This window comes from Pseudorca crassidens, chromosome 19 (genome assembly GCF_039906515.1).
Source record: "Pseudorca crassidens isolate mPseCra1 chromosome 19, mPseCra1.hap1, whole genome shotgun sequence".
Lineage (NCBI taxonomy): Eukaryota > Metazoa > Chordata > Mammalia > Artiodactyla > Delphinidae > Pseudorca > Pseudorca crassidens.
This window is the reverse complement of record NC_090314.1, coordinates 27,025,439-27,097,527: the sequence shown is the minus strand read 5'-3', so window position 1 is coordinate 27,097,527 and position 72,089 is coordinate 27,025,439. Positions and strand designations below refer to the sequence as shown.

General features: G+C 39.9%; 1 protein-coding gene and 1 pseudogene across 1 annotated transcript; both read right to left on the bottom strand.

Annotated features, from left to right (window-relative positions):
• Positions 1 to 16,056: 16,056 nt before the first annotated feature.
• On the bottom strand, positions 16,057 to 30,256 carry LOC137212309 (RAD52 motif-containing protein 1-like; annotated as a pseudogene).
• Positions 30,257 to 49,281: 19,025 nt separating this feature from the next.
• LOC137212589 (leucine-rich repeat-containing protein 37A3-like) lies at positions 49,282 to 51,387 on the bottom strand. Its single transcript, XM_067716080.1, has one exon. It carries the CDS (start codon positions 51,385 to 51,387, stop codon positions 49,282 to 49,284), a length of 2,106 nt encoding a protein of 701 aa, XP_067572181.1.
• Between the last annotated feature and the right edge of the window lie 20,702 nt (positions 51,388 to 72,089).

The following is a 72,089-nucleotide window of genomic DNA, read 5'->3' as shown; positions in this document are numbered from 1 at the left end:
TATGTAGTGTTGCATGTCCAACTAAATGAGGCTTCTGAGTATTTGAAAGTGGCTAATGTGACTAAGGAGTTGAATTTTTAATTTAATTAATTTCAATTATTTTGAAATTAAAATTTAAAAAAACTGATACTAAATGTAATTATTGGAGAATGTTTTGGTTAGCAACAATTTGTATATGTGATACTACTTTTTCGACTGTAAATTTTATGAAATCTAAATACCAATCAAGTATTTGTAATAAAATTTAGCAACCAAATTGTGATTTCCAAGAGTTAGTATGGGAAAAAAATCTAGATTCTCTCATTAATTTTTATATTGATTACATGTAGATATGGTAATACTTAGGATATTTTTAAATACTTAGTATTAAAAAAATTAGAATATCTTATTAATAATGTATATAATGATCACATGTTAATATTTTGGATATAAGGGTTAAGTAAAAGATATTAATATTTTTTCATCTGTTTCATTTTACTTTTATTTTTAAGTGGCTACCAGAAAATTTAAGATTACCTATGTGGCTTGCATTATGTTTCTGATGAAGTGTATGACTTCTAAGTATGATTATACCACATTTTAGTCATTCAACTGTTGGTGTATACTGAGATTTTTCTAGTTTTTATTTATTAAAAACAATACTGCTTTGAACGTTCTTGTATTTGTATCCTGATACATATTTGCCTGAGTTTGTCTAGGATGTAATAGGGATACAAAATTGTTTCCCAAGAAGTTGTGCTATTTCAATTTAGCAGATTAAAACATGTCAAGTCTCCACCCCTTCAACCTCCAACAAAATTCCTAAGAATGATAGAAAAGATATAGCTTAAAAAATCACAACCTTAGCTCGATGTGTGGGAGAAGCTACACAAATGCTCCCCTACCAGAAACATCCTGGAGCTACCTACAGGGTGATCAGCTGGAATAGTGCGGTAGGAGCAGCCTACAGCACACATCAAACCCACATCTTCCCTCCTTGATCCAGGCAGCAAAATGTGTATTCTTCTGGGCAGGAGCAATTGGTGTTAGAAAGGGGGCAAGGTCCCAGAACGCTGGAAGAAAGTTATGCACTCCCTGACTAGCCACCAGAAGGCACCTTCCACCTCTGCCTTTTTCTCAAGGCAACCCATTGGGAGTAATAAGCCCCAAAAGCTCATTTCACTTCATCCCTAAAGCTGTGAAACAAAAGCAGCAGAATCTCCACTAGAAACATGAATTACACTCAGGAATGACCAAACAATGTGAGAAAGCCTACTCCATTAAGGACAGAAAACAAAAACAAACATAAGACCTTATAGCCAATGAATAAGAGTTAACAAAGCACAAGACCTTAGGATAGCACAGTTATTACCCTCAGGCAGATGTAAGCAGATAGTGCATCCATTAGTCAACTCAGGAATATACGAATGAAAAGTGTTAGCAATAATAATAATAATAAAAAACTCAGTGTATGAGCAGCAGAAATGACAGTTAAAGAATAAATTAAGAACCTGAGAGATCCAGCCAATGACTTCTCCAGAATGCAGAATCAAGGGAACAGGAACATTCACAGTCAAGCCTGACGCCTGGGTCTGCCTGAGGAATGTTAAGCGCTTTGCTTCCTCTGGTCTCACAATAAAGACTAGGAACATGCTGTGGGGAGGAGGGGGTGGCGTTTTGCACCTGTTTCTTATATCTGATAAGCAGGAAGGCACATAGCCAGTATCCCATGAGTGGAGTGAGGGAGTGGGAGAGAGAGGCAGTACAGAAGAAACTCTATAAGATGTCAAAGGTAGCTTTCTCTTGCCTGGAAGAATCCCCTTCCTTGCAGGTAATATTAACAGTGGTACATCCTTCAGGAGCCTTGGGGATCTGAGCACAGGCTATGTTGCCTTGTGAAGCTATTTCCATTGAGTTCTGCATTTAAAACGTCCTGCTTTTTACTCACAGTGTCTCTTGATCACATATTTATATTAATTCCATCTCATAGCTTAATTCCACCTCATAAATTAATTCTTTACTCATAGCTTATGAAAATTAAAATATTACTACCTGGAAACTCTGCAACTCAGTTATTAAGGTGGTTCATATTATACAGAATATAGTCACACACATTTTTAAAAGATCACTTAAACAAAAACAGAAAAGACTTCAATTACCACAAAGAACTCTTGGAGCCCTGAGCATGCTTCAGAGACCCTGACCTCAAATTGAAATTCACCATGTTAGAAGGAATCGCAGTGATAGTCAGAACACATGTTAGGGGGAATGGTCAACAGATGGTGCTAAGATTGATTGTTTTCTCACCTCTAAGTAGTGGTTTCATATTTCCATGGAAATGATGCAAAAAGAAAAAAAACAAATCAATATGTCCAAGGACATTTATGGTAACGCTTTTCATACCTTCAAAGGTAGGAAAAAACTCTACCCCTCCATATCGCATAACAAAACTGTAGGTATACATCAAAAATGATATACAAACGTCACAGGAAATGCTGGCATATGAAAAAAAGCTACACAAAAGTGGAACTCATATATGCTAATTATAACTTTGAACGTTGACAAAGATTCAGTAAGTACAGCAAAGAGATGGGGCTGCTCATCAACTCTTTATGGCAGTGTCTTCTCTGATTGGCTGATTCCCATATCACACTGGTTTGAGTTTGAATATCATGGTAGGACAGGGAGTAACCAAACAGTATGTATTTCAAATTAATGGGCTTTCTTTCTGTGAAGTTGTTTGGATGACAGGATAGAAGAAATTTTAAAAATAACAACGGTAAATTCAGCCTAGAAGTAAAGTTTAGACTGAGATTGAGTCAGTCACCAAAACATTACCCAAAAAGGAGCTTCAAATAAGAAATAGCTGAATAACTGAAATAAAATACATTAATCTGTAGAACTCTTTCTTCTTGATCGAAGAAAAAATTTTAAAACTATGGGGAATCAGAGTTAAAGCCAGATCTAAAACTTTCTCACACCAGGAAAATATCAAAAGCAGGCATGAAGGAACATTTAAGAAAGATCCATGTCTAACTTCTGACCAGGGTTCTTGTCTAAGGCAGTCTTCTGATTTTTACATTCATTTTTGATTCTGTATTATTGACAATTATCCTTCTCTCCACCTCTGTAACTTCTAGGAAATTGAGAGGGTTCAGGGTCTGTTTGATTGATTTAACCATATATATATAAAATGCAAACAATAGGCCTTTCTGGAACTGATTTACTCTCCTTCCCCTGCTTTCTTTCTCTCCAAAGTACTTAGCAATGCTTGAAATTATATCTATCTAGTTATTACACTTATATACTTATTTCTATATATTTGTAAATCCCCTGAGAACTGGGATACTTGGGCTCTTTCATTCCTGGGCCTGTAACCCTAGCATGTAAAACAGTTCCTGGCATACTGGAAAAAAAATTATTGAATGAATTAAGAAAGTGACAAGTTATCAACTATCAGATACTTTTATTTAAAACAAATTATCAATTTATCGTCACTCATGAGGATAAGTACAGGAAAAAAAATGTCTTTCTTCTCCCTTACATTTGTGCCTCAATCTTTTGAGACAAGAATCTTTTGAGAATTTCATAAAAGCAATGGTTCTTTTCCCAAAATACTGCACTTTCTTGAACACACGCAAAAGTGTGCAGGCAATTTCGACTTGTGGATCATCCTTTTAGGGCAGAGGTCTGTGAATAAAGAGGACTGAACCCAGAGTGCCAAACTGGGATGGGAAATAAAATTACATCTCAGTTTTCACAAATCTCTAACTAAAATCAGCACTTGCTTCCATTATGAATGTAGGCAACAAACCACAGTAGATCAGCAGTATAGTTTATTTGGTCCCCAATAGAAATCACAGGTCATTTCATATCACGTATATGCTGCAGATACCTTGAAATATCATTTATTCTCATCACTACCCTGGAGTTATAATATTTATTAGACCTACCACTATATCTTGTTATTTAGTGTGCTAAGAGAAGCATATTTATTACTATTTCACTAATTTTAAAAATATTCTGAAAACTATTTCAATATAGTTGGTTTTCTTTTTTTTCGATATATTTTGACTTATTATATATTTTAAAACACTATCCCAAGAACATAAGTTTCGATATATTTTGACTTATTATATATTTTAAAACACTATCCCAAGAACATAAGTTTCTGCAGCTTGCCAAAGATATATACACGGGGGAGCAGGAGGGAGGTTAAGAAATTCTGCTTTGCGGAACAACTGACCTCAAGTTAGGAGGTTATAAGGTATAAACCTCAAGCTGACTTAGATACCTTCAAACCTTACCAGACTCGTGTTTTAGAGTATTGCCTCCCAAACTCATGCTTTTTAAAAATTAATTTTTAAATTTCAATTTATTTTTCAAAAATATGTAATATATATTCACATCTTAAAATTCCAAAAATATGTAGCACACAATTCAAACTTTTTCTCTTACCTCTGTCCCTCAATCTACCACCCACCTCCACTCCCAGAGGAAATTAAGTTATCTATTTCTTGTGCCAAATGACTTTCATTTTTCTTACAAGTTTGGGAAATAAAATCTCCAAGTTAGATACTATCACAGGAAATATAAACTACATATAGTATTTAGGAAATCTGTAAATTAAAAAAAAATTGCCTGATTCTAGCATTTTTTTCCTTACCAATATATATCAGACTAAGGGGTCATCTCTTTAAGGGTGGTCATAATACCTGTTTTTAGATTGACTGTTATGATTTTTTATTATTAATTCAGAAGTCATTTATGACTTGTATATTCAAGTTGAACTACGGATATGACCACAGACTGTCATGAAAAATTACTTTGAATGTTTTTTTCCAAAATCACTTATATATCTAAAATGACTTTTTCTACAAATCAATAAAAAAATAGTAACAGAAAAATGGGCAAAGGACAGACAATTCTCAGATAAACTACAAATGTCCAGTAAACATATAAATATATTTACGTTCACAAGTAATACGAAAAATTCAAATTCAGATGGAACCCCTTTTATTCACTCGTCAGATTAGCAAAAAAAAAAAAAAAAAAAATGTAGAATATCCAGTGGTGGTGGAAGTGTGTGGGGAAATGAATGTCATCACAGCATGGTGACTGGAGTATAAGCTGGCACCACTTTTGTGAGGGCAATTAAAATTTTATGACTAAATAGTCTTCACTCAAACAATCCCATTTCTAGATAACTATTCTATAGAAATAAATGGCAGGCTCACAAAAATGTACAAGGATATTCATTGTAGCAATGTAAGTAACAAGAAAACTGGACAAAATCTAAACATCCTTCAATAGGGGTATTATTAAACTGTGATACATTCATACTATGGAATATTATGCATGAGTTTAAATGAATGGGGTAACCTCTATGTACTGGGAAGGAAAGAAATCTAAGACATATCATGAAATGAAGGAATCAAGTGGCAGACGTTACTTATGTAAAAAAAGATAAGAAAAACACACAAACCTATTTGCCTATCTGTAAATATGTATGTACACAAAAGTATGGAAAAGAGTCTGGAAGGATTAATACTAAACTTAAAGTAGTGGGTGGGGGATTAGGGCACAAGAAGGGTTTTCACTATACCTGTTATTTCATTGTTATATATTGAGAATATAATCATGTATTACTTGTATAATGCAAAATAAGTTTAAATTGTCTCTTACTGATTTTAAAGAGGTCCTGCCAAATTTCATTTTTAAAATAAACACAGAATTTCAATCATTAGGTTGCTTTGGGATATGGAAGGGGAAATACCTTTTCTCACAGGTATTGACCTCAAAATTCTGGACCAAGAAGGATCTTACAAGGCAGTTAGCTTTTTGTATTCATATTTGGGGAGAGTATACTCACAGCTTCTCAGCCCAGCGGTATGCCTTCCATATACTTTCATCAATGTAAGAAATAGAGTTTCCCTGGAAATTTCTGTGAAGAACCGCAGTTCATATGCTTGAATAGGTAGGAAAAGAATGTAGAGAAGGAGGAAAAGAATCATGGCCACCTTGTGGGGAATATTCAAATGCAGAAAAGACCAGATTTATAATTCCCACAGCTTATCAGCTTCCCAGTGTGCACAATTAATAAAAAACATACTGTGAGGCCACTGGCACAAACAATGAGGCATCTCCTCAGAACTTGAACTTCCTATCTGTCCAATTTCTTGGATACATAATGCCAATTACTTATTTTCCAAAATCACTTATGTGTCTAAAATGACTCCTACAAATCAATGAGAAAAATGGCAAACATTTATCAATATCAGCAAATAAATATAAAGAAACCCTATGCCAGGCAACACCAAAGCTTTGGCTCAGTGCCCTCAGAATCTTTCCAGGTGTTAGCAGGCTACGGGCAATTAGAAATTATAGTAACTAATACGAAAATATCTCTTAAACATATTGCATAGGGAAAAGCACAAGTCACTGAGCAAGGAGTAAATTTATTACCTCATTAGAGGAACAAAATACAAAGGAAAGAGATCGGAAGGAAGGACACACATCAAAAGAGTAACAGGAGTTACCGTATTGGTGGTAGGGAAGTTGGGGTGGAATTTTCACATTTCATCCTATATACTTCTGTCACGTTTCTTTTTTTAAACAGTGAGAATGTATCCATGAATTAGATATGTTTAAAAGAAGCTGTTAAAAGCCTGAGGTTCAGTTTGAACCACTAACTCAGTGGATGACTGAATCTTTGGCTTTAGCATTGTCCTCTTCCCTCAGCAACAATGTAACTATTCAGTTTATAAGCACATTTTTCATGGGAGTCAGAAATAGGTCAAAATGGATACCTGTTTGCCCATCTGCCTGAGGGACATTTCCACTCAAACAGAGCCTTCTGGTTGCTTTATGCTCACCAATAAAAGATGCCTAAGACTGAACTCATCTCCTTCAAACTGACTGTGCTTCCCAACTGCTGTATTTCCACCTGTTATACCACCATCATTCTGCCCATCAACACATGTGATTTTTCTTTTTCCTGTACTACAATCCCCCAACTCTAGTCAATTACTACGTCTTGTCAGTTTTTCCTCTGTAGTACTCTCAGGATTTTCTTTCTACTTCCATCACAACCACATTAACTCAGCTCCTTCTCACTTCACTCCTAGATTTTGCTAAAGCATTCTATTTGGTCTCCGTGAATCAAGATTTCCTCTCTGATTGCTCTACATATGAAATCTAAAATAAGCCCCTTGTTTTAATCATTTGTCTCTCTTGCTTGAAAACATTCATTGGCTCCTCATATCTTACAGCGTAACTTTCAAACCCCCATTGTCAGTAGTCAAGGGTTTTCATAATCCTATCTTTCATTGTTGCCTAACCCAATTCTTTACAGCCAAACTAATCTATTAAATTCTGATCATCCCTGCAGTCACACCGTTGCCTAGACTGTACTGACTATTATTTCTCTGACAAATCACAGCCAATCTTTAAGTCCCAGCTGAAGATTTAGCTTATCCATGCAGCCTTCCGTGACCTCCATACCCCTGTGAGTACAGGTTCTGGTGAAATACAGCACCTATCTGTATTTCTTTTAATAATTATATATTACCTCCATTTTAAGGCATATCCCCTTTCTTCCCACTTGTCATTGTCATGTTCTGGAGACAATACCATATACTTCTGTGGCTCCCACAGTACTTAGCCCTGGGTTGGGCACAAAATGGGTGCTACATATAGGAAGCCAGGGAACAAAGATGAGTTCTAGATATAACTGAGGGATTGAATAACAATAATAGCTAACACTAAAATATATGATAGGCACTGATAGAAGAGCTCTACCTATATTAACTCATCTAAGTCTCCCAATGAGATTGGAGTCATTAGGAGAATTAGGAGTCATCCTATGAGACGATGACTACCATAATCCCCATTTTACAGGTGAGGAAATTGAGTCATAAAGCTAATAAATGGCAGACCTATGTTAAAACCCAGGTAGTCTGGCTCCGGAATCTCTACTCTTAACCACTTTGTTGTATTACCACCAATGAGATGGGGAGAGGGACATGTTGCTGTAAAGAGGATGGAGTAAAGATGGGAGAAGAGTAGATGTTAAGGAATTAAATAATGGGGTAAAAAATGGAGAAGGAAAAAATAAGGGCAATTAAAAGTAAAAGACTGGAGGAGAGGGAAAAATAGTAAGAAGGAGAATGAAGATAAGGAATCATTGACAAACAAAAGGTGGAAACAGAAAGTCAGTCAATGTGGATTGGGGAGATAAGGAGGACCCAGGAAGACCTGAAGAAAGGCTGCCGTGTCAGGAAGGATGCAGAGAACAAACGAGGAAAGGGGATTCTTACATGATGTTGAAAGTGCCTATGTAGGCATTAGGCTCTGGCTCAGGCACTCTATGGAGCTTCTGCTTTGAGCTGAGACCGACACATGACAGCATCTCATTTTTGAAGGTACAGAGCTCACATATGCTGATGTTTGTGGTGGCATGCTGTTCTGGCTGCTTCTTTTCTGGGGTATATTTTATACCAGGAAGACCTGTAGATACTGAATACTGAGTTAAAGGAAAAAGAACTGTCTCAGATGGCCTTGGTTGCTGAGATATGTTAACTCTCAGGTCCACGCGTGGAACTGTAACTTGAGTCAGGTTTGGCTGTGCAAGTGTCATCTCAGGGTGTTTTAAGGGGGAGCTGTAGTCTGCTGTAGGGATGTAGAATGTCCAGCGTCCATAGTGGGTTCTGGAATTGTGGTTTGCTCTAGGTTCACATGATGAACAATGACGCTGGATGATGTTGAATACTGACCTTGATCTTTCCTTGTAGTTGGAACTGTCACCTGCTGCTGGAATGGAGATTGAACTACAACATGCTGAGGTGCCTCTGGAGGCTGATTTGGGGTCTCCTGCATGATTGGAGAAGGTAAAGTCTCCATATTGGATCCTACAATAACGGTAAGTTCCACATCCATAGGATGAATTGCGACTTGATTCAGATTTGGCTGTTCAAGTGTCATCTCAGGGTGTTTTGGAGGGGGAGCTGTAGTCTGCTGTCAGGCTGTAGAATGTTCAGACTCTGTAGTAGGTTCTGGAGTTGTGGTAAGCTGCAGGTCTCTAAGTTTAACTGTGTTACTGGGTGATGTTGGATGCTCAGCATGATTCTGATCTGGTACTGGAACTGTCACCTCGGGATACAATGGAGACTGAGCTACAACTTCCTTAATGAGCTCTCATGGCTGAGCTTGGGTATGCTGCATGGTTGGAGAAGGTTCAACCTCCATACTGGATTCCAGAGTTAACGTAATTCCAGGTCCAAAGGTTGAACTGTGACACTGGGTGATGTTGGAGGCTCAGTGTGATCCTCATCTGGTGTTGGAACTATTGGGTTCTGATATACTGGAGGCCGAGCTACAAAAACTTCCTTAGGTGGCTCTGGAGGCTGGGTTAAGTTCTCCTGTATGGTTGGAGATGGTTCTTCCTCCTTAGTGGGTTCTGGCCTTATGGTCAGTTTAAGGGCCAAAGGTTGAATCGTGACCTCAGTGAAGGTTGGATGCTGAGCCTGAACTTGCTCTGGATTTGGATATGTCACCTCGGGGTATGTTGGTTGAGTTGGGGCTCCCTGCTGAACTGGAGAATGTTCAATTTCACAGGGTATTGGATGATGATCTGAAACCTCTTGCTGGACTGACAAAGGTTCCAACTGCTCAGGGGACACTGTTGACTGAGCTGAGGTTTCTTGTTGGGGTGGAGAAGTTTCAACCTCCTTAGTGAACGCTGGAGTTATGATAAGTGCAAGATCCATAGGTATAACAGTGACATCGGGCCGCTGCAGAAGCTGAGCTTGATCCTGACCTCGAGGAGAAACTGTTGTCACATGATGCTCTGCAGAGAAAACTACAGTCACATTAGAGAGCTCTGGAGACTGAGTTGGAGAGGATTCAACCTCACCAGGAGACTCTGGATACTGAGCTGTGCCTTCCTGTTAAGGTGGAGAAGGTACAACGTCAGGAGCCTGTGGATGCTGATCTGGAATCTCCTGCTGGGTTATGGCAGGTATAACTTCTTCTCCAGGTTGCTCTGGATACTGAGCTGGGGTCTCCTATTATACTGAAATTTTATTATGTGTACCGGTTTCTGGAGATTGGGCTGGAGCTTCCTGTTGAACTGACAAAGGTTAAACCTCCTCAGGTGGCTGTGAAGGCAGCGTTGGGACCTCATGCTGTGTTGTAGAAAATTCTGCATTAATAAGGGGCACTGAGGGCTGAGCTGAAGGCTTGCGCTGATTTGGAGAAGGACCCACCTCTGGAGTGGTTCTTTTGTTATGGTAAGCTCCACATCTGCAGGTTTGACAGCGACACTGGATAAGTTTGAATGCTGAGCCTGAGGGTGACTTGGAGGTGAAACTGTCATTTCATCATGCTCTGGAGGTTGAGCTGGCTGTTCTTGTTGAGTTGGAGTAGGTTCCACCTCCCCTGAAGAAGGCTCTGGAGGCTGAGCTGGTTGCTCCTGCAGGGTTGCAGAAGGTTCTATCTCCACTGGAGACAGAGATTGGATCTACTGCTGGGCTGCCAAAGATTCTGCCCCATTAGGGGGCTCTGGTGACTGAGCTGAGGCTTCCTCCTTGGTTGCAGAAGTTTCAGCTTCTCCAAAAGCCTCTGAAAGCTGAGCTAGGCTCTTCTGCTGGGTTGCTGTTTGCAAGTCCTCAGGAGGCTCTGTAGGCTCAGAAGGCTGAGTCGGTTGTTCCTGTTCACTTGGAGAAGGCTCAGCTTACACAAGAGGCTCTGGAGGCTGACCTGTGGTCTACTGCTGGGTTGGAGAAGGTTCTGTCTCCTCATTATGCTCAAGAGGTGGAGCCAGGGCCTCCTGCTGAGCTGTAGGAAATTCATCTTCTGTAGTGGACTCTGGAGTGTTGGTAAGTTCCAAATTCAGAGGTTGAAGTGTAACACTGGGCAAGTTTGAATGAGCGTAACGCTGAGCACCAGGTAGACATGCTACCTCATCACTCACTGGAGTTTGAAGTACATATATGTAGGGAACCCTGGAGCCTGAGCTGGGGCCTCTTGATGGAGTAGAGAAGGTTCAGCCTCCTCAGGGTGCTCTGCAGGCTGAGATGGGGTCTCCTGTGGACTGGAGAATGTTCAACCTCCTCGGGGCACTCTGGAGGCTGAGATGGGGTCTCCTGCTGGACTGGAGAAGGTTCAACCTCTTTAGTGACCTGTGGAGTTATGGTAAGTGCCAGATCCAGAGGTTTAACAGTTACATTGTACAAGTTTGACTGCTGAGTTTCATTTATTCCATGATGTGCTACTGGTTGAACTACAAACTCCTTAAGTGTCTCCAAAGGCTGGGCTAGGACCTCCTGAGGACTTGAAGTTTCTAGTACCTCAGAGGCCTCTGAAGGCTGAGATGGAGCCTCCTGCTGAAGTGGAAGTGGTTCTACTTCTTCATTGGGATCTGGATGCTGAGGCTGGGACTCTGCCTGGGGTAAAAAAGATTCAACCTCCTCAGGGGTCTGTGGATGCTGAGCAGGGACCTCCTGCTGGGTAAAGATTCAGCCTCCTCAGTGAGCTCTGGATGATGAGCTTGGGTCTCCTGCTGGGATGGAGAAATTTCAGCTTCCTCAGGGGGCTCTGGAAGTACATCTGGGATCCCCCAAAAATCCCTAGGTATGCTCTCCTCAGGATAAAAGGCATCCATACTGGGATCTAAATAATCATCCGGCAACTGTTGTTCTAGACCCTGAGTGTTTTTATGAAATTGGCCTATAGTTCAAACAACAACTTTGGCAAGCTGTTGATGCTGAACTAGATCTTTCTTCAGGTTTGGTGGTGAAACAATAAACTTCATTGGTTTTGAGCTCTTACTACCTAGAGTTGGAACAAGTATTTCAAATGATTGGTGACCTTCAGTCTGATCTAGACCTATGTGTTTAGTCTTACTTTTGTGTCAAGAAAGCAGAACAAAGGGCTGATTTTGATCCCAGTCTAGCACTGGACCCGGCTCTGGGAGCTTTTGATGTTGGGTTTGCTAGTTATTCAGATCATGATGTGGAACAGCAAACTGATCTGTAGGCAGCTCTCCAACGTAATCCGTGTCCGGGTATGGAAACTCAGTCTCAGTCAACTCCTGATGAGGCGGGGCCAACATCTGGACTGGAGACGAGGACGTCAAGTAATTAAAGCCCCCAGCTTCTACCAGGGGTGTAAGGGCATGGAGCAATTTGGGAGGGGGTTCTGAAGCGTGTGAAGACCAAGCCTCGGTCAGCCGCGGGGGGTTGGGTGTCACCTGCACGGGGTCCAGGGCCCACTCCGGAGGCTGAACTGCCTGGACTAGAAGCCACACTCGTTGCCATGTGAGGAGGAGACGTAGGGCGCAGATGCGACATAACATGCGGCGGCTCCCAGGCGCAGTGACCCAGGCCAGTGAGGAGCCGGAGTCACATCCTGCGTCCAAGCTTGAACCGCTATGCCAGCGCCAACGCGAGGGCTCACGTTAGCAACCGCGCACGCCTCCCCCGTCTAACGTCCCACCCATTATTTATGACATCTTTAGTTACACCACCGTTATTAGGTTTGTACGGAGATCCAATCCGCGCCACCAGAGTGGGTCTTTTTCCCAGAGTCCCCAGGGCGCAAGCCATCCTTCCCCTTACAAAGGAGACAATTACCTCCTGCCGGGACCTTCTTCCCAACCCCTCCCTGCCCTCCCTGGCCACAAACAATGAGGCGGGATTTGGGCTGCAGACCCGAGTGACCCCAAACTCCAGTAGTCCAGGGGTGGAGGGGTGTTGGGAAGGATGCAGAGCTTCCCAAGGAAACCACAGGACGTGGCATTCTGGGAAATTCAAGAGTGCTAGTCCAGTCTGGCAATCTGAACTCTTCCTCCTCAAAGCTGAAGTCCGAGAGACATTCTTCCTCCCTTCCTCCCTCCCTGACAAGAAAAGTAGCTGACCTGCAAAATGAGCACCAGTTATGGTGGCGGGAGGGGAACACACCTTAAAATTGTTCTAAAATGTTGCCATTTCCTCCAAACTCTCAGTATTCACGTCTCATTATTCATTCACCACTCTGTTATTAGGGGTTACCACTGAATCAGTGATGACTCCACAACTTCCGTAGGAGGGGTTTGGGGCAGGTGAGCAATTTATTCTGGGAAAGAGAGTCTAAAACCAAGTGAATGACCCTTTATATTAGCATGGGAAAACTTCCCCCATCCCACCTTGTCTCAACAGAGCCATTAATCTAGAAGAAACTACAGTGTCACTTTTCAGAGGTCTACCCTGTGTGCACACATGGAGAAGACACTTAGAATGTTAAAGTCAGCATGTTAAGTAATTTTCTTGAAATACTGTAACTCGCACCCAGTTTACTTTCTTCACAGTCCTTTTCATAATCTATTTAATTTTAGTCCTTTTTAATTGTCTGGTACACCTTTAACACCTAAACTCCAAGAGAGAAGTAGATTCATCTTATTTCCAGTACCTAGCACATAATGGAACTGAATGGAATTTCTGAATGGAACTGATTCCAAGATTGGCCTCATTTAGGAATGGATCTGTTGTTATAATCAGGTTTCCGAAATCTTTAGTATCAATACGGAATCCTTTCCTCCTACATTACACAGGAAGCTAGACTTCTTAAAGCCCAAACATGGATAAGTTTGAAGTTTCCTTGACTGATTTAAACTGAATTAAAATAATTATTTTTTATGGGAAAAACTATCAAAATATCTACATTTTTCAGAACACAACCACCTTTTCTTTCTCTACTTTCTTCCCTTCAAAACAAATTTTGCAACATTGGGGTGAGTTAAATAATCAGCAATCTAGCCCCAAATAAAGCTCTCAATGACATGAAACACATTTTTTGCTTCTTTTTAATAAAAATATTATATGCACTACATTAATGTTTTCTTTTAGAAATTACATTAACAACTTAATCCCTAATTCGAGGCATCCATATAATTGATTTACAGAAAGGTTCTTTGGCAAAATATTTAACACAAGATATATATGTGATTATGAGATTTGGGTTATACACCTTACTTGAAAGACATGAATAGTTTTTAAACTCTGTAGCATAATCACACTTAAGGTCATAGTTACTTTGTTCCCAAATTCCTGCAATTCTATTTGAGGGGAGTTCTAAAAGGCCTGTGTCTTCTTCTGTGTCCACAACTGTAGACGTACACTGATGGCCCTCAATCCTGCTCTCCAAACTTCAAATAAGGGGTCAGAGACAAGGCTTGGGACTTGGAAAAGTCCTAGAAATTCCCTGCTTCAAAAGCAGTTTCAGAGTTTCACATTATCCTAAGGGTGACAGAGCTGAGTAGACATGCCAAAGTCTTCCAAATCCTGCTGGTTATTTTGAATTATGGCTACACTGGCTGTGTACCCCTTGAGTTTTTATCTCCACATACTTGAATTAAATACTGTAGTTCCTCTTCGTTTCTAGCACCTGTGACCTCTTCACAGGGTCTCTCTTCCACAGCTATTTTACCATTTTCTGAAATAAAGTTAACAAGAATCAATTCAGAAATGTTCTTGTTCTAAAACTTCCTGTATACAATGGTAGCACCCAATAATTAGACATCCTTTTGATTTCTAAAAGCAGAAAATAAGAGCATTTTCCTAGAAGTTCCCTCATCTGACACTTCAGTTTTTATCATAATTATTTGTGAAAAAATATATAAGAAATATCAACTTTGTTTCAAAAACTTTTATGATCTTAGAAATAAGAACTAAGGAATAATGACATAGGAATTAAAGCTGTGGAAACAAAAATGTTCAATCACAATACAATTACATAGTAAGGTATGAGGTGGGGGTCAAAGTGAGTTCAAACCTGGGATACATACCACTGGACTATAATAGATACTTCGTATTAGAAGCAAGGCAAGTGCCTACTCCTTGGGAACAAAATTCTACCAGATACAATGAACAAAGCTTTGGAGACAGAGACAGAGAGAATTTGAACACTCCACTGGCAGCAACTGGCCCATGTACCTTTTGAACAATACAGCTTTCCTCAAGGCAAGCTATAGCCACCAGGCTTTTTGGTCTAAAAAAAAGTTTTGAGTACATATAAGGAATACCTTGGCATATTAGGAACAAACAACCCAGACATTTAGTTTGGTTCTTAAAGGTTGTTACCCAGATTTGACAGCTGATGGAGATTTTGCCTGATGACCAGGGAAGTCAAACTTCCTTGGAAGGATTGCCCAGGCTGGAAGGCCAAGACCAATCCAGGGTCAACTCTTACAAGCAAATAAGGTCTCAGACAACTTAGCTAGGATTTCTCAGTCTCTCAGCCTGCAGGGCTGTGAAGCAGGTGAGCAATTCTCTTCAGGGAATCTACTAATCATAAAGTTTCCTTTGGGCACTGCCTGTGACATTCTCACTGCTATATAACTCGATAGGGAACACAATCAACGCTCTTCAGTAGCATGACCACTTTCAAGGCTCACAAAAACGTAGCCGATTATTATATAAGAATCATATTCACCCAATATATCAGAAATGGAAGCTGAAATTAAATTGACTCCAAAAACATAATCTAATAAACTCTTCAACAAAAAAACAACAATAATATTAATAATAGTCAATATATATTGTCTGCTTACTATGTTTCAGGCATAGTTCTAAGCTTTTTACATTCATCATTTCATTTACTCTTACAATATCCCCCATTTGGTGGTAAGCTGAACTACTAACCCTATTTGAAGATAAAGAAATTGCAGCTTACAGATATTAAATACCTTCAAATGTCTCTGGCTAGAAAAAACTAAAATTGCGACAACAGCAACAAAACAATCTAAGACACAAAGTTAGGACTCAAACACAGGTGTCCAAGACTTATAATCACTACACTATTCTATATGATAAGCAAGCAATTGAGGAAGAACTGGATCAAACACATTCTGTATGAACTGAGGCAAGTCATTCTACATCTAAACACTGGGGACAATAATATTTGCTGTCGTTTTTCTCATAAATGCCATAAAGAACAAATTTAAGACTGCTGCTGTGAAAACATCTGGTGAATGAAAGAATATGCAATGTTTTAGATAACCATTATTTTCATCCAATTAACTTTTCAAATAAGTTTATTTGCTCACTGAAACTGAAGCACTTCAAGGACAATCAAAAAGGTCTTACCTAAAACCACTATCAGCAGTTTCTGGAATGCATCTATCATAGCCTTCTGAATAGCAAGCTTCTGGGTTACCTTCCTTTTCATAAGGAATGATAATGACCCTAAATCCAACAAAAAAAGATGAATTTAAAATGCCTATCTGAATAACTGATTTCTAGGTTATATGTTTAAAACTAAAAATGCATCTGTGATTCTTAGATCATTATCTTAGTGATTAAGGGCAGGCACAACACTGGGGTGCGGTTGAATGTCTCTGTTGTAGGTATACCCTGGCATGGCACATTTTACTGCTCAGATCTATTCTCAAAGTTCCTATAATACTTGATGGTAAATGCAAACCAAGAACGTGGCACAACTTTCATAATACTCACAGATTTCAAATGGACAAGCTGAGGCTACACGGCTACAGACCCTGCTCTCCTGGGCATAAAGGGCTGGATTCATACAGTGAGATAGATTTGGTGGTAGTGCAGATGATCTGGCCTCTCCTCAACCATCACCCACTCAGGTGGATGGTGGAGCCTCCTCCACTCAATTCGCTAACAGCCCTGCCTCTGACTTAAAACCCTAAGCCCAAGTGCCATTGATTCTAAGAGAAAACTCAGTACCAATAGGAATCCCCTTTCTAGGGATCTACGTTTACTTTTTCTGCTCAGGCCCTTCTATAGAAGGCAAAGGACTGAACATTTACACAAGAGTTTATTTCAATATTTTTTTTCCAACAGCAACAAAAAGTTACTTTAATATTCTTGTGTCCACAGTTAACAAAATCAGGTAAGCAGAGCCCCCTGTTAGATTTTAGCCTCGTTTACTTTTTGTCTGGATGTTTGAATCATTATACCTGGACCAAGAGAGTGGCACTGGGAATGGAGAGGAAGGGACATAAAGCAGACATGCTTTAAAGAAAGAATCCAAGAGAACTCGGCCCTAACTATTCACAGGAAATGGAGAAGAAGGGCAAATTAGAGTTGATTCCATACTTTCAAGCCAGGGTGACAAGGAATGGTGATCCATTGCCAAGACACTGAAGTGATGGGCACAGGGCGGTGAGCTATCGGGGGTAAGGAGTTTGGTGAGTTGTCCTGGAGAGCAGCTCTCATTTTCCTCCTCTCACCTCCAGGGCTGATGATGAATCTTCTGAGCCTGTGAACACCAACGTGGTCCTGCGGTATGATGGGCTGATCACCTGGGATGCACCAGCCATCACCAAAAGCTCCTGTGTGGTGGATGTCACCTACTTCCCCTTTGATAATCAGCAGTGCAACCTGACCTTTGGTTCCTGGACCTACAATGGAAATCAGGTGGATATATTCAATGCCCTGGACAGCGGAGACCTCTCCGACTTCATCAAAGATGTAGAGTGGGAGGTGCATGGCATGCCTGCTGTGAAGAATGTGATCTCCTATGGCTGCTGCTCTGAGCCTTACCCGGATGTGACATTCACTCTCCTTCTAAAGTGGCGGTTCTCTTTCTATATCGTCAACCTCCTCATCCCATGTGTCCTCATATCTTTTCTGGCTCCCTTGAGTTTTTATCTCCCAGCAGCCTCTGGTGAAAAGGTCTCCCTGGGAGTGACCATACTGTTGGCCGTGACTGTATTTCAGCTCATGGTGGCAGAGATCATGCCCGCCTCAGAGAATGTCCCTCTGATACGTGAGTTCAAGTGTCTTACACTTTGAGTCAGCACTGTGGTAACTGGGGTTGTATCTGTATCTTTAAACTCCTAACAATGAGGTCAACTTCAGACTCAACACAGGCTGTCACATACTTGATTTGGTGACTTCAGTTGGCATCTTTGAAAAGAGATGTGGCTGTTGGAAACAAAGCTGGTCTTGTTGTCTCCAGGTTTACCCAAAAGAGGAATGAGAGCAATATGGTATAGAGCAGTGGTTCTCAGAGTATGGTCTCTGGACCCACAGCATTAACATCATTTTATTTTATTTATTTATTTTTTTTTTTGCTTGGGGAACATTATTTTATTTTTATTATTTTTTTATTGGAGTATAATTGCTTTACAATGGTGTGTTAGCTTCTGCTTCACAAAAAAATGAATCAGTTATATATATACATATGTTCCCATATCTCTTCCCTCTTGCATCTTCCTCTCTCCCACCCTCCCTATCCCACCCCTCCAGGCGGTCACAAAGCACCGAGCTGATCTCTCTGTGTTATGCGGCTGCTTCCCACTAGCTATCTACCTTATGTTTGGTAGTGTATATATGTCCATGCCTCTCTCTCGCTTTGTCACAGCTTACCCTTTCCCCTCCCCATATCCTCAAGTCCGTTCTCTAGTAAGTCTCTGTCTTTATTCCTGTTTTACCCCTAGGTTCTTCATGACATTCTTTTTTCTTAACTTCCATATATATGTGTTAGCATACGGTATTTGTCTCTCTCTTTCTGACTTACTTCACTCTGTATGACAGACTCTAGGTCTATCCACCTCATTACAAATAGCTCAATTTCGTTTCTTTTTATGGCTGAGTAATATTCCATTGTATATATGTGCCACATCTTCTTTATCCATTCATCCGATGATGGACACTTAGGTTGTTTCCATCTCTGGGCTATTGTAAATAGAGTTGCAGTGAACATTTTGGTACATGACTCTTTTTGAATTTTGGTTTTCTCAGGGTATATGCCCAGTAGTGGGATTGCTGGGTCATATGGTAGTTCTATTTGTAGTTTTTCAAGGAACCTCCATACTTTTCTCCACAGTGGCTGTATCAATTTACATTCCTACCAACAGTGCAAGAGGGTTCCCTTCTCTCCACACCTTCTCCAGCATTTATTGTTTCTAGATTTTCTGATGACGGCCATTCTGCCTGGTGTGAGATGATATCTCATTGGAGCTTTGATTTGCATTTCTCTAATGATTAGTGATGTTGAGCATACTTTCATGTGTCTGTTGGCAGTCTGTATATCTTCTTTGGAGAAATGTCTATTTAAGTCTTCTGCCCATTTTTGGATTGGGTTGTTTGTTTTTTTGTTATTAAGCTGCATAAGCTGCTTATAAATTTTGGACATTAATCCTTGGTCAGTTGCTTCATTTACAAATATTTTCTCCCATTCTGAGGGTTGTCTTTTGGTCTTCTTTATGGTTTCCTTCACTGTGCAGAAGCTTTGAAGTTTCATTAGGTCCCATTTGTTTATTTTTGTTTTTACTTCCATTTGTCTACGAGGTGGGTCAAAAAGGACCTTGCTGTGATTTATGTCATAGAGTGCCCTGCCTATGTTTTCCTCTAAGAGTTTGATAGTTTCTGGCCTTACATTTAGGTCTTTAATCCATTTTGAGCTTATTTTTGTGTATGGTGTTAGGGAGTGATCTAATCTCATACTTTTACATGTACCTGTCAAGTTTTTCCAGCACCACTTATTGAAGAGGCTGTCCTTCCTCCACTGTATATTCCTGCCTCCTTTATCAAAGATAAGGTGACCATATGTGTGTGGGTTTATCTCTGGGCTTGCGATCCTGTGCCATTGATCTATATTTCTGTTTTTGTGCCAGTACCATACTGTCTTGATTACTGTAGCTTTGTAGTATAGTCTGAAGCCAGGGAGCCTGATTCCTCCAGCTCCATTTTTCGTTCTCAAGATTGCTTTGGCTATTCTGGGTCTTTTGTGTTTCCATACAAATTGTGAAATATTTTGTTCTAGTTCTGTGAAAAATGCCATTGGTAGTTTGATAGGGATTGCATTGAATCTGTAGATTGCTTTGGGTAGTAGAGTCATTTTCACAATGTTGATTCTTCCAATCCAAGAACATGGTATATCTCTCCATCTATTTGTATCATCTTTAATTTCTTTCATCAGTGTCTTATAATTTTCTGCATACAGGTCTTTTGTCTCCTTAGGTAGGTTTATTCCTAGATATTTTATTCTTTTTGTTGCAATGGTAAATGGGAGTGTTTTATTAATTTCACTTTCAGATTTTTCATCATTAGTGTATAGGAATGCAAGAGATTTCTGTGCATTAATTTTGTATCCTTCTACTTTACCAAATTCATTGATTAGCTCTAGTAGTTTTCTGGTAGCATCTTTAGGATTCTCTATGTATAGTATCATGTCATCTGCAAACAATGACAGCTTTACTTCTTCTTTTCCGATTTGGATTCCTTTTATTTCCTTTTCTTCTCTGATTGCTGTGGCCAAAACTTCCAAAACTATGTTGAATAACAGTGTTGAGAGTGGGCAACCTTGTCTTTCTCCTGATCTTAGTGGAAATGCTTTCAGTTTTTTACCATATGGATGATGTTGCCTGTGTGTTTGTCATATATGGCCTTTATTATGTTGAGGAAAGTTCCCTCTATGCCTACTTTCTGAAGGCTTTTTATCATAAATGGGTGTTGAATTTTGTCAAAAGCTTTCTCTGCATCTATTGAGATGATCATATGGTTTTTCTCCTTCAATTTGTTAATATGGTGTATCATGTTGATTGATTTGCATATATTGAAGAATCCTTGCATTCCTGGAATAAATCCCACTTGATCATGTTGTATGATCCGTTTAATGTGCTGCTGGGTTCTGTTTGCTAGTATTTTGTTGAGTATTTTTGCATCTATGTTCATCAGTGATATTGGCCTGTAGGTTTCTTTCTTTGTGACATCCTTTTCTGGTTTTGGTATCAGGGTGATGGTGGCCTCGTAGAAGGAGTTTAGGAGTGTTCCTCCCTCTGCTATATTTTGGAAGAGTTTGAGAAGGATAGGTGTTAGCTCTTCTCTAAATGTTTGATAGAATTCACCTGTGAAGCCATCTGGTTCTGGGCTTTTGTTTGTTGGAAGATTTTTAATCACAGTTTCAATTTCAGTGCTTGTGATTGGTCTGTTCATATTTTCTATTTCTTCCTCATTCAGTCTTGGCAGGTTGTGCATTTCTAAGAATTTGTCCATTTCTTCCAGGTTGTCCATTTTATTGGCATAGAGTTGCTTGTAGTAAACTCTCATGATCTTTTGTATTTCTGCAGTGTCAGTTGTTACTTCTCCTTTTTCATTTCTAATTCTATTGATTTGAGTCTTGTCCCTTTTTTCCTTGATGAGTCTAGCTAATGGTTTATCAATTTTGTTTATCTTCTCAAAGAACCAGCTTTTAGTTTTATTGATCTTTGCTATCGTTTCCTTCATTTCTTTTTCATTTATTTCTGATCTGATTTTTATGATTTCTTTCCTTCTGCTAACTTTGGGGTTTTTTCTTCTTCTTTCTCTAATTGCTTTAGGTGCAAGGTTAGGTTGTTTATTCGAGATGTTTCCTGTTTCTTAATGTAGGATTGTATTGCTATAAACTTCCCTCTTAGAACTGCTTTTGCTGCATCCCATAGATTTTGGGTCGTCTTGTCTCCACTGTCATTTTTGTCTAGTTATACTTTGATTTCCTCTTTGATTTCTTCAGTGATCACTTCGTTATTAAGTAGTGTATTGTTTAGCCTCCATGTGTTTGTATTTTCTACAGATCTTTTCCTGTAATTGATATCTAGTCTCATATCGTTGTGTTTGGAAAAGATACTTGATACAATTTCAATTTTCTTAAATTTACCAAGGCTTGATTTGTGACCCAAGATATGATCTATCCTGGAGAATGTTCTGTGAGCACTAGAGAAAAATGTGTATTCTTTTGTTTTTGGATGGAATGTCCTATAAATATCAATTAAGTCCATCTTGTTTAATGTATCATTTAAAGCTTGTGTTTCCTTATTTATTTTCATTTTGGATGATCTGTCCATTGCTGAAAGTGGGGTGTTAAAGTCCCCTACTATGAATGTGTTACTGTCGATTTCTCCTTTTATGGCTGTTAGTATTTGCCTTATGTATTGAGGTGCTCCTATGTTTGGTGCATAAATATTTACAATTGTTATATCTTCTTGGATCGATCCCTTTATCATTATGTAGTGTTCTTTGTCTCTTCTAATAGTCTTTATTTTAAAGTCTGTTTTGTCTGATATGAGAATTGCTACTCCAGCTTTCTTTTGGTTTCCATTTGCATGGAATAACTTTTTCCATCCCCTCACTTTCAGTCTGTATGTGTCCCTAGGTCTGAAGTGGGTCTCTTGTAGGCAGCATATATATGGCTTTTGTTTTTGTATCCATTCAGCCAATCTGTGTCTTTTGGTGGGAGCATTTAAGGTAATTATTGACATGTATGTTCCTATTCCCATTTTATTAATTGTTTTGTTTTCATTATTGTAGGTCTTTTCCTCCTCTTGTGTTTCTTCCCTAGAGATGTTCCTTTAGCAGTTGTTGTAGAGCTGGTTTGGTGGTGCTGAACTCTTTGAGATTTTGCTTGTCTGTAAAGGTTTTAATTTCTCCGTCAAATATGAATGAGATCCTTGCTGGGTAGAGTAATCTTGGTTGCAGGTTTTTCTCCTTCTTCCCTTTCTATATATCCTGCCACTCCCTTCTGGCTTGCAGATTTTCTGCTGAAAGATCAGCTGTTAACCTTATGGGGATTCCCTTGTGTGTTATTTGTTGTTTTTCCCTTGCTGCTTTTAATATGCTTTCTTTGTATTTAATTTTTGACAGTTTGATTAATATGTGTCTTGGCATATTTCTCCTTGGATTTATCCTGTATGGGACTCTCTGTGCTTCCTGGACTTGATTTACTATTTCCTTTCCCATATTAGGGAAGTTTTCAACTATAATCTCTTCAAATATTTTCTCAGTCCCTTTCTTTTTCTCTTCTTCTTCTGGAACCCCATTAATTCAAATGTTGGTGCATTAAATATTGTCCCAGAGCTCTCTGAGACTGTCCTCAGTTCTTTTCATTCTTTTTTCTTTATTCTGCTCTCCAGTAGTTATTTCCACTATTTTATCTTCCAGGTCACTTTTCCGTTCTTCTGTCTCAGTTATTCTGTTATTGATCCCATCTAGAGAATTTCTAATTTCATTTATTGTGTTGTTCATTGTTGTTTGTTTCATCTTTAGTTCTTTTAGGTCTTTGTTAAACGTTTCTTGTATTTTGTCTATTCTATTTCCAAGATTTTGGATCATCTTTACTACCATTATTCTGATTTTTTTTCAGGTAGACTGCCTATTTCCTCTTCATTTGTTAGGTCTGGTGAGTTTTTATCTTGCTCCTTCATCTGCAGTGTGTTTTTCTGTCTTCTCATTTTGCTTATCTTACTGTGTTTGGGGTCTCCTTTTTGCAGTCTACAGGTTCATAGTTCCTGTTGTTTTTGGTGTCTGTCCCCAGTGGCTAATGTTGGTTCCGTGGGTTGTGTAGGCTTCCTGGTGGAGGGGAGTAGTGCCTGTGTTCTGGTGGATGAGGCTGGATCTTGTCTTTCTGGTGGGCAGGTCCACATCTTGTGGTTTGTTTTGGGGTGTCTGTCGACTTATTATGATTTTGGGCAGCCTCTCTGCTAATGGGTGGTGTTGTGTTCCTGTCTTGCTAGTTGTTTGGCATAGGGTGTCCAGCACTGTAGCTTGCTGGTCGTTGAGTAAAGCTGGGTGCTTGTGTTGAGATGGAGTTCTCTGGGAGATTTTCACCATTTGATATTATGTGCAGCTGGGAGGTCTCTTGTGGACCAGTGTCCTGAAGTTGGCTCTCCCACCTCAGAGGCACAGCACTAACTCCTGGCTGGAGCACCAAGAGCCTTTCATCCACACGGCTCAGAAGAAAAGGGAGAAAAAGTAGAAAGAAAGAATTAGTAGAAGTAGAAAGAAAGAAAGAAAGAAGGGAGGGAGGGAGGGCGGGAGGGAGAGAGGGAGGAAGGAAGGAAGGAAAGAAGGAGGGAAGGATGGAAAATAAGATGATAAATAAAATAAATTAAGATAAAATACAATAATATTATTAAAATAAAATAAATAATTACTAAGTGGGAAAAAAAACGGATGGATTGAACCCTGGAACAAATGGTGGAAGCAAAGCTATACAGACAAAATCTCACACAGAAGCATACACATACACACTCACAAATAGAGGAAAAGGGGGAAAAAAATCATAAATCCTGCTCTCAAAGTCCATCTCCTCAATTTGGATGATTCGTTGTCTAAAGGAGGGAAGGAAAGAAAGAAAGAATGAAGATAAAGTAAAATAAAATAAAGTTATTTTAAAAAAATAATTATAAAGGAAAAATTTAAAAGAAACAAAAACAGACGGATAGAACCGTAGGAAAATGGTGGAAGCAAAGCTATACAAACAAAATCTCACACAGAAGCATACACATACACACTCACAAAAAAGGAAAAGGGGAAAAAATAATAAATCCTGCTCTCAAAGTCCACCTCCTTAATTTGGGATGATTCTTTGTCTATTCATGTGTTCCACAGATGCAGGGTACATCAAGTTGATTGTGGAGCTTTAATCCGCTGCTACTGAGGCTGCTGGGAGAGATTTCCCTTTCTCTTCTTTGTTGTCACAGCTCCCAGGGGCTCAGCTTTGGATTTGGCCCCGCCTCTGCCTGTAGATCTCCGGAGGGCGTCTGTTCTTTGCTCAGACAGGATGGGGTTAAAGGAGCCGCTGATTCGGAGGCTCTGGCTCACTCATGCCGGGGGGTAGGGAGGGTCACGGAGTGCAGGGCAAGCCTGCGGTGGCAGAGGCCGGCATGACGTTGCACCAGCCTGAGGCACGCCATGCATTCTCCCAGGGGAGTTGTTCCTGGATCATGGGACCCTGGCAGTGGCGGGCTGCACAGGCTCCCAGGAAGGGGGGGTGTGGATAGTGACCTGTGCTCATACACAGGCTTCTTGGTGGCGGCAGCAGCAGCCTTACCGTCTCATGTCTGTCTCTGGGGTCCGCGCTTTTAGCCTCGGCTCGCGCCCGCCTCTGGAACTCCTTTAAGCAGCGTTCTTAATCCCCTCTCCTCGCGCATCAGGAAACAAAGAGCGAAGAAAAAGTCTCTAGCCTCTTCGGCAGGTCCAGACTTTTCCATGGACTCCCTCCCAGCCAGCCGTGGCGCACTAACCCCCTTCAGGCTGTGTTCACGCCGCCAACACCAGTCCTCTCCCTGCGCTCCGACCGAAGCCCGAGCCTCAGCTCCCAGCCCCGCTCGCTGCGGCGGGGGAGCAGACAAGCCTCTTGGGCTGGTGAGTGCCGGTCGGCACCGATCCTCTATGCGGGAATCTATCCGCTTTGCCCTCCACACTCCTGTTGCTGTCCTCTGCTCTGCGGCTCCGAAGCTCCCCTGCTCTGCCACTCGCAGTCTCTGCTCACGAAGGGGCTTCCTAGTGTGTGGAAACCTTTCCTCCTTCACAGCTCCCTCCCACTGGTGCAAGTCCTGTCCCTATCCTTTTGTCTCTGTTTATTCTTTTTTCTTTTGCCCTACCCAGGTACGTGGGGAGGTTTCTTGCCTTTTTGGAGGTCTGAGGTCTTCTGCCAGTGTTCAGTAGGTGTTCTGTAGGAGTTGTTCCACGTGTAGATGTATTTCTGGTGTATCTGTGGGGAGGAAGGTGATCTCCGCGTCTTACTCTTCCACTATCTTCCCGGAAGTCATCTATTTCAATCTTTAGACAATGATTTTTTGGGGATAACTGAAGGCCAGAAGACATCTGTATTTGAAGGACTATTTAGCACAAATTATTAACCAAAAAAAAACCTAACTAATTTTCCCTCCTCCTAAGCTTCTTGGCAGTCAGTCAGTTCTAAAATTCTAAAGTTTATGGTGGTGTCAGGTATTGCCTAAGATAAAAACCTATATTGTCAGGCAGAAAAATTTTGCCCAGGGTTTTAGTTGCTTAGCAAAGGTGATGATGTTTGAAAAGTTGAGTTTCAGAAAGAAAGGAAAAAAGAGAAATCCCACTCCCTCACCTGGGCACACACACACATACCTTCCTCCAACTTATCCAAAGGTTCCTCAGCCATGCCAACTCCAGAACTCCTGCACTCATGGGAGGGGAACACCACCCCTAATCACAGAAGAACTTCAGGCTTTGCTTCGGAAGTCATGTCACAATATCTTCATTTTCCCTTTCTTCAAGGTTAGAAATATCCTGAAGCTCTTAGGATTTTGAATTAAAGCCTAGACTTCAACATATTCTGTTGTTATAAATAAAAAATAAACTCCAGCAATCCCAGGTAATAGTTTAGGTATTCTATAGCTTCAAAATCAAGTGAGACTTGCAAATGAATGACTAGATATGGACAACTATTTTTTATTATATACCATACAAATACTGGAGAAAACTATGAACACCACCATCCAAGTCATTGAGATTATCACTAATTCTAGGTGGCAGGCCAATGCTCAGATACTTCCATGTGGAAGCCTCTCACACATCCTCCCCATAGCCCTGTTCTATTCTTCTCTCTAAAGTCTAGGAGTTCAATGTTGAAAGGAGTCTGGTTAGTCAAAGAAAATCTACAGAGTTTACCCTGATGATCCTTTTTGACCACCCATGGAAACCAAAGTAGTAATTTGACAATTCTTGGCATCTGGAGCTGTTTAGGGCAAGTGTATTATGTTCAACCGTCTTATGTCTAGTGCCGAAATGAACCTAAAGACATAAAAGACCTAAAATTATCACAACCCTACATAGAGACTTATTTTGGATATACCTGAGATTTATCAATACCAATTTCATAGAGTGGTTGTGAAGATTAAGTAGGACATTTTAAGCAATGAGTTCACAGTGAGCCCTAAATAAATGTTATTTATTACTTTTAAGTCAGTACTTTCTGCATCATTTCCAGGACCCCTGATTAACTGGAAGGTTCCCTGACCTCTGGTGGTGAAAGTGATGATGAAAGCAACCAAAGAAGCCCAGCAGAAGCCTATTATGGGGCTGGGGGTAAGCAAAGGAAGTGAACTGTTTTAGTTGTCTCATCCTGTAGCTCCTGCTTGACAATATGACCTGAAGAGGAGATAAGATGGGCCTGCCACTGAATTAGGACCTTAATCTGTAGCACCCCCTCCCCATGTTACTAATGCCTGTTAGAAGAGGGAAGACATATACGTCTATAAATGTAAATAAAGTAACCAAAAGAATTAGAGGTTCATCTGCATTAACAAGCTTCTTTGAAAGTGCAAATATTTCCAGTCTTAACTCCCTAAGTCATTTACATATTACTGTGGATTTTTTACATCACTAGTTCTTTCTTAAATGTCTATTTCCACTTTGAACAGGGTGTAGTATATAAATATAGTCATAAAATTCAAATAATACAAATAAAGTGAAAGCATTGTTACTTCTTTATTGATTTGTTTGTGCATCTTCCTCTGTCACTAGTTTATGAACTCCTTAAGTGCTTGAAGGAACCATATATTATTCTTTCCTTATTACCAGAAACAAGCATAGATCTTGGCATATAATAGAGGAGTGATGGTCTGGTGACTGAGTGAATGAATGAGCACATAAGAAAATGAAATTACTTTCTCCAACTGAAGCTACTTGCTGGGAAGGAGAAATGAAGACTAATTTTTAAATATTGAGTGTCGCATGGGAGGCTAGGCTCTGTATGTTGAGTCATAATGGAGCTGTCCTGGACAATTATGAAGCTTCAGAAGGGCTCTGAGCTCCTGAGTAGTAGAGACAGCTGACATCTGGGATAACCTTGCCACAGTTCTTGCTGGCAAACATTTCCCTTCATGCTACTGAGAAAAACTCAGATACATTAGGCCTTTCCTTCATTTTATTTTAAGATGTTATTCTCTTTTCTGTATTTTTTAAAAATGCAGGGGAAAAAAGATAAGAAATATGTATACCTGCCAATGAGTTAAAGAACACAGATTTGGAACTTCCCTGCTGCTGCAGTGGTTAAGACTCCATGCTCCCAATGCAGGGGGCCCGGGTTCAATCCCTAGTCAAGGAACTAGGTCTCACATGCATGCTGAAACTAAGAGTTCATACGCCACAGTTAAGGAGGCTGTGAGCCACAACGAAAGGAGCCTGCCTGCTGCAACTAAGACCCGGTGCAACCAAATAAATAAATAAATAAAATTTTAAAAGAACGCATAATTAAAGTAGATAACAATTTCGGGGGTGTGGGTACTAAACTAAGGCTCTGCATTAAATAAAGAAATCTAATACGAATGTCCTTTCCTCTCAACACTACAGTGACTTGTAGAAATTTTTCTTCATTATTTTATCAGTGATGGGCTTTATGCTGTGAAAATCTCAGAACCTAAGCTTATGCAATGGTCTTAACGTCCAATATAAGAAAAGAATTCATTACTCACAACTGATACCACGTAACTGTTTCATAATCTTTCCAGGATCATCTGTAATATCTGAGTGGTTATGTGAAATGGTTGCAGGGTCCGCAAATTAAGGAATGTCTGACACAAAATCATTTCAATCCCAGGGAGTACAGCCAGGATTGAAGAGGGTGTTAAACAGGGTACAGAAGTGGGAGGTAGTGTACCTGGAGTCACATCTGAGGAGAGTTCTCAGATTCAATAAAGGTGAAATTAGTGAGTAAAGAAATATGGGTGAGAATAAGCAGCAAGGTCAGTAGGAAGTAGCCAGAGCAAGAAGCCAATCAGAGAAGACACACAATTATAAAGTGAAAGGTCTGGGAAATCTAAGCCTCACTCACTTATTCAGAGGAAGTGAAAAGGTCCTTGAAAAAGGAATGGTGGCTGAATGGAGGCACATAATGAAATGTTCATTCTGGGGAAGTAAAATTGGATGGCATATTGATATGGAATAAGTTTTCTACAGTGCATTAAAGAATATTTTAATGATCCTCTGGAATCTGAAGGGGGTTCTGAATAGGCAGTTTGAGAGTGATGATGATGATGAAGCCTCCTTTATGTTACATCTGACAAAAGTTTGGCAAGCTCAGGACTTCCCTGGTGGCAGAGTTGTTAAGAGTCTGCCTTCCAATGCAGGGGACACGAGTTCGATCCCTGGTCCATGAAGATCCCACATGCCGCAGAGCAGCTAAGCCCATGTGCCACAACTACTGAGCCTGTGCTCTAGAGCCCGTGAACCACAACTACTGAAGCCCACATGCCTAGAACCCGTGTTCCACAACAAGAGAAGCCGTCGCGATGAGAAGCCCACGCACCGCAATGAAGAGCAACCCCCACTCACCGCAACTAGAGAAAGCTGGGGCGCAGCAACAAGACCCAATGCAGCCAAAAATTAATTAATTAATTAAAAAAAATTTTTGTCAACCTCACACATTTAAAATCCACATAAAAGTAAATATAAGGAAGACTCTTGTGAAGATTTCTTAAATTAAGGGGCAGCATAAAATGACATGGGGTTTAACATCAGTCAACTTTGCATTTGGCCTCTAGTTTCCACATTTGCTGTCATGAACTTTAAGTAAGTCACTTAACCATCCTGATTTCGAGTTTCTTCATCTAAAAAAAAGAAAGAAAGAACTGGAGAACTGGGGGATCAGTGGAGCAGTGCATCTGAGAGCATTCTGTACAGCACAGTGCTGTACAAACGCTGGCCATTTCCCCCCCCCCCCCCCCGCCCCAGGATCTTAGTTCCCTGACCAGGGATTGAACCCGGGCCCTCAGCAGTGAAAGTGCAGCGTCCTAACCAGTGGACCGCCAGGGAATTCCCGATGGCCAATTAGCTTTAAATTCAGCACTTCATCCCAGTAGAGCGACGAATTCCACATTTGGACCCACCTTCACTGGAGATGTGTGAAAAAGCTGCTTCTGGTTGCATGCCTTTTGGGCTCTGTGGGCATCCCTTGCTGAATAAAACTTAATGATGGCATAGAACCCAGGACCAGCCACTGCTGCGTTTGCGAAGACTTGGACCGACTACAGAAGGCCAAAGTGGGAGAAGACTGTGAACAGAGAATGCTGTAGGCTGGTCCCACGCTAAGTAAGTGCAGGAAATTTCACGCCCGGGAAACCAAACCACCCTTTCCCTTATATTCTGCCAGCCCTTCGGCACAGGTAACTGTGGTAAGCCTGCAACTCCAAACACTTCTCATTTCATGAACAAGTTTCCCTCTGAAATCCTTAGCTCCGAGAAGCATTAGGAGGCGATGCCGTCAGTTGGGAACTATCTCTCAAAAATCTATGGGGGCGAGCTGGCTGCTCAGGTCAGCTCTAGAACTAAGATTCCTCTCAGCGGAGACCACAGGCAGATGAGGTACCGAAGCAGTCCCAGTTACTGGGGCGCGGGGCGGCTTCCTCCACCCCTCCCTCTGCCCCGGCTCGGCTCACTTGCAAGGTCTCGGCCGTGGGTCCAGATCACAGCTCCCACACCAGCAAGGTTTTGTCACCACCGATGGCAACCACAAAAGGTACCAAATCCACCATCCTACCTTCACCCCGCATGTGCGGCTCGGGGCACAAGCGGACTGCGCCTGCGCACACGAGCCCACGCTTTTTAAAAAGTTAGTGCCAATAACTCTAATATATAGAAAAATAGTTGAAAGCCCCTGAGTGTTTTGTGGATAGAAAAGCTTGAGATTCAGAGCAAATACAGAGCTGGACAGTCTAAGAATAAACTATCTCTCCCATCCATTAGAAGGGCTAGGTAGCAGCTTCTGGTTATGGAACCAGAAACTCTCAGGTGCCAAATAGGACATGAAACAGTAACACTTTTACTATTTATAAAATTGCAGAAACAAACAAAATAAACAATAATATATTTACACCTGTCCTATAAGACAAAGGGTACTTAAGACCTAATGAATATAAAATCAGTTTACAAACTATGATGCACTATATGAATAAGTTCTCATTTGCAGAGAGCACAGCATGGGATATGTGGCCATTAATGATAATTCCCTTCTCCTTTCCATTCCTTTCTCTTGTTCCTTTATGTATGTGGATCAGTTACATTATTAAGCTAACAATGTAACTGAGCTATTATTAGCTTAATAATGTAACCAATAGTCTAATTTTTAGCAAAGGGGTAGTTCTTAGAAACTTAGGGAGCTGGAACTCTGAATGAATGAATTAAAATATTGCAATTACATCATTCATTTTAAAATTTATCATCATTGATTAAAAATTAAAATAAAAATTAAATTAAAAATTTATTATCCCGCAACTGAGACTCACCACAACGTGTGACGTCTGTCAAGCATTCACCGTCACAACTCAGCTTGACTGTCTTACAGACAACCTCAATAGTATTTTTATTTATTTATTTTATTTTTTATTTTATTTTATTTTATTTTGGTGGTACGCGGGCCTCTCACTGATGTGGCTTCTCCTGTTGCGGAGCACAGGCTCCGGACATGCAGGATCAGCGGCCATGGCTCACGGGTCCAGCCGCTCCGCGGCATGTGGGTTCCTCCCAGACCGGGTAACAAAACCCCGTCCCCTGCATCGGCAGACGGACTCTTAACCACTGCGCCACCAGGGAAGCCCTCAATAGTATTTTTAAATTGGCAAAGGCAGCAGGCCATATGGCTAGGTAAGATCCTATAAATGGAAACACAGGTAATTAAATTCGTGGTAAAAGAGTTACTTGAGTAGGTAGAAGAGGTAGGCCAAGGCCACCACAGACCAGTGCAAAAAGGAGTTCCTGGGGCATATGGAATGGAGAACTGGATAGGGGCCGGTTGGCCAATTGCTGCTCTTGACTGTTGTAAATAAATATAGAGGAGGAGAGAGGTGCCCAACAGAAGGATTAGGATTGCAGAATGTACAGTATGCCTAGAAAAAAGGGAATAGAGATTAGAATTTGGTGACATTGATCTGTGCTTTAAATCAGAAGTATCTCCTTCCAACCCAAAAGACTCACTTTGGTTTGAGAGTACACAGGAAGAAGGCAGACTTCTAAGAAGAGTCTGAATAAGACCACACGTTCTGTAGTCCCTTTCTCGGTTCCTATTTGTGAGTAGTAATATATTAGAAATTACTCTAGTAATAAAAATGCATCGAGTGGTTAACCAATAACAGAGATCGCATTGGCCAATCTGGACAAAAGGAACATTCCAAAGAATAACATTATTATTATAATAAGGTATAACATACTTAATTTAGAAAAAAGCACATGAGTTCATAATGATACTCAAAATGAAAAGTGGGGGAATTTAGAAAAAAGCAGATGAATTCATAATGATACTCAAAATGAAAAGTGGGGGAGCTCTTCTTTATAGGATAATGTCAGCTAATAAGTGCAAAACGAATGATAGAATTAGGAAAGTCTCATTTTGCAACTATCAATGTAATAATCAATTCAGACAAGGATTATCATTGATGCACAGTTGGGTGAAGAGTTGTTTGAAAGTAGGATCTTCACTGATCCCAAAGTATCACCCCACATATTATTTATCAATTACCAAGGGGAAAAATAACTTTACAATGGAAAGATATGGAAGATACCACCTTAATCAAGTGATCAAACAGCACTGGGCCACCTGAAGTGATGAAGTATGAAGAATACATCACCTATATAGTATTCTTCCCCAAAATGTTTACTTTCAATCTAATGAGGAAACAGACAAATCCAGACTGTGGGGCAATTTACAAGACAACTGGCTTAGACTCTTCAAAAATGCCAATGTCATAAAAGACTGAAAAAGAAAAACAGTAGGGAAATATTTTACATTAAATGAAACAAAGACATGACATGCAATGCCTAATCTTTAATTGGACCCCGTATCAAAACAAAACAGACTTAAAGAATGCTTTGGCTTCTGTCCAAGATGAAGTAACAAGGACCAATTTAACCTCCCACCTGAAACAATGAAAAAATCAGGCAGAACATATGAAACAACAGTTTTCAAGAAACTGCACCTCAGGCAATAAAGTTCAGTGATCCCCAGGAGATGGGAAATAAATGAAGTGATCCCTATAATTGCCCTAACTTACTTCTCTGAGAGAGTTTCCAGGTCATGGTACAGGGAAGAGAAGTCCAGGCAGAGACTGGTGGACTTCCTGACTGAGGAAATGGAGCTGAGAATCTGGGAAACCCAAGGTAACTAGAGTTCACAAAGCAGAGTATCAGAGAGAAAAGAAGTGCACAAAGAACTCTGGAGTTATGCAGAGGGATCTCTTGAGAATTCAACAAAATATTGGTCAGTACATTTGTGTGAGGAATTACTTGATGACAGGAAAACAACCACATGAAAAGATTGATAATAAGAATAACTGGATATAACACAGGGTTGAAGGAATAGTACCTATTCCTACAAGTTGGACTGGAAAACCTCATGATACTAGGAAAGGACTTGCCTCAGTAGTTACAAATAATGAGCTCCAGACTGAAGACTACTTGGACTCCTACCCAACGAATCTGAAAAGCTAGACCTAAAAGAATAAAATTTGTTTTGAGTAACTTAATTTCACCCAAAACAAAGCCCAAGCATTTTACAGAAATATAAATATATATAGCACACAATAAACTAAAACTCACAATATCTGGGATCATATGAAAAATTGCCAAGAATGCAGAGAAGTAGGAAAATATGACCCATACTGAGGAGAAAAGGCAAACAATCAAAACTAACCCATAATCTATGCAGATGTTAGAATTGGCAGAAAAGAATATTTTAAAAGTTATTATACATGAAGAAAAGTTATTATAACTGTATTTCATATGTTAAAAAACCCAGACTAAACAATGAAAATGGTAAGTACAGTCATGGAAAATGTAAAACAGACACAAATTGAGCTTCTAGAGATTAAAAACAATGTCTAAATGAAAAACACATTGAATGAGGTTAATGGCAGATTAGACACTGCAGAAGAAAGGGTCAGTGAAATTTAAGGCATAGTAATAGAAACTATACAATATGAAACAAAAAGAATAACAAAAAAAAAACAAAAACAAAAATGAATAGAGCATCAGTGAGTTGTGCAACAACTTCAAGTGGCCTAATACATGTGTACTTAGAGTCCATGAAGGAGAGGAGAAATACAAAAATTTGAAGAAATAATACCCAAAATTTTTCCAAATTAGTAAACACTATAAACCGACAAAGTCAAGAAGACCAATGAACTTTAATCATAAGAAACATGGACAAAATTACACCAAGGCACAAAAAATAATCAAATTGCTCAAAACCAGCAATAAAGAGAAAAATTTAGAAGCATCCAGAGGCAAAAACTATACAATATATACAGAGGAACAAAGATAGCAATGACAGCAGAATTCTTGTTGGAAACAATGTAAACGAGAATTCAGTGGAATAACATCTTTAAAGAAGTGAATTGAATTTTATCAACCTAAAATTCTATAACCAGATCTGTCAAAACAAAAGCAAAATAAAGACTATCTCAGACATACAAAAGCTGAAAGAATTCATTACTAGTAGACTTTCACTATAAGAAATGTTAAAAGAAGTATTTTTAAGCAGAAGGAAAATGACACCAGATTGGAATATGGATCTACACAAAAGATTAAGAATACTGGAATTGGGACTTCCCTGGTGGTTCAGTGGTTAAGAATCTGCCTGCCAATTCAGGGGAAATGAGTTCGATCCCTGTCCAGGAAGATCCCACATGCCATGGAGCAACTAAGCCCATACACCACAACTGACTTTCAGGTTCAAAGGCATATAAGTGGAGAAATGATAGTCTTTTCAACTAATGATGCTTGAACAATTGAATATCCAGGTGCAAAAAGAAAAAAAAAGAAAAGAACTTCCATCCAAACCATATACAGAAATGAACTCCAATTGGTTCAAAGATCTGAATGTAAAACATAAAACTATAAAACGTCTAGAACAAAATAGGTGAAAAATTTTATGACCTTGAATTAAGCAAGATTTCTTAAATACAACACCAAAAGCATAATCCATAAAAAAATGGATAAAAATATATATAGGGATAAATTAGACACAATCAAATTTAAGAATTTCTGCCCTGTAAAGGACACTCTTGAGAGAACGAAAAGATGAGTGACAGAATGGGAGAAAATACTTAGCAACTTACATATTGGATAAAGGACTAATTTCTAGAATATATAAAGAGAACTCCAGAAAAATATAGATAAAAGATTCAAAGATATACAGAAGGAAAATAAGCATATGAAAAAATGTTTGACATGATTAATCATTAGGAATGCTACAGTGAGATACAACTACACACTTATTAAACTATCTAAAATTAAAAATACTGAGCATAACTAGTGTTGGCCACAATGTGAAGAAAATGCAACTTCCATACGCTGCTGGTAGAGATGTAAAATGATCAAACCACTATGGAAAATAGGTATTTTTAAAAAAACTTAAATATACACTCACCAATGATCCAGCCATTCTACTTGCAGGTATTTACCCAAGAGAAATGGAAGTATACATCCATACAAAGACTTGTACACAAATATTCATAGCAACTTGACCTGTAATAGACAAAGACTGAAACAACGCAAATGTCCATCAATGGTGAATAGATAAATGGTGGTACATCCATATAATGGAATACTATTCAGCAATAAACAGAAATGAATTACTGATATATACAACAATATGGATGAAGATTAAAATAATCATGCTGAGTTAGAAGCCAGTTAGAAAAAAAGTATACACTGTATGATTCCATTTACATAAAATTCTAGAAAATGTAAACAGAAAGCAGATCAATGGTTGCATGGTGATTGGGAAGGGCAAGGAACGATGGGAAGGAAGAATTACAACGAGACATTAAGAAACATTCTCAGGTGATGGACATATTGATTTTGGTGATGTCTTCATGGTTTGTATGTATGTGTGTGTGTGAACACAGATTATTGTATGTCAATTATACCTCAAAAACCTGTTAAAATAAATGATATTATATGAGAGAGACAATTGGGGAAATTTGAATAGCAACTCTTTATTAGGTAATATTATTGTGTAGGAATTTAATTTCTTCAATACTGTGTGTTAACAGTATTGTAGTTACATAGGGAAATAATTTTTAATATCCAGAGAGGAGGACCTCTAGCTGACAAGAGAGGGATCGCAATTGTGGCAGATGCTGTGGGAGGCTGAGGGAGATGAGGCTACAGCAGTGACCAATGGGTGACAGCGTGGTGAAGACAGTCATTTGTCAGCTGACCTGACAAAGACGGTTGGAACAGACTGCTAAATGCAGGGCCCTTTCCGCATACTAATCTAATGCAATCCCCTCAACTAGCCCTGACATAACAGAAAGTTTCTATTAGCTTGCCATATTGGAGGGGGATGGCACAATTTAAGGTGCAGTAAGTTGTGTAATAAACTGTCACAATAGGGTCCTACAGAAATAGTTTTTTAAACTGCAAAAAAATGAAACTTGGCCCTTCCCTCACAACATACATGAAAATTAACTCAAAATGAATCATAGACCTAAATGTAACTATACAATTTCTGGAAGAAAACATAGGAGAAAATCTTTGTGATTTTGGGTTAGACAATGGGGTCTCAATGATTTCTTAGATAAGACTCAAAAAAGCACAAACTATCTAAGAAAAATTGCTAAGGGACTGCCCTGGTGGTTAAGACTCCGAGTTCCCAATGCACAGGGCCCGGGTTCGATCCCTGGTCAGGCAACTAGATCCCACATGCATGCCACAACTAAGAGTTCGCATACCACAACTAAGAAGCCCATGAGCCGTAGCTAAGGAGCCCATCTGCCCAACTAAGACCCAGCACAACCAAATAAATAAATTAAATAAATATGAAAAAAGAAAAAATATTGCTAAATTAGAGTTCATCAAAAATTTAAAACTTCTAGTCTTCAGAGACACTTTAATACAATGAAGATAAGTCACAATCTGGGTGAAGATATCTACTAAACACATATCTGAGAGAAAGGACTTTTTCCATTGCTTTTTATATAAAGCACTCTTAAAACTCATAAATATCCAATTAAACAATGGATTTGAACAGACACTTCATTTAAAAAGATATCTGCATACGGTATTTGTCTTTCTCTTTCTGACTTACTTCACTCTGTATGACAGACTCTAGGTAGATCCACCTCATTACAAATAACTCAATTTCATTTCTTTTTATGGCTGAGTAATATTCCATTGTATATATGTGCCACATCTTCTTTATCCATTCATCTGATAATGGACACTTATGTTGCTTCCATGTCCTGGCTATTGTAAATAGAACTGCAATGAACATATTGGTACATGACTCTTTTAGAATTATGGTTTTCTCAGGGTATATGCCCAGTAGTGGGATTGCTGGGTCGTATGGTAGTTCTATTTGTAGTTCTTTAAGGAACCTCCATACTGTTCTCCATATTGGCTGTATCAATTTACATTCCCACCAACAATGCAAGAGCACCCCCCTTTTCTCCACACCCTCTCCAGCGTTTATTGTTTCTAGATTTTTTGATGATGGCCATTCTGAGTGGTGTGAGATGATATCTCACTGTAGTTTTGATTTGCATTTCTCTAATGATTAATGATGTTGAGCATTCTTTCATGTGTTGTTGGCAGTCTGTATATCTTCTTTGGAGAAGTGTCTATTTAGGTCTTCTGCCCATTTTTGGATTGGATTATTTGGTTTTTTGTTATTGAGCTGCATGAGCTGCTTGTAAATTTTGGAGGTTCATCCTTTGTCAGTTGCTTCATTTACAAATATTTTCTCCCATTCTGAGGGTTGTCTTTTCATTTTGTTGATGGTTTCCTTTGCTGTGCATAAGCTTTTAAGTTTAATTATGTCCCATTTGCTTAATTTTGCTTTTGTTTCTTTTGCCTTGGGAGACAGATCCAAAAAAATATTGTTATGACTAAAGTCAAAGCCTTTCCCGCCTATGTACTCCTCTAGGAGTTTTATGGTTTCTGGTCTTACATTTAGGTCTTTAATCCATTTTGAGTCTATTTTTTATATGGTGTGAGGGGATATCCCCAATTGTAGAGATGGGTAATTGGAATATTAAAGACGTAATATGCTACCCAGAGTTCTTGGTTGCAGATGATGGAAAACAACTCTAAATTATGAAAAAAGTATAACATATTGGAAGGATATTGGGAAGCCCTGAATTCTACTAAGACTTGAAAAAAGAGGGGCTTCTCCAAAATATGATGGGTGTTCATTTCTCAAGTTAGGAAATGTTTACAATAGTGAAAACTTGCCTGGGTGTCCTGTTTAGAAATGTAATTGATGCTCAACTCTTCTTTTTATTTAAATTTTTTAAAACTCCAAATTCACATTTATCCATTTTTAAACTGGAAGGTTTTGTACCTTCCTTTCTCTTTTTAGGAGAACTCAAAATGTTAAGGTACTCATTGTCAATTGCCTATGAATACTTACAATATGTGAAAGTAGCTTTAAGTTTTGTGATGAGTACAAAGAAATAAAGCATACCTTTGCTGCGCCTCCTTCAAGCTTCCCCTGAGCACTGCTGTGCTGGTTTGGGAGGGGCAGCACTTGGACTGTCCTAAGCCTCTGAGTTGATGGGAGCAAGTCTTAAGTGTCCATATGGTCTTGGCAGCCAGTTATGCACTAGAATGGGGGCGGGGGGGGGGGGGTTGGGGGGTGATTAAATGCAGAGATGGGATTAAACTGTTAAATCCTAAGTGATATGAATGGCTACAAATGAATGACCCGGAAAACTCCCTCCCCCACCCCATATTCTTTATTTAGGAGACAGATCATATAGACTTTGAATAGCAGCCCAAGTATGAATAGATTTACATTGTAAACCATGCTTGTTTGGTTTAAAAAATTATGCAACAATTTATTCTCTTTCACCACAAAATCCTTCTTCATTGATAATAGACTTCATTATTTAAATTTACTGCTGTAGATTTCAAATAGGCCGCTGATGAATTATTAGCCAGTCTCTAAGTAATAAGAACTAATATTTATTAATAAGTGTTTAAAATATGCAAACCATATAATTTTTTAATCTAATCCCAATGCAATGAAATAATTAATACACATGAGTCCACACCACTGTGATCATATTTGCACATTCCGCTTCCTTGGTTCCCTCTTTATTATTACAAAATAATTGATATTTGTCATATGGCATATAATGAAATTGATGGTGAACCTGCCTGCCAGTGAAAAACATATATTTCACTTTTACTACCTGTTGTCCTTTCCCCCCCATATCTTCCAACATTGATTAATGAAATGCCATGTAGTATGGCATTATAGATTTGTCATTTAGCCAAATATTATGTAAGGTAATAAGTACAACACTGTTGCTCATTCTTTCTTTTTTCTTTACCCTTTATTCAACTATGGTTTAAAGTGTAAAATGGGCTTACTGCACATGGAACCTAAAGTTGGGATGTAAAAACTTCTGATAGAATTATGATTCATTTTTTTATATGGGGAAATATTTTAAATGTGTAAAAATATATGCTCTTTGATTTCAACATTGAACTGTATCTGCTTATAGCATAAGATTCTTGTATACATTCCACTGCTTTGGCTTTTGTAACTCTATGAAAGAATTTTGCTTTCATGTAACAGGGACATCTATCCACGTACTGGGTGAATTATAAACTACTTCAAACACCCATGGATGGAGGGGGCATGGGCTATATTATGCTCATATTCCTGCCAGTGTTATAAATGTCCTCTTTTTTGATGGAGGCCGGCCATGAGAAAATTTGTTTCACACGATAACATTACATACCATATTTAGATTTGCAGCCATAATCTTGTCAAGAGTTGATTATCACATGATTGGAGCAGTAAAAAAAATTAATTGGGGTTTAAACTTATGAGAAAGCACTTATATTGTGGAATAAGACTTCTTAATGGAGTGCAGGCATTAAACAGACCTTGTATTAGGCTCTGAAATTAATGGGTCACTGTATAACTTTCTAGTTTTCATAGCTTGATGAGATTAATGCTTGCTTATATAGCAAATTCAATGACTCATTTAATTTCATGTGAATGTTTAAAGTTAAATTACTTTTGGATTAAGTCTTAATTCATTATTCATTTTAATGTCTGAAAGAACTTTCATTTTATTTAATCAAGTGCATCATCATTAAGTAAAGCCTAAGGGCCTAGATAGCTAAAAATAATGTGAAAAGGAAATTTATTAATTTACACTGAAAAGAGACTTGTTATAAAATTTATTCAATACTATACCATGCTTATGTATGATGCTATTTCAGAGACGAGATATTTATAGGCTTTTTGTCATATTTTAAAACACCAAATTGAAAAGCTGCCTATTTGGCCACCTAATGTTCCATGTGTACTCCTTGAGCAAAGATTACCATTGACCTTTATTTATACATTTTTCATTTATTCTCGTAGTCAACAAACATTTATTCAGAACCTACACTCTATAGGCACTGACCAAGCACTGTGGAGTATTCACTGTTGAAAACCACTCCATGTCTGACCTGCAAGAATCAAGTCTTACAGAAGGGAACTTCACTTCAGAGGGCTATGGTGTTCTCATCTGTACCGTGAGGGGGTTCTATTCAAGATCTCTAAGGTCCTCCTCAGTTCTTGTATTCTGTGATCCCATGGCTATATCATCCTTTGGCGTATGGGCAGAAAAAGAAAAATGAAATTAATGAATCTTAAAATTTACACAATTGGTCATATTAATATAATATCAATCATAACCATAACTACAACTATAATTATTAGTTTGACTATTCCTTTGAAATATATTCATTCTATCATTTCATGTTGGCCAGGTAACCATTACTATCTCCAGTTTGGAAAACAGTTGTGATAAGCATTTATTGAACATGTACTGTATTTCCAGGACTTTGCCACATCCTGTGAGGCATGTATGTGTTGGTCTCTCTTGGTCACTGCTCTGTCTATATGGTCTGTAACAGCGCTTGGCATGTGGTGGCTGATCAATAAATATTGTGCATTTCCTCCTCAGGCACTGCCAGGTAATTCTCAAGAACAGGCCAGGGCTTCCCTGGTGGTGCAGTGGTTAAGAATCCGCCTGCCAATGCAGGGGACACGGGTTCGAGCCCTGGTGCGGGAAGATCCCACATGCTGCGGAGCAGCTAAGCCCGTGCACCACAACTACTGAGCCTGCGCTCTAGAGCCCACGAGCCACAACTACTGAAGCCCGCGTACTGTAGAGCCCGTGCTCTGCAACAAGAGAAGCCACCGCACCACAACGAAGGGTAGCCCCCACTCACCGCAACTAGAGAAAGCCCTCATGCAGCAACGAAGACCCAACACAGCCAAAAATAAGTAAATATAATAAATAAATTTATTTTTTTAAATAATGAACAAGCCAGTGTGGGAAACATTAATGTAACTTGGAAGTTCTTAAAAACATGATCCCCTGTAGCATCAGCATCACTTGGGAACTCGCTTTAAAATGTATATTTTCTGATCCTCTCCGGATCTACTAAATCAGAAACACTTCGGTGGGGCCCTGTAATCTGTATTTCCACAAGCTCTCCAGGTGTGTATTAACATTTGAGAATCACTGATAAAAGGAGTCAGCTTAGTGTTGGGTCCTAAGGAGACGAGAGCATGTTCCATGCCCACCTGGTCTGAGATCTGAAGGGTCAAAACGAAAGCAAACCAGCTTCTAGTCTTGATAGTGGGAAGTGAGGGTGTGGGCGGGAACAAAGAGGCTGAACCAGAAAAAGAGCTGTGAGTCTGCCTGGACTCTCCTCCCTACTGGGCAGGGGAAGTATCTGCAGCACCATCCGCAGGCGCTGCAAAGCAAGTGTGTTCACGTCTGTAGTGAAATTGAGTGTAGAGAGAGGATGATGATTTAGCAATGGATTTAACCAATGGAAAGGATTATTTACAAGCTGGGTAGAGCCAAGGTATGGATGTGGAAATCAGCTAGGAAGTCGGTAATGGAGTAGCAAGGCCCGTATTTTCCTGATGCCATTTTTTTAACATTAAAAAAAAAGGGTTTTGTGATGTTTCCTATGAGAATTTAAGAATTCTAAAGCCCTTGCTTTTTCCACATAAGGAGTGCCACATGTGAGATTTTTTCACCCTCAGGTATGTTGGCTTAGAGTAACATATTAGATAATGAATTATTCAGAGTGTTTCCTAGGTTGGAGGAAAGAGCACCTGTCTGAGACGCTTACAGACTTGATTAGATAACATTTCTCAGCTGCATCAGCCGGAGGTAACTCCTGACGCAAATTGTATTTCCCTGTAGGTAGTGGAACCAAGCAATGTTCCAGATTTCATGGGATTGCTGAAGAGGCCTGCAGGAGTGTCATACCTAAGAGGCTGCATTGCATTTGTCAAGATAATCAGACTATTTGCAATCACTATTTTATGCCCTCTTTTTTCAGAGTTCCTAGATGGAAATATAAAATAACCAAGAAGAGGTGACACATTTGTGTGCTATAATAGATCGTTTCCAGTCAAAGTGTAATAGATCCATACTTTCTTGATAAATTCCTATCAGTGATTTCTGTTTCTTTTTTAATTCCTGTCTGTCATTGAGTGAAATAAATTAACTTGTGAATACATAAGGAGCCATATTTATGCTGCCCAAATTTTGTGTTTATACACCAAACTACTTATACTATACACAGGAGATTTTCTATTTTGCTGAAAATACCTTTTCTTTTTTCCTTTTTTAAAAAAAATTATTTATTTATTTTCATATTTGGCTGGTTGGTTCTTCCTTGCTGCACGCGAGCTTTCTCTAGTTGGAGTGAGTGGGAGCTACTCTTGGTTGCAGTGCACGGGCTTCTCATTGCGGTGGCTTCTCTTGTTGAGAAGCACGGCCTCTAAGTGTGCGGGCTTCAGTAGTTGTGGCACACAGGCTCAGTAGTTATGGCTCGCGGGCTCTAGAGTGCAGGCTCAGTAATTGTGGCGCACAGGCTTAGTTGCTCCATGGCATGTGAGATCTTCCCGGACCAGGGCTTGAACCCGTGTCCCCTGCATTGGCAGGAGGATTCTTTACCACTGTGCCACCAGGGAAGTCCCCAAATACCTTTTCTTTTAGCTTCTGGAAATCTCTCTTTGGGCTTTTTTTTAAAATATATCTTCCAGAAAAGCACAATATTATTTCTCATGTTGGAGTAGGCATATCTGTGGCTCTGCTCTCAGCACAGTCAAGAGAAGGTTGAGCTTAAATCACCATGTGTGCGGAAGTATTTGAGAAACAGTGTGATTGCAGTCACATTCAGCTCCCTCACCAGCCAGTTCTGGGAGATTTTAGGGATGGTACATAACCTTCCTCAGATGGTGCTGGTGGCTGCCTAAAACAGATGTTTTGGTATTAAATAGAATAATATATGCAAAGTATTTTTGCTCAGTGTTAATAAGCTCTTTATAGATGTTAGTTTAAATTTTTGATCAAAGGTAGCAAGACAGAATGAAAAGAGCACGACGGGAAGCTGGGTCTAAAATTCATGTACAGGCAGACCTCAGAGAGATTGTGGGTTTGGTTCCAGACCACTGCATCAAAGCAAACATCACAGTAAAATGAGTCCCACGAATTTTTTGGTTTCCCAGTGCATATAAAAGCTGTGTTTACACTATACTGTAGTCCATGAAGTGTGCAATAGCATTACATCTTAAAAAAAACACAGTGGGTCTTCCCTGGTGGTGCAGTGGTTGAGAGTCCACCTGCCGATGCATGGGACACGGGTTCGTGCCCCGGTCGGGGAAGATCCCACATGCCACGGAGCAGCTGGGCCCGTGAGCCATGGCCGCTGAGCCTGCACGTCCGGAGCATGTGCTCCACAACGGGAGAGGCCACAACAGTGAGAGGTTCACGTACCGCAAAAAAACAAAACAAAACAAAAAACACAATGTACATACCTTAGTTAAAAAATACTTTATGGTTAAAAAATACTAACCATCATCTGAGCCTTCAGTGAATAGTGACATCTTTTTGTAATAGTGACATCAAAGGTCACTGATCACAGATCACTGTAACAAATATAATAATAATGAAAAAGTTTGAAGTATTGTGAGAATTACCAAAATGTGACACAGAGACATGAAGTGAGCAAATGATGTTGGAAAAATGGCACCAATAGAATTGCTAGAAGCAGGGTTGCCACAAACCTTCAATTTGTAAAAAACATAATATCTGCAAAGCACAATAAAACAAGGTATGCCTGTAACTTCTTGTTAGTCCACAGTTTTCTTATCAATGCCAAGAAGAGTTTGAATTCAGTAGTTTCTAAGAGCTGTTGCAATCACAGAAATTTAGGATTCTATTAAAAGGACCTCGGACTTATTTTGAGAAGAGAGAGAGACATGTGGAACTAGCTAGCTACCCTTCTCTCCCTTGCCTTCATTTTTTTTTACCCCCACTCCCCCTCTTTATCCTCATGTTAAATGTCTCTGCTTGACTTCTTAACATATCACCCCAAAATTTGCCATGTTAAAGAGAAGAGTCAATTGAGAAAATGGACTTTCTTCCTAAGAGAACTTATTCAGCAGCCCCTTGTTACCAAGGCACATATCTCCATATTGTGCCTGGAACCCCTTCACTGACAGCCTTTAGGAAGGTGGCTGCCACATGGTTCTGTGAAGTCAAGTCAGGACATCCGGGTTTGCATGAGAGCTGAATGATAATGGAAAGGTTGATTTGGTTTGGAACTTCAAGTTGGGTTCCAAGTCAGTTTTGGCTGCCAAGAAAAGGATAAACAGTAGATCTCCACCATCATGAGAACATGGACAAAACTTCTCTCAGTCATTCAGTCGTATCTCAATATTAAGCTATTGACTGGAGTATCATGTCTGAGTGAGTGATTTGTAAACAAAATACATGAACAACCACAGATGGTTCACTAAATAAACTACCAGATTTGTGGAACTATTAAAAACTAGGCAGTAGAAAGAAAATTAACTGGCTTTGAAAGATGATTATGTTTTATCACTTGATAGTAGCAAGTTAAATAGCATGTGCCACTGTGTTAATAAGAATGTGTCTGAATGTGAGACTGCAAGCCATGAAAATGTATTAGGTGTTTTCTCTAACTGTTGAGACTTTGAACAGATTCATTGCTGTTTTTTTAGTATATAGGCTTCTAACTTTAAAAAGATGTTAACAGTTTTGACAAAGACAAAATCAGAGGCTGTTAGTTTGCAACCTTGGGAGTTATTTGGGTGTCCCTAGACGAAGGGCAGGGAGAGACCGAAGAAAGAGGCAGGTGATTCCAGGTTGGTAGGTGGCACGTTTTTTAAGAAAGGGTACCTACATACGGCTTGCCTTAGGCAGCTGCAGACAAGCAGATCTTTTCACCTGCCTGCTAAAATCTTAAAGTTTACGTAGAGGCCTTAATTGGGCTCAGTTACATATACCATAAAGGGGGTCTCAATTCCACCTTACTATCTCAAGGCTGTGTCCTTGGGCAGCTTCCAGTGTGAGGAAGGCAAGCAGAGCTCTCAATCCAAGGACGGGGAGGGGGTAAGAGCCTCTGATTGCCTGGGTCCAGCTTGTGGGTTAACTGGCAGTCACGTCCTCTCAATGACTCCCTCCAACACTTTACCTCTCATTATGGGCTCTTATAATCTCATGAGTCCCCCTCATCTGCAATGTGCCCTGACCAGCAAGAGGTTTCATTAGCATGGAGGTGGCTTGTTTGGCAGCTGTCTGGCTACATTTGAGACAGATGTAGCAACAATATAGGCACATGTAAGAGAAAACACTGATTAAGACAAGGATTCCCAAAATCAGTGACGATTTTTTTTTTTTATCAAGAGCCCCATGATCCAAGTCACTGATTTATTAAGTCTCCTAGGCTGGAGGTTAGGTCACTCAGGGCATTTATTTGTGTTTTTATGTGATTTAATAAAGGTGGCATATACATTAGCAGACTCATTAGGTATGAGCACACAATATTCTGTTTGGATAATTGCATAGGTGCCCCCTTGTGAGGCAGTAATAATGTCTAAGGCCATCCTCTTTTGGAGGACAGCATTTCTCATTAGAGACATTTCAGTGTTCAGTAAGGACAGGCTTTGTTGGCTATCGTTTAAGGCTTCCTGAGTGAATTTAGTAAGGGCTTCTGTGTGTGCTCTAACATTCTCCAGGTCAATGGAGGGAATAAAGAGGGAAGCCAAATGATCATACCAGTGAAAAGCAAAATGTGCACCTCTGGCCTTGAAGAGAGGGAAGTTGGCAATTTTTACTGTGGGTAGATTTTCTCCTGTGTCCAGGGAAAACCCTGGGTGCAGCAGCCCAACCACCCAGGTGGAAGCCACGGCCAAAGATGTGTGCTGCGTGATATTGAGTCCCATTCAGTGTTACCCGGTAAATACCTGGGAGGTGTGACCAGTCACTATCAGTCACTATCCTTTTATATGACAGAATAACTACACAGCTCCAGTGATACCCATCCCATATTCTTGGTACAATTGAGTTGGTTCTCTTTAGAGTGATTTCTGTTTCTAACATAGGGCTGCCTGGGTGTTCACATGTCCATATCCTGTGGTAAATCCATAAATCCATTCCAAATCTGAACATAGCCACCCATAGCTCTAATGGTGGTATTTCTGGGACCTTTCTGGTCAGTAGTCTGATGGGCTGCCTGTTGTAGTTTGATTGGCAGAAAAAGAATACCATGACCCATGTTACTGATGATGTGTGCCACAGGCCAGGTTTTTGAATCACTCGAATTAAGAATCCTAGTTGTAGCTTGTTCTTCCTTAATGTACTGCTTTGGGGCTTTCCAGTCCCCTTCCTGGAGCAGTGATCCCTACCATGGCAATCCTGATGAGCTAGAGAGGGGAAGCTGCCCACATACCCAACAACTGGATTGATTACTTTGCTGGGCATTCTTTGCAGGCCCACCGTAGAAAGGAGGGGTCCATCCTGTGACTGGGCACCATAGGAAAAGCAGAAGTCTAAGGTCAAAAAAGACATTATTTAGTAGGAACTTGTATGGGGAGGTCTTCTCTTCTATAAGAATTACACTTGTGGCCTAATCCTTAGATGTTAATGTGGCTGCAGATTTAGGAACTTGACCTAGTTGTGCAAACCATACATGTTGGCCGGCCTGTGAGGGAGGAGGGAGGCAGCACTGTCAGGTATGAAGAGTTGGACCAGGGGCAGGGTATTCCAGACCAGGTCTTTTACTTTCTGGCCAACCAACATACTTTAAAAAGATGCCTACTATATTTTTTGCTAGTATTTCTGATTGTTTTTAGCAGATTTTTTTACGATAACTAACCAAGTTCCAGAAATATAGAAATCAGTTGGTTCTTTTCAGTGGACTTACTTTCTCTGCTGTAGAATTCTCAAATTAAACTGAATGAGCCCTCAGATCTTTTTTACTTTGTATCCTGATATTACTTTCAATAAAAAATTTGTAATTTAGTAAAATTAATTATTTTGAACTAATAAGCTCAATTAGACTTTATTTATTTACTTCAGCTAGATTGGCATGTTGTGTTAATGCTTAAATATGTAGGGAATTCGTTTCTTTTGAAATTGTTGAAAACACATGGTTGATTGAGGCTTGCTAAAACAGAAATATTCTGTATATATCTGTAATACTATTTTTATGTCTTTATCATATATCACATCTAAATTATTCTATAGTTATGTAGTCCTTTCCTCCTTGTATCCTTATAACTGCTTTGGATTTTGTTTAACATACTGTGCTACTTCCTTTCATTATATTTAATTTTGTATTTGATTAATTTTGTCCCCTGAAATATCATATGCTTTTCTGTCTGGCAACTTGGTAGTAATAGTAGTAGTTGTTGTTGTTATTATTATCATTATTCTCTGTTCTTTGAGGGGACAAAGGAGAGCCTGGTATATACTGCCTAATAAAACCCTGTTTTGAGTCTATGATAACATGTACCTTGTTTTTTTTTTCTGAGATAATACACATAAGGACATGGTATCAGAAATATCCTTGATGTTAAAAATCTCTATTAGCAAAAACCTCTTCCACAACCATAATATACTAACTTGGAAAATTGTTATGATGTTTCTCCCCCTCAGGCTTTTGGGATGTGAAATTGATAAACATTACCTTTGTCTCAGATGGAAATGTTACAAAATTAAATGTCTTCAAAGAATCTGACAGACACACCAAAGACAAATTTTATTTCCATTACAAAGCAAGTCTTGCCTGTTTGGATTTACTATATATAATTAGGAGCTTACTAGAGTCTGATGAAGGCTATCTGTATATCACCACTATTGCAAAAGTGTACCTTTGACAATCGATATTTGGCGTGTAGAATAGAATTTAACTTTGTGTGCTACACATATCTTGATATTCAGAGATTGTCCAACTTTTGGTTTAAGGAAGTTTGATGGGGTTACTGTGGACTTCATTGTTCAAATGAAAAGTTCAGAAAAGAGAGTATAATGGAATTTGGAATCTATTCTTTCTGCTTTTGAATACAGTCCAGCTATTATATTAATACCAAGATGGATAGAACAGAGCTGGCCTTATGTGCAATTTTTCTTACTTTGAAGCAGGCTACATGAAGAATTTTTATGTTTTGTTTTTGAAAAGTAGGTAGATTATATTCTTGGTTCATCTTTGTTTTGCAGCGGTAAAATTAGAGGCCTCAGTCTCCTGTTGGCAGAACAAGCTCTCAATTTCTCACTGTCAAAATTCAATCTGATTTCTATCTTTTTCACTAAAAAGCTGTCAACAGCAAATAAGCATTCCCTATCAACGAGCTACATTCATTTCTGAGGTATACAAATTCCTCTCATGGGAGAGGATTCAAATAATTTAAGTTGTTTCTGACTTTTAATTTCTTTTCTGGGAAACAGGAAATGATATTAGCATGGACTTTAACTGCAGTCCAAAATGAAAGGAGAAAAGACACGCACGGACACTCTTCAGGGTGACATTTCCAGTACCTTTATGTCTCAGAGTACAGCATGTTTACAGCGCATAAAACTGTGTTTCCATCTGCATTCTTGTTTGCAGCTAGTCATCTAATCTGAGCTGTAGCTTCATGCTTTTAAGATGCATTAATACAAACTCATTTTTTTTAGAAGCAGACTTGCTCTTGGAATGTATATTGCCAGCATAAAAGTAGGAAATGCCTCTGAAATAAAAATATTTTTCTTTCTTAGAATTTAGTTTCGGAAGTGGCCTTTTCTTTAGAAAGATATGAAATTCTAGGTATTATCTTGTCCCCTTATTTTTACTTTTATTGGGCTTATTTTATTTATGGAAGATGAGGGTTTAATAGAGTACATTGGTTTGTAGCTAAACATTTATGCTGAGCATATGCATTACTTTGGTTACAGAACTTCATTAAAGAGACTTGTAAAAATGCGAGCTTTTGGTTTTAAACTGTAAATTTCATTATCTTTCATTATCCCCTGCCAGTTCATGCAGACATTCACAATCTCAAAATCTTATGATTGGGATAAAAGTGGTAGGCATGGTATACACATACAAATAAGTAAGCTACCTATCACAGTTAAAAACAAAACTCCCTTTATGTGCAAATGCATTTGACAGTATTTAGAAAAGAAGAGGAATTTAAGAAGTAGATTTAGAGTGAGCTAGAAATCTACCAAAAAGGTTATCAGATGACTTCCAGGACTTTAAAAGTCTTCCCACTTTTCGTAGGAGTATTCTGATTAGTGTGAATACTGGGTGATGTTGGAGGCTCAGTGTGATCCTGATCCGGTGTTGGAACTATTGGATTGTGATATACTGGAGGCTGAGTTACAAAAACCTCCTTAGGTGGTTCTGCAGGCTGGGTTAAGGTCTCCTGCATGACTGGAGAAGGTTCATCCTCCTTAGTGGGTTCTGGCCTTCTGGTCAGTCCAAGGTCCAATGGTTGAATTGTGACCTCAATCAAGGTTGGGTGGTGAGCCTGAACTTGCTCTGGATTTGGAAATGTCACCTCGGGGTATGGTGGTTGAATTGGGGCTCCTTGGTGAACTGGAAAAAGTTCAACATTTTCAGAGGGGGTTGGATACTGATCTGAAAATTCCTGCCGGACTGACAAAGGTTCCAACTGCTCAGAGGACACAGTAGACTGAGCCGAGGTTTCTTGTTGGGGTGAAGAAGTTTCAACCTCATTAGTTAACGCTGGAATTATGATAAGTGCAAGACCCACAGGTTTAACAGTGACATCGGGCCGCTGTAGAAGCTGAGCTTGATCCTGACCTCGAGGAGAAACTGTTGGCACAGGATGCTCTGCAGAGAAAACTACAGTCACATTAGAGAGCTCTGGAGACTGAGTTGGAGAGGATTCAACCTCACCAGGAGAGTCTGGATGCTGAGCTGTGGCTTCCTGCTGAGGTGGAGAAGGTACAACGTCAGGAGCTTGTGGATGCTGATCTGGAGACTCCTGCTGGCTTGTGGCAGGTGTAAATTCTTCTCCAGGATGCTCTGGATACTCAGCTGGGGTCTCCTCTTGTACTGAAATGTTTATTATGTGTACCAGCTTCTGGAGATTGGGCTGGAGCCTCCTGTTGAACTGGCAAAGGTTCAACCTCCTCAGGTGGCTCTGAAGGCAGCGTGGGGGCCTCATGCTGGGTTGTAGAAAATTCTGCATTAGTAAGGGCCCTGAGGGCTGAGCTGAAGGCTTGTGCTGATTTGGAGAAGGGCCCACCTCTGGAGTGGGTTCTTTCGTTATGGTAAGCTCCACATCTGCAGGTTTGACAGCGACACTGGATAAGTTTGAATGCTGAGCCTGAGGGTGACTTGGAGGTGAAACTGTCATTTCATCATGCTCTGGAGGTTGAGCTGGCTGTTCCTGTTGAGTTGGCGAATGTTCTACCTCCCCTGAAGAAGGCTCTGGAGGCTGAGCTGGTTGCTCCTGCAGGGTTGCAGAAGGTTCTATCTCCGCTGGAGATAGAGCTGGGATCTCCAGCTGGGTTGGAGAAGATTCTGCCTCATTAGGGGGCTCTGGAGACTGAGCTGAGGCTTTCTCCTGGGTTGCAGAAATTTCAGCTTCTCCAAAAGACTCTGAAAGCTGAGCTGGGGTCTCCTGCTGGGTTGCTGGAGGCTCTGTAGGCTCAGAACGCTGAGTTGGTTGTTCCTTTTCACTTGGAGAAGGCTCAGCTTCCACAAGAGGCTCTGGAGGCTGACCTGCGGTCTCCTGCTGGGTTGGAGAAGGTTCAACCTCCTCAGCATACTCTGGAGGCTGAGATGGGGTCTCCTGCTGGACTGGAGAAGGTTCAACCTCTTTGGTGACCTGTGGAGTTATGGTAAGTGTTAGATCCAGAGGTTTAACAGTGACATTGTACAAGTTTGACTGCTGAGCTTCATTTACCCCATGATGTGCTACTAGTCGAACTACAACCTCCTTACGTGTCTCCAAAAGCTGGGCTAGGGCCTCCTGAGGACTTGAAGTTTCTAGTTCCTCAGGGGCCTCTGAAGGCTGAGATGGAGCGTCCTGCTGAAGTGGAGGTGGTTCTACCTCTTCAGTGGGCTCTGGTTGCTGAGGCTGGGCCTCTGCCTGGGGTAAAAAAGATTCAACCTCCTCAGGGGTCTGTGGATGCTGAGCAGGGGGCTCTTGCTGGGGTAAAGATTCAGCCTCCTCAGTGAGCTCTGGATGACAAATTTGGGCCTCCTGCTGGGATGGAGAAATTTCAGCTTCCTCTGGGGGCTCTGGAGGTTCATCTGGGCCACCCAGAAAATCCCTAGGTAGGCTCTCCTGAGGATAAAAGGCATCCATACTGGGATCTAAATAATCACCCGGCAACTGTTGTTATAGACCCTGACTGTTTTTTTCAAATTGGCCTGTAGTTCCAACAACAACTTTGGCAAGCCAGTGATGCTGAACTAGATCTTTCTTCAGGTTTGGGGGAGAAACAATAAACTTCATTGGTTTTGAGCTCTTACTACCTAGAGGTGGAACAAGTATTTAAAATGACTGGTGACCTTCAGCCTGATCTAGACCTATGTTTTTAATCTTACTTTTGTGTCGAGAAGGCAGAACCAAGGACTGATTCTGATCCCAGTCTGGCACTGGAACCGCCTCTGGGATATTTTGATGTTGGGTTTTCTTGTTATTCAGATCCTGATGTGGAACAGCAAACTGATCTGGCCCTGTAGGCAGCTCTGCAACGGAATCTGTGTCCGGGTATGGAGCCTCAGTCTCAGTTAACTCCTGACGAGGCGGGGCCAACATCTGGACTGGAGACGAGGACGTCAAGTAATTAAAGCCCCCGGCTTCTGCCAGCGGTGTAAGGGCATGGGGCAATTTGGGAGGGGGGGTCTGAGACGTATGAAGACCAAGCCTCTGTCAGCCGCGGGCGGTTGGAGGTCACCTGGATGGGGCCCAGGGCCCACTCCGGAGGCTGAACTGCCTGGACTAGACGCCACACTCGTTGCCATGTGAGGAGGAGACGTGGGGCGCAGATGCGACATAACATGCGGCGGCTCCCAGGAGCAGTGACCCAGGCCAGTGAGGAACCGGAGCCACAACCTGCATCCGAGCTGAACCACTATGCCAGCGCCGACGCGAGCGCTCACGTTAGCAACTGCGCGCCCCTCCCCCGCCTAACGTTCCACCCGTTATTTATGACATCTTTAGTGGCCACACGCCTGACAAGAAAAGTAGCTGTCCAGCAAAATGAGCACCAGTTGGGTGGCGGGAGGGGAACACACCTTACAATTATTCGAAAATGTTGTGTATATATGTCCATGCCAATCTCTCACTTTGTCACAGCAGCTCGGTGGTTTGTGACCACCTAGAGGGGTGGGATAAGGAGGGTGCGAGAGAGGGAGATGCAAGAGGGAAGAGATATGGGAACATATGTATATGTATAACTGATTTACTTTGTTATAAAACAGAAACTAACACATCATTGTAAAGCAAATATATTCCAATAAAGATGTTAAAAAATAAAAAACAATAAAATAAAATAAAATGTCGCCATTTCCTCCAAACTCTCAGTATTCACATCTCATTATTAATTCACCACTCTATTATTAGGGGTTACCACTGAATCAGTGATGACTCCAGAACTTCTGTAGGAGGGGTTTGGGGCAGATGAGCAATTCATTCTGGGAAAGAGAGTCTAAAACCAAGTGAATGGCCCTTTACATTAGCATGGGAAAACTTCTCCCACCCCACCTTTTCTCAACAGAGCCATTAATCTAGAAAAAACTACAGTGTCACTTTTCAGAGGTCTTCCCTGTGAGCACACATGGAGAAGATACTTAGAAAGTTAAAGTCAGCATGTTAAGTAATTTTCTTGAAATACTGTAACTAGCACCCTGTTTACTTTTTTCACAGTCCTTTTCATAATCTATTTAATTTTAGTCCTTTTTAATAGTCTGGTACACCTTTAACACCTAAACTCCAAGACGCTTTCATGTGAAGGGCGTTGGCGGCGGGGGGAGGGGGGGTGGAATTTAAACTTTGAGGCTACTCAGATTTCAAACTTTCTGTATAGAATAAGTTCCCTATTGTATATAGTGTAGGAGTGCCTCCAATTTCAGAAACTGAAGGGGGTTGGGTAAAGGCTTAAGGGGATCTTTCTTTCCTCATCTGTGTATTCACGACACCATTTATTATTATTATTATTATTATTATTATTATTATTATTATTATTATTATTATTATTTTGGTTTTTTTCCTGTACGCAGGACTCTCACCACTGTGGCCTCTCGCGTTGCGGAGCACAGGCTCCGGACGCGCAGGCTCAGCGGCCATGGTTCACGGGCCCAGCCGCTCCGCGGCATGTGGGATCTTCCCGGCCCGGGGCATGAACCCGTGTCCCCTGCATCGGCAGGCGGACTCGCAACCACTGCGCCACCAGGGAAGCCCCCATTTTATTATTAACAAAAGCTTTTCCTCCTTGTCTTCATCCTCTTTCCCTCTGCTCCCACATCCTCTTCTGCCTCCTCTTTCCTCCTCTTCCTTCCTTCCCTTCCTTTTCCCTCCTCCCTTCCTGCTCTCTTGTCTTTAATACTGAGGGAGTTATCCAACAGTAAAGAATAGTGTAGGATTTCATAATTATAGCAGCAGGGTCAAGGGTCATTTGTAGTGACGCCAGCTGTCCGGTGACTACTCTGGCTGCATGTCAGTGGTGGTCTTCAGACGCATCCTGCCAAATGACCTTGGCTGGGTTTTACTTTTATGCTGGCCTCGCTTGGTTCCTGCTCATTTTCCTAGTTTTGTTCTCTGCTTTCTGTTGATCTATGAGGTATAATTTATCCTTCCAATAAGATCTCTTTTTTGCATAAATTAGAATTGGTTCCTATGGCATATATTAAAAAACCTGACTGGTAGACTGTAACAGCAGTTTCTTTTATTCAGGATACAGACTTATCCTATAAGAACTCATTTAAATTCCAGCTCTTGAGTACAGCCCCCCATGACTATTTCATTTCTGCGTTGATTTTTTTTTGTGCTTTTGGAGTATGTGGGGTCCTTCCTATACTACTTAATATTTTATCATGTTATGCCTGGTAATTTTTTCTAACTGAATTAAGCTAATTTATTTCAAATTCCTAATTCCATCAAAAGTTTCTCAAAGGCAGATTCTCTCTCCAGCCCTCCCACTCCAATTTTTCTCCTTTTCCTCTCTCCCTGATAGAACTGTGTATGAAACTGCACACACCAAAGGTTTGAAGGTCAGAAAATACTTGTCTTTCTTTAATTTATGTAGGTCATAGTGCTTTGTTGACTAACAAAGATTAAAGCATGCCTGTGCAACCAGTGTTGAAAATATCTCTGTCTGTGTTTGTAGCTCATATGAACAAGAACAGTATAAGAACCTGGTGGGCTTGAGCATGAATTCTAGAGCAGACAAACCTGGATATGACCTTGGAAAGTTTTAACTTTTTCTGACTGTATAGCCACAGACTGGCTTAAATTTGCTCACTCATGAATGGTTTAAACAACACTTTCCAGGGTAGGAAAGAGGATTAAGTAAAGTAATAATAATAAAGTACCTAAAGCACATATCAAGAGCTCAATAAATTTTGAGTGTATTTATTCTCAATCTGTTGTGGCTTATCAGAAAACTAATGAGTGCATAGAATGAGTTAATGGAAGTAAAATATTAAAAGCGAGGGAGGGGAAAATTCCACTGTCCTTCAGCTCTTGTTATCTACTGAAAGTAAGCATTTCTGGGATCCTTTAGGCAGAATGTTGACAAACCAGTACATTTTCAGGGATGAGGATCCAGGATCTTGGAGGGTTTCCCTGTGGAGAGTGAGTCTTCATTTATGTTGCCCTGGAAGTACGGTCTAGAAACAATGGGTTCTGATCACCGTGAAGAAGACTGCAGTCTGACCTTAGGAAGAACTTTACCATGTGACAGTTGGAACACTGAATGGGCAACTGGAGATGCTCAGTTAGAAACTGCATTAACACTTAGCCAATGTGTGGTGGAGAGGACTGAGCACTGGAAGAGCAGGTTGTATTAAGTTATCCTTCAAGATTCCTTCCACAGATTCTCTAGTTATCCTTATAGCTGTTCATCATCTAGAATATATAATTGCCTAGAATCATAAAATCCTTATGGGCCAACCTACCTCTGGAAATTCTCCAGCACCAATATTTCAGATGTCTCTCCTTTACTTCTAGCAACATTTTCCAGACTTTTCTGGTTGCATCCGGACACTTATTTGAATTATTCTGCAATGCCTTGTCCTCCCCTTCCTCCCTCAGCCATGTCAATTTACACAGTGATGGGCTCAGAATCCAGACTGCAGCTCAGAGAAGTGGGCTGTACTTGCTTTGGCATCACTTTGCATCACCTCACCTTGGAGTCTGCTATTGTGCCTGCTCAGGGCATTTTGTGAAAATTGCCAATAAAATGGCTTCTACGTCTGTTAGTGTCACTTACCGTAGAACATGATGGAATAAAAATGTTGGAAGTACTGGAGATGCTTGTTACTCTACATTTGGAGCTGTCTGTGGATGTGGCCCTTGACCTGAAGCTTCTCTGTAGAGATGCTTTCTGCTTCTGCTAAAAGTTCTGGCTTTCTAAAGCAGTCTGACATCATTGCTAACTCCCCCCTGTTTCTTCAGGGTCAGACTTCCTTTGTCCACTGACAATTGGGACAGGGAAAGGAACTCATAATTATTGGACACTGTTTTGCTATTTTATAATGGTTATCAAATTCTAAGTTCACACCCACTCTATCTGGGAATCTCTGTGATTCCCATTTTACAGAAGAGAAAGCTGAGTGTCCAAAGAGTTGAGTAAGTTGCCAAAGACACAGACATAGTCAACAGTCGAGATGAATGCATGAATTTTATGATTAAACTTACAAGAGTCAGTTTTGCTTGCCACTAAGAACCTTGATACAGGAATCAAGTCCTCTTTTTTTTTTTTTTTTTACAATGGCTAATAATTTATTTTAAATTGGCAATACTTAGTGCTGAAAAGGATGTCAGCACTTCTCAGTGCAGTGCTGGTCAGCATGCAAAATGGTACAGTCCTTTTGTGAAAGAGTTTTGCAGTTTCTTTTTCTTTTCTTTTTTTTTTTTTTTACATCTTTATTGGAATATAATTGCTTTACAATGGTGTGTTAGTTTCTGCTTCATAACAAAGTGAATCAGTTATACATATGTTCCCATATCTCTTCCCTCTTCGTCTCCCTCCCTCCCACCCCTCCAGGCGGTCACAAAGCACAGAGCTGATCTCCCTGTGCTATGCGGCTGCTTCCCACTAGCTATGTACCTTACGTTTGGTAGTGTATATATGTCCACGCCTCCCTCTCGCTTTGTTACAGCTTACCCTTCCCACTCCCCATATCCTCAAGTCCATTCTCTAGTAGGTCTGTGTTTTTATTCCTGTCTTACACCTAGGTTCTTCATGACAATTCTTTTCTTAAATTCCATATATATGTGTTAGCATACGGTATTTGTCTTTCTCTTTCTGACTTACTTCACTCTGTATGACAGACTCTAGGTCTAACCACCTCATTACAAATAGCTCAATTTCGTTTCTTTTTTAGGCTGAGTAATATTCCATTGTATATATGTGCCACATCTTCTTTATCTATTCATCCGATGATGGACACTTAGGTTGTTTCCATCTCCGGGCTACTGTAAATAGAGCTGCAATGAACATTTTGGTACATGACTCTTTTTGAATTATGGTTTTCTCAGGGTATATGCCCAGTAGTGGGATTGCTGGGTCATATGGTAGTTCTATTTGTAGTTCTTAAAGGAACCTCCATACTGTTCTCCATAGTGACTGTACCAATTCACAATCCCACCAGCAGTGCAAGAGTGTCCACTTTTCTCCACACCCTCTCCAGCATTTATTGTTTCTAGATTTTTTGATGATGGCCATTCTGACTGGTGTGAGATGATATCTCATTGTAGTTTGGATTTGCATTTCTCTAATGATGAATGATGTTGAGCATTCTTTCATATGTTTGTTGGCAGTCTGTATATCTTCTTTAGAGAAATGTCTATTTTGGTCTTCTGTCCATTTTTTGGATTGGGTTGTTTGTTTTTTTGTTATTGAGCTGCATGAGCTGCTTATAAATTTTGGAGATTAATCCTTTGTCAATTGCTTCACTTGCAAATATTTTCTCCCATTCTGAGGGTTGTCTTTTGGTCTTGTTTATGGTTTAGTTTGCTGTGCAAAAGCTTTGAAGTTTCATTCGGTCTCATTTGTTTATTTTTGTTTTTATTTCCATTTCTCTAGGAAGTGGGTCAAAAAGGATCTTGCTGTATTTTATCTCATAGGGTGTTCTGCCTATGTTTTTCTCTAAGAGTTGTATAGTTTCTGGCCATACATTTAGGTCTCTAATCCATTTTGAACTTATTTTTGTGTATGGTGTTAGGGAGTGATCTAATCTCACACTTTTACATGTACCTGTCAAGTTTTCCCAGAACCACTTATTGAAGAGGCTGTCCTTTCTCCACTGTACATTCCTGCCTCCTTTATCAATGATAAGGTGACCATATGTGTGTGGGTTTATCTCTGGGCTTTCTATCCTGTTCCATTGATCTATCTTTCTGTTTTTGTGCCAGTACCATACTGTCTTGATTACTGTAGCTTTGTAGTATAGTCTGCAGTTAGTGAGCCTGATTCCTCCAGCTCCGTTTTTCGTCCTCAAGATTGCTTTGGCTATTCTGGGTCTTTTGTGTTTCCATACAAATTGTGAAATTTTTTGTTCTAGTTCTGTGAAAAATGCCAGTGGTAGTTTGAAAGGGATTGCACTGAATCTATAGATTGCTTTGGGTAGTAGAATCATTTTCACAATGTTGATTCTTCCAATCCAAGAACATCGTATATCTCTCCATCTATTTGTATCATCTTTAATTTCTTTCTTCAGTGTCTTATAATTTTCTGCATACAGGTCTTTTGTCTCCTTAGGTAGGTTTATTCCTAGATATTTTATTCTTTTTGTTGCAATGGTAAATGGGAGTGTTTTATTAATTTCACTTTCAGATTTTTCATCATTAGTGTATAGGAATGCCAGAGATTTCTGTGCATTAATTTTGTATCCTTCTACTTTACCAAATTCATTGATTAGCTCTAGTAGTTTTCTGGTAGCATCTTTAGGATTCTCTATGTATAGTATCATGTCATCTGCAAACAGTGACAGCTTTACTTTTCTTTTCCGATTTGGATTCCTTTTATTTCCTTTTCTTCTCTGATTGCTATGGCTAAAACTTCCAAAATTATGTAGAATAAGAGTGTTGAGAGTGGGCAACCTTGTCTTGTTCCTGATCTTAGTGGAAATGCTTTTAGTTTTTCACCATTGAGGAAGATGTTGGCTGTGGGTTTGTCATATATGGCCTTTATTATGTCAAGGAAAGTTCCCTCTATGCCTACTTTCTGGAGGGTTTTTATCATAAATGGGTGTTGAATTTTGTCAAAAGCTTTCTCTGCATCTATTGAGATGATCATATGGTTTTTCTCCTTCAGTTTGTTAATATGGTGTATCACGTTGATTGATTGCATATATTGAAGAATCCTTGCATTCCTGGAATAAACCCCTCTTGATCATGGGGTATGAACCTTTTAATGTGCTGTTGGATTCTGTTTGCTAGTATTCTGTTGAGGATTTTTGTAACTATGTTCATCAGTGATATTGGCCTGTAGTTTTCCTTCTTTGTTACATCCTTGTCTGGTTTTGGTATCAAGGTGATGGTGGCCTCATAGAAAGAGTTTGGGAGTGGTCCTCCCTCTGCTATATTTTGGAAGAGTTTGAGAAGGATAGGTATTAGCTCTTCTCTATATGTTTGATAGAATTCACCTGTGAAGCCATCTGGTTCTGGGCTTTTGTTTGTTGTAAGATTTTTAATGACAGTTTCAATTTCAGTGCTTGTGATTGATCTGTTCATATTTTCTACTTCTTCCTGATTCAGTCTTGGCAGGTTGTGCATTTCTAAGAATTTGTCCACTTCTTCCAGGTTGTCCATTTTATAGGCATAGAGTTGCTTGTAGTAATCGCTCATGATCTTCTGTATTTCTGCAGTGTCAGTTGTTACTTCTTTTTCATTTCTAATTCTATTGATTTGAGTCTTCTCCCTTTTTTTCTTGATGAGTCTGGCTAATGGTTGATCAATTTTGTTTATCTTCTCAAAGAACCAGCTTTTAGTTTTATTCATCTTTGCTATTGTTTCCTTCATTTCTTTTTCATTTATTTCTGATCTGATTTTTATGATTTCTTTCCTTCTGCTAACTTTGGGGTTTTTTGTTCTTCTTTCTCTAATTGCTTTAGGTGCAAGGTTAGGTTGTTTATTCGAGATGCTTCCCGTTTCTTAAGGTAGGATTGTATTGCTATAAAGTTCCCTCTTAGAACTGCTTTTGCTGCATCCCATAGGTTTTGGGTCATCGTGTCTCCATTGTCATTTGTTTCTAGGTATTTTTTTATTTCCTCTTTGATGTCTTCAGTGATCATTTTGTTATTAAGTAGTGTATTGTTTAACCTCCATGTGTTTGTATTTTTTACAGATCTTTTCCTGTAATTGATATCTAGTCTCATAGCGTTGTGGTTGGAAAAGATACTTGATAGAATTTCAATTTTCTTAAATTTATCAAGGCTTGATTTGTGACCCGAGATATGATCTATCCTGGAGAATGTTCCATGAGCACTAGACAAAAATGTGTAGTCTGTTGTTTTTGGATGGAATGTCCTATAAATATCAATTAAGTCCATGTTGCTTAATGTATCATTTAAAGCTTGTGTTTCGTTATTTATTTTCATTTTAGATGATCTGTCCATTGCTGAAAGTGGGGTGTTAAAGTCCCCTACTATGAAGGTGTTACTGTCGATTTCCCCTTTTATGGCTGTTAGCATTTGCCTTATGTATTGAGGTGCTCCTATGTTGGGTGCATAAATATTTACAATTGTTATATCTTCTTCTTGGATTGATCCCTTTATCATTATGTAGGGTCCTTCTTTGTCTCTTCTAATAGTCTTTATTTTAAAATTTATTTTGTCTGATATGGGAATTGCTACTCCAGCTTTCTGTTGGTTTCTATTTGCATGGAATAACTTTTTCCATCCCCTCACTTTCAGTCTGTATGTGTCCCTAGGTCTGAAGTGGGTCTCTTGTAGGCAGCATATATATGGCTTTTGTTTTTGTATCCATTCAGCCAATCTGTATCTTTTGGTGGGAACATTTAATCCATTTACATTTAAGGTAATTATCGATATGTATGTTCCTATTCCCATTTTCTTAATTGTTTGGGGTTTGTTATTGTAGATCTTTTCCTTCTCTTGTGTTTCTTGCCTAGAGAAGTTCCTTTAGCGTTTGTTGTAAAGCTGGTTTGGTGGTGCTGAACTCTCTCAGCTTTTTCTTGTCTGTAAAGATTTTAATTTCTCCATCAAATCTGAATGAGATCCTAGCTGGGTAGAGTAATCTTGTTTGCAGATTTTTCTCCCTCATCACTTTAAATATGTCCTGCCAGTCCCTTCTGGCTTGCAGAGTCTCTGCTGAAAGATCAGCTGTTAACCTTATGGGGATTCCTTTTTGTGTTATTTGTTGTTTTTCCCTTGCTGCTTTTAATATATTTTCTTTGTATTTATTTTTTGACAGTTTGATTAATATGTGTCTTGGCATATTTCTCCTTGGATTTATCCTGTATGGGACTCTCTGTGCTTCCTGGACTTGATTAACTATTTCCTTTCCCATATGAGGGAAGTTTTCAACTATAATCTCTTCAAATATTTTCTCAGTCCCTTTCTTTTTCTCTTCTTCTTCTGGAACCCCTTTAATTCGAATGTTGGTGCATTTAATGTTGTCCCAGAGGTCTCTGAGACTGTCTTCAGTTCTTTTCATTCTTTTTTCGTTATTCTGCTCTCCAGTAGTTATTTCCACTATTTTATCTTCCAGGTCACTTATCCGTTCTTCTGCCTCAGTTTTTCTGCTATTGATCCCCTCTAGAGTATTTTTCATTTCATTTATTGTGTTGTTCATCATTGCTTGTTTCATCTTTATTTCTTCTAGGTCCTTGTTAAATGTTTCTTGCATTTTGTCTATTCTATTTCCAAGATTTTGGATCATCTTTACTATCATTTTTCTGATTCTTTTTCAGGTAGACTGCCTATTTCCTCTTCATTTGTTAGGTCTGGTGGGTTTTTATCTTGCTCCTTCAACTGCTGTGTTTTTCTGTCTTTTCATTTTGCTTATCTTTCTGTGTTTCGGGTCTCCTTTTTGAAGGCTGCATATTCCCATTGTTTTTGGTGTCTGTCCCCAGTGGCTAAGGTTGGTTCAGTGGGTTGTGTAGGCTTCCTGGTGGAGGGGACTAGTGCCTGTGTTCTGGTGGATGAGGCTGGATCTTGTCCTCCTGGTGGACAGGTCCACGTCTGGTGGTGTGTTTTGGGGTGTCTGTGGACTTATTATGATTTTACGCAACCTCTCTGCTAATAGGTGGTGTTGTGTTCCTGTCTTGCTAGTTGTTTGGCATAGGGTGTCCAGCACTGTAGCTTGCTGGTCGTTGAGTGAAGCTGGCTGCTGGTGTTGAGATGAAGATCTCTGGGAGATTTTCACCATTTGATATTATGTGGAGCTGGGAGGTCTCTTGTGGATCAGTGTCCTGAAGTTGGCTCTCCCACCTCATAGGCACAGCACTGACTCCTGGCTGGAACACCAAGAGCCTTTCATCCATACGGCTCAGAAGAAAAGGGAGAAAAAGTAGAAAGAAAGAATTAGTAGAAGTAGAAAGAAAGAAAGAAAGGAGGGAGAGAGGGAGGGACGGAGGGAGGGAGGGAGGAAGGAAGGAAGGAAGGAAGGGGGGAAGGAAGGAAAAAAAGAAAGAAAGAAGATAAAGTAAGATAAAATAAAGTAAAATAAAATAGTTATTAAAATAAAAAATAATTTATTAAGAAAATTTTTTTTTAAATGGACGGATAGAACCCTAGGACAAATGGTGGAATCAAAGCTATACAGACAAAATCTCACACAGAAGCATACACATACACACTCACAAAAAGAGGAAAAGGGGAAAAATCATAAATCTTGCTCTCAAAGTCCACCTGCTCAATTTGGGATGATTCGTTGTCTATTCAGGTATTCCACAGATGCAGGGTACATCAAGTTGATTGTGGAGCTTTAATCCACTGCTTCTGAGGCTGCTGGGAGAGATTTCCCTTTCTCTTCTTCGTTCTCACAGCTCCCCGGGGCTCAGCTTTGGATTTGGCCCCGCCTCTGCATGTAGGTCTCCGGAGGGCATCTGTTCTTCGCTCAGACAGGACGGGGTTAAAGGAGCAGCTGTTTCGGGGACTCTGGCCCACTCAGGCCCGGGGGAGGGGTGGGCACGGAGTGCGGGGCGAGCCTGCGGCAGCAGAGGCCAGCATGACGTTGCACCAGCCTGAGGCGCGCCATGCGTTCTCCCGGGGAAGTTGTCCCTGGATCCAGGGACCCTGGCAGTGGCGGGCTGCACAGGCTCCCGGAAGGGGGTTGCGGATACTGACCTGTGCTCGCACACAGGCTTCTTGGTGGCAACCGCAACAGCCTTAGCGTCTTATGCCCGTCTCTGGGGTCCGCGCTTTTAGCCGCGGCTCGCGCCCATCTCTGGAACTCCTTTAAGCAGTGCTCTGAATCCCCTCTCCTCGCGCACCTGGAAACAAAGAGGTAAGAAAAAGTCTCTTGCCTCTTCAGCAGGTCCACACTTTTCTCCGGACTCCCTCCCGGCCAGCCGTGGTGCACTGACCCCCTGCAGGCTGTGTCCCGCCGCCAGTCCTCTCCCTGGGATCCGACCGAAGCCCGAGCCTCAGCTGGCAGCCCCGCCTGCCCTGGCGGGTGAGCAGACAAGCCTCTCGGGCTGTGAGTGCCGGTCGGCACCGATCCTCTATGCGGGAATCTATCCGCTTTGCCCTCCGCACCCCTGTAGCTGTGCTCTCCTCCGCGGCTCCGAAGCTTCCCCCTCCACCACCTGCAGTCTCTGCCTGCGAAGGGGCTTCCTAGTGTGTGGAAACCTTTCCTCCTTCACAGCTCCCTCCCACTGGTGCAGGTCCCGTCCCTATCCTTTTGTCTCTATTTATTCTTTTTTCTTTTGCCCTACCCATGTACGTGGGGAGTTTCTTGCCTTATGGGGGGTCTGGGGTCTTCTGCCAGCGTTCAGTAGGTGTTCTGTAGGAGTTGTTCCACGTGTATATGTATTTCTGGTGTATCTGTGGGGAGGAAGGTGATCTCCGCGTCTTACTCTTCCGCCATCTTCCCGGAAGTCTCCTGCAGTTTCTTCCAAGTCCTCTTTAAACCAAAGTTTACATCCAATCATCAGCTCAAATTCATCACCTCTCTTTGAGATGAACTGTAGTAGATGAGTTGGCCTGCTTAAAAAGATCTTAAGAGAGATACTCTTGTTCCCTAGGGCCCTTGTGAGTTGTCATTTGTAGGGGAGGTAAAAGTGTGTGTGTGTGTGTGTACGATTTCAAATCCAGGTTTCATTCTTCATTAGCTGTTTGAGGCTCAGGGAAGTTAAGCAGCATGATCCAGGTCAGTTTTCTCATGTGAATGATGGACATAATATGCATCTCATCCAGATTATGAAATTAGCAATTTGTTTCAAGCACTTTCTCACATTATGTTTAAAATACGCATTAACATTCCTTTTTGTAACAGCCTTTAAGAACCTATGTTTTCCGGGAGTTCCCTGGCGGTCCAGTGGTTAGGACTTGGCACTTTCACTGCTGGGGCCCAGGTGGGAGAGCTAAGGTCCTGCAAGCCGCTTGGCACAGCCAAAAAAAAAGAAAAAACAAACAAACAAACAAACAAAAAAACCTATGTTTTTCTGATGTAACATTACAAAGTCAACCAAACTAGGGAATCAAAGCCAACTGAAGTAGATACCTTTAGTTTTGTTGATCGAAAGTAGGTGGAAATCTTCAGCCAGTGGAAATCTGGCCACCCATTTGCAGAGTAGGGGCAGGACTGACAGAAAGTTAAATCCCTCAGCATGTTGGAGAGAGAGTTAAGCACTGGCAACAGTTATGTCCCAAATCAGTGATTTTCAAAGTGCTCTGGAGAGCTTTAGTGTTCTCTGGAGAGCTTCAGGGGGTGTCAGTGAGAGGAGGCGACGGGGGTGCAAGCCTGACTCTTGCTCCATGTGAACTCTTCATTATCTTTTAAACTTTTGCTTGAATCATGGCCTCCAAACAACATGGTGGGAATGACGATCAATGGACTCACTGATCACAGTTGATTTCTCTTCCTCCTCATTTGTAGAAAACCAGGGCTTCTACTTTCCTAGGTACTCATGTCTGTTGTGTGTCCCTTGCAAGGGACTGCGACTAGCCATTGGTGCCCCTCATGATGAGGCTCAGGCCTGTGTGGATTTACCATAGACAGACTGGCACCCTGTCCTTAGCTCTGGCCTTGTGTTCATTCACAAGGGCATCTGCTCCATTTCCCTGCTTTGATGTTGACTCCCCCTCTCCACAGAGTTGGATGCTGGTGTCTCACAGGAGCTCAGCGTGTAATTTTAAATTCAGATGGTCAGATAGCTAAGAAAGTGCTGATAGCTTATGCTGTGGTGAAATACGCTTTTGTTTTGTTTTGTTTTCTGTACATAACTGCTTTTGTATTTTGTTCCCCTTATCCCCAGCTGACAATATTTTAATTAAAAGTTGAGGTGAGAGAACATGGGGAAGTTTGTGGAGAAACGTGCTTGCCTTTTGTTTAATCCTACCACTCCAAAAAATGCTTTAAGCCTTTTGGTAAGAAAATAGAGAATTGAAAAGTTAGAAAAAGCCAGACAATGTGTTTTTCAAAAATATCTTATTTTGTTTTTTCTTGTCTTTTAAAAAAAGACTCAGAATTCAAATGCCTTTGCTCTCCCAACTCTATATTATTGCTTCAAGAAATGATCAAGATCACCGAATCCTTTCATTCCTAAAGCATATAAAAATAGACATAGCACATATCTATCTATTATATATATGTCTATTTATGATTTTTAAATGGCAAATTCAGCACAGGACCTAATCTAAATCAAATATGAATTCCAAACCTGAATGTCATTGATAAAATTAAAATCAAGAATTGTTTCTAAAAGGGATGCTCCGAAATATTACCACTCATAAGGTTACAGTGGGAAGAGTGCATTATTTTACTTCTTCCATCAGATGGTTTTCTCTGTTCACTTCTGCAGAAAAATAGAAGTTGCAGGTAACAAGGAAATAAATTTATTTCTGTTCTCGCTGTTATAGCCTTACTCAATTTCAGCTGCCCCCTCCCAGTTACATGTAGTCTCTCACTAGTGTGGTCTTCTTCCTGACATTTTTCCTGAACTTTGCTTCCACGGGAAGAAGCAAACATACTTGTAAGCTTCTCCTAGAAGCATAGTTGGTTGACTTTTGCCACCTTTTCTTTTTCATGATATAGTATCAGTAAAGCCGCCCTTAGCCTGGTTTATTTTCCCAGAGTTGGGCCAGTCCACAAATGATCTTTGTAAACAAGCTGATAAGAGGTGCCAGGAAAAACAACAAAAAAAGCTATTTTAAGAATTTCTCCTTTCTTTAGATACAGATATTGTTGAAGGCTTCACTGGGTTTTGCTGTCTTCTATTTTGGAGACCCTGTAATTTACACAGGAATAGTTCTTTTAGCATCAGCCCTGCCAAAGACTGAATGTTTGTGTCTCCCCCAAATTCACATATTGAAACCTAATTCCCAGTGTAATGGAATTTGGAGGTGGGGCCTTTGGGAGGTGATTAGATTATGAAAACAGAACCCTCATAAATGGGATTAGTGTCCTTATACATCTCAGAGAACTCCCTTGCCCCTTCTACCATGTGAGGACACAGTGAGATGACAGCTGTCTATGAACCAGGAAGCAGGTCCTCACCACACACCAAATCCGATGGTGCCTTGATCTTGGATTTCCCAGCCTCTAGAATCCGGGGTGGGGAGTGGGGAGGTGGGGGAAATAGGTGAAGGTGGTCAAAGGGTGCAAAATTCCAGCTATAAGAGGGTTAAGTTCTAGAGATCTAATGTACAGTATGGTGACTGTAGTTAACAATATTGTTTTATATACTTGAAAATTGCTAAGAGAGTAGATCTTAAATGTTCTCACTAAAGAAAAAAAAAGTAACTATGTAAGGTGATGGATGTGTTAACTAACTGTATTGTGTTAATCATTTCACAATATATACATATATCAAATCATCACAATGTACACCCTAAACTTACATAATGTTATATGTCAGTTATATCTCAATAAAGCTGAAGAAGATTTTTTTAAAAGGGACCAAAAATATACGTTTGTAAAAAATTTTACAGTTATGATTTCTGGACTTAGACGTAGGGGGCTACATGTGACTTTTATAATGGTGCTTCTCATATTATATTGACATACTTGATATAATAATAAATATTTGTTTTATTCATTTATCCATCCATCAATGCATTTGTCACAGGTCTGCATCAAAACAGAGCCCAAGGCAAGGATTAATTCTGATGCAATCAGCACGCATTCACTTGGCAGTTAAAAGGATAGGGAAAAAGAAAATGAGTCGGGGAGAGATGAGAGGCATTCAAAGTGGCTACTGCTTTATAATAAGTCACAACAGACATAGCTGATTGCTCAGTAGATCCAATACTTAAGATCAGAGGATGCTTTGGGACAGAGAAGCTGTTCCTTGGAATGGTACCTTGGAGGGATAAAGGATAAGAGAATTTGTCTTCTGTTTCCTTCTCCTCTTCCATCTTCTGTCTCTCATTGGTTAATGTTTGTCTTATTGGGAATTAATGCCTCCAAACTTCTGGGTTGCTTTTTAAATCTCTGTTGGCAAGCATTATAGAAGCCATTTGGTGTGGCACCTTGGGTCCACACTGATATGATAGGCAGAAATTACTTTTACGATTAGCAATTTTGCATCCCATTTGCAATATTTTTACTTATTCCAAGGTCATGAAGATATTTTCTTTTTTTTTTTTCCAGGAGCATACTGTTTTATTATTCACTTTTAGATCTACAATTCATATAAAATTGATTTTTATGTATGGTGTGAGGTAGGAGGCCAATTTTTCAATTTGTATTTTCAGTTGGCCCAGCATCAATTATTATAAAGGCTATCTTTTCCTCATTTTATTGCAATTTCACTTCTGGACTTAAAAAAATTTTTTTTTCATTTGTCTTTTAGTCTTTCCTTGTACCAATATCCAACAGTCTAAATTGTTAAAATTTCATAATTAAGTTTTGATGTCTAGTAGTGTAAGTGCACAGCTTTGATCTTCAAAACAAAGTTTAGACTGTTCTTTGCATTCCTATAAAATGTTAGTATTGACATCATTTTGCACGCATAAACATCCTTGAAATTTTTATTGGAATTGCATAAGATCTACAGATCAATTTAGGGAAAATTGATAACTTTAAATCATTGAGTTTTGCGTATTTAAACATGACCTTTCTTTCCATCTTTTTATCCATTTTTTCTTTTGTTCCATCTTTTTGTTCTTAAAATTTTTTTTCTCAATAATAGTTTTTAATTTTCAGTACGAAAGTCTTGCACATTGTTCTTAGATATATTTCTGGGTAATAGATATTTTTGGATGATATTTTGATAAATTTTTTTTAAATGATTCTGTTTTTGTTTCTGGTGTTTATTAATACAATTGGTTTTTGTATATCAACCTTGTCATTAGGAATTCTTGCTAAATTCACTTGTTATATCTAATATATTGTCCATAGAGTGCTGAATTTTCTATGTACACAACCATGTATTAAATAGTTTGTAAATAATCACTCTTTTAGTTTTTCTTTTCAAAATTTATATATATATATATAATATATATATATATAATATATATATATATTTACTCCTAAAGCCTTGACTAGGCACTTTTTCATTATTAAATGTTGAATCAAATTGGTAAGCAATGACATTGCTTTATCATTCCTGATCTTGGGGAAATCTTTTAATATTTCACCTTGAAGTTTTTTACATGAAAATGTGTGAAGTATGATTTTTTAAAAGATGTGATTTATCAGATTATGTTCCCTGCTATTTCTAATATGCTGAGAGTTTCGTTGTGAAATCATGAAAGAGTTTGAAGTTTATTAAATGTCTTCCTTGCATCTGTATGATGGTAGATTTTCCCCGTCATTTTATTTTCTTAATTGGTGCATTACATTGAATTTTCAATGCTAAACCAATCTTGTTTAGAAGAAGTACAAATTGGTTGTAATATATTTCCCTATATATTGGTGAGTTTTATTCTGGTCAGGAATGTGTGTCTGTATTCATTAAAAAAATAGGTCTGTCTCATCAGATTTTGATGTCAGCTTATTCTGCCATTATAAAATGAGTTGGGGTTTTTCTCCATTTTTTCTTCTGTTCTGTGGAAGAGGTTATATACTATTGGGGTTATATAGTCTTTCTTAAATATTTAGAAGAATATACTAGGAAAGTAATCTGATTTGAAATTTTATTTGTGGGAAAATTTAATAATGGATTTAATTTCTTTAAATTTGAGTATAAAACTATTCAGAATCCTTATTTTTTCCTGTATTTCTTTTAGTTTAAGTTGTATTTATCTAGAAAAATGTTCATTTAATTTAATTTTTAAATTTATTAGCACAAAGATGTTGATAATCACATCTTATTATCTTGTTAACATCTGTAGAATCTGTAGAGATGTCCCTTTGTTCTTAACTGAAATTGATGGTTTGTGCATTCTTTTTCCGTTTTTATGAATCATTTTTGTTAGGAAGCTGTTAATTTTATTATATTTTCAAAGAAACAGTTTTTGTATTTGTGGACTTATTATTTGATGTTTGTCTTCTATATTATTTTCTGCTCTTGTTTTTGTTACATCTTTCCCCCTGTTTTCCTGTGGTTTTATTTTCTATTCTTTATTTTTAAAGACTTTCTTTTTGAAATGGATTCTTAGTCATTTCTCTTTTCTAACACATGTATTTAAGAGTAGCTTTAGGCTTCCCTGGTGGCACAGTGGTTGAGAGTCCGCCTGCCGGTGCAGGGGACATGGGTTCGTGCCCCGGTCTGGGAAGATCCCACATGCCGCAGAGTGGCTGGGCCCATGAGCCATGGCCAAAGTATTGACACAGGAAGAAACAGAAAAATGTGATACATAGGAGACGATCAATGGAGACTGGCCCTAAAGCGACACAGAGTTTGCAATTAGCAGACAGTGATTTTAAAGTAGCTCTTACAATTGTGCTGAAGGATGTAAATAAAGTATGCTCACAATGAATGTAAAGATAGAACTAATTTCAAGCAAAAAATAAACAAAACGAAACACTATGAAAGAGAGCCAAACACAAATTTTATTTTTTTTATTATTATTATTATGTTTTGCGGTATGCGGGCCTCTCACTGCTGTGGCCTCTCCCGTTGCGGAGCACAGGCTCCGGACGCACAGGATTAGCGGCCATGGCTCACGGGTCCAGCCGCTCCGCGGCATGTGGGATCTTCCCGGACCGGGGCACAAACCCGTGTCCCCTGCATCGGCAGGCAGACTCTTATTTTTTATTAATTTGTATTGGACTACAGCTGCTTTACAATGTTGTGTTAGTTTCTACTGTACCACAAAGTGAATCAGCTATACGTATACATATATCCCCTCTTTTTTGGATTTCCTTCCCATTTAGGTCACCACAGAGCATTGAGTGGAGTTCCCTGTGCTATACAGTAGGCTCTCATTAGTTATCTATTTTATATATAGTATCAATAGTGTATAGATGTCAATCCCAATCTCCCGTTCATCCCAACCCGCTTTCCCCCTTGGTATCCATACACCAAATGCAAATTTTAGACCTGAAATATATATGTAAAACAAAAAAGTATTATAATTGACATTTATAAATTTAAAAAATTCAAGTTCAGAGAGATTAAGTAATCTTCCTGATGTCATACTAACAAGTGATAGAATTAGAGTTTGAATCCCAAGTCTATTTGGCTTTAAGGACTTTATTTTCTCAACTCACTAGGAAGGACTTAGAGATCAGTAGGAGTCTGCGGGAAAATGGAAGTGGATTGTGAACTTTTCTGAAACTCTGGTGAGACTAGGGAACCTTGCTGTAAGGCTTTGCTGTGGTCCCTGGGAGCAACCAATGGGATTATCTATCCATGGTGCTGCAATGTGCCCACCCAAAACTCCATGTCTACCTACCAAGCCATTTCTGATTATTTGCACCAAGGAATGGAAAGAGAAGTAAAGATAAACCATAGCAGCTCATGCTTTAGAATCTATCCATTTTGTCTTTCAAGTCTAATGCAATACACTGCCCCATCCATTGCTCTCCTTGGGTTTTGCCCATGTTCTGCATGAGTTTTTTTCCATGTTTTGCGAAAATCGTTTCCTCAGAGGTTGTGGGTAGAGAGCAGGGGTGGGGGTCTTCATGTATTTGCATCACCTTCCTATAGCTAAGTTCTACTTAAATTCAACTCTTATTTGGTGAGTTTAGTGATGTATCTAATGCTGTGCATGGTGTTGTGGAAGGCAGAGAAAGATGAGATCCAGCACCTGCTGTTCAGGAGTACCCACTTGAAAATGAACACAAAGAAGGAGAAGGAGAAGGTCAGCTGCGTGGGCTCAGTTTCTACTGTGTGTTCTCAAAAGACCTACCTTGGGGCTTCAGAGGAGGGTGGATGTCACTGTGAGTTGGCAGCAATCACAAAAGACTTTCTATAATAGGTAGGATATCACCTAGTCTATAAAGGCTAGGCTCAGGAGAGCAAGGAAAATGATAATTCTAGGACACAGTAGGTGCTTGATAGATATTTTTTAAATGAGGGAATGTGTTCACAATCCTTTTCTTCCTGGCTATTTTTAAGCATCTGCTTTCAAAAATGATTGTTTAAAATATTAAAAACAGTCTATTTTAACACTATCTGTAATAGCTCTAAACTGGAAACTACCCAAATGCCCATCAACAGTGGAATGAATAAATAAATTAAGATGTGTTTGTACAATGGAATACCACATAACAATGAGAAGGGGCACTTGAGAATGACATGAAACATGGATGAACCAGATGAATCTCAGAAGCACAATGTTGTCCAAAAGAAGGCATGCACCAAAGAGGACCTATTATAGGATTCCGTTCATATAAAGGACAAAAAGAGGCAAAGCTCATCTATGGCGCTGAAGTCAGCGTGGGGAATTGGTGGCAGTGAGCGCCAACTGGTGGAAGGAGAAGAAGGGTAGATTCTCGGGGACTGGGGAGGTTCTGGTTTTTGATCTGGATATTGATTACATGGACAGTTCAGCTTTTGAACATTTTGTTGGGCTGCCTGCTTATGATAAGTGCATTTTTCTGTAAGTATGTTGTATTTCAACAAAAAGTTAACAAAAACAGGGTATGTTCCCCAACTTGACTTCCCAGATCCTGTGCTCTTTTGCCCTTTCTCATTGATATCAGGTGGCATGACCCCCTGATGGTGATTTTCAAAGAATGGCACGTGTTGCTCTAGGAATCACCTTTCCTAAGACCAGGAGAGAAAAGGCAGAGCTCCCATTTCAATGATTGGGAAACTGAGGCCTGTAGGTGGGAAGTAACTTGCCCTTTTGTCAAACAGCGAGTCAAAGAAAGAAAGAACTTCTGTCTTTAGGGAACCTCTTTTCTGTGGCCCGGATAATAGATACCTGCCTAGCCTTATCCACCTGAAAAGAAAAAGGATGTCACAGGAAGTCAGAATGATGGTTGGGAATGCCTGGAGGAGTTCAGAGGGCTTTGGAGCCCCTGGCCACACTGCCAGGTCCATATAAAACGGCATCTGGAGGGTCCTGGGCCTGCCACCTGCTTTTGTGAGATTTGAGTGAGTCAGTTCCTCTCCTTGGACCTGTGACCTCAACTGTAAGATCAGAGATCGCACTTGATGACAGTTCTAGTGTTTCAAGGTCTAGCGCTGAGCTAGGGTCATCCAAGTTTGATTAGGCATAGTCTCTACTGTTCTCCACCCTCAGGGTCTGTGCTGGGTCAGGATTAAAAAAGGAAGTCCTTAGGACATTTAAAAAGCATTCATTCTTTCATTCCTT

Excerpts from the sequence above, each read along its gene's own strand:
- LOC137212589 (XM_067716080.1), bottom strand. The coding sequence starts at position 51,387 with ATGGATGCCTTTTATCCTCAGGAGAGCCTACCTAGGGATTTTCTGGGT.